General features: G+C 37.6%; 1 protein-coding gene across 2 annotated transcripts; it reads left to right on the forward strand.

The window, feature by feature from the left end:
- The first annotated feature begins 21,018 nt into the window (after positions 1 to 21,018).
- Positions 21,019 to 50,966, forward strand: EED (embryonic ectoderm development). Of its 2 annotated transcripts, XM_049653044.1 has the most exons (13): positions 21,019 to 21,507; positions 26,232 to 26,384; positions 28,662 to 28,754; positions 31,880 to 31,945; positions 32,893 to 33,018; positions 33,709 to 33,790; positions 35,984 to 36,075; positions 38,514 to 38,647; positions 40,631 to 40,736; positions 41,866 to 41,940; positions 49,062 to 49,220; positions 50,194 to 50,267; positions 50,632 to 50,966. In XM_049653044.1, the coding sequence occupies exons 1-13, from the start codon at positions 21,394 to 21,396 to the stop codon at positions 50,756 to 50,758; spliced, it is 1,401 nt and encodes a 466-aa protein (XP_049509001.1). In that variant the 5' UTR covers positions 21,019 to 21,393; the 3' UTR covers positions 50,759 to 50,966. The 2 variants fall into 2 exon arrangements, with proteins under 2 accessions (XP_049509001.1, XP_049509009.1); XM_049653052.1 differs by lacking the exon at positions 41,866 to 41,940 and having other exon boundaries at positions 21,093 to 21,507.
- The last annotated feature ends 9,982 nt before the right edge of the window (positions 50,967 to 60,948 follow it).

Below are 60,948 nucleotides of genomic sequence, written 5' to 3' on the forward strand. Positions count from 1 at the left end.
TAGTGATTTCATTCATTCAGAAAACATTTACTGAGTGTGAAGTCACCATGGATATCAAGATGAATGAGAAATGGATTCTGCCCACAAATAATCCTTCCTGGGGTGGGGGTATGGCACAGCTAAGTAGCTGGGCTAAGGCTAACATCTCTGTTGAGAACTTAAAGTGTATGTATCTTATGTTGTTGATCCGTGGACTTTGAGGTATACACCAATAAACAGGTGGCATATGGCAACGTTAGCGTTCTGGTAGGAAAGTCGAAAAGCTTGGTTGGTATTTCTCATTGTTGCTTGGAGTGCCTGCTCTTCTCTGCAATTCTGGCAGTGTTTCAGGAATCTGGCCGCTAAGGGATTACAAATCTTTTAGTCATCAAACAGTAAACCAACTCCGCTGTGTGTTAACTTGTACAACTTTACCAGAGTGAAATGTAACTTTGCATGAATGATTTAGCTTACCTCCCGCTTCAGGAAACAATCACAGATGGCTATCAACATATATGTGCATAAGTACGAAAAAAATCAGAAACAATTTAAATGCCACACAACTGAGATGTGGTTAATTAAATTCTGGGTATCCTTCCTGATGTAGTGCTACGGAGCCATTAAAATGATGTCTTAGGAAAACAAAGGAAAATATTCACCATATGCTGTTGCAAAAATTGCTTACAAAACCATACCATGGTACCTTTACATTTTCCGAATATGTGTCTATTCATGTTGTGAGTTCACAGGAAGAGACTAGAAGAATAGGAAGACTCAAATGTTAATAGTGGTTACCTCTGGGCGGTAGGATTATAGAAGAGTTTTCTTCTTTGTGGTTTTCTTGTATTTTCCAAATTATACGAAATGTACATGTGTTACTTTCATTATTCAAAACAAATTATATTTTTGAAAAGAAAGACCAAAAAGTAGTCTAGCTCTTCCTATTATGTAGGTTTTTTTGACAAAGAAGTTTTACCAAATTCCCCAAGGTCTGAAACAGAAGACTATTTTAGTGACACCAACTGTGCCCACTCAAATCTTTACTCACAGAACTTGTATCAAGAGGCAAAGAAAAGCTTCACTTCCCATCCCCATCTGGGGCACACTCACCAGGAACTGCAGGGAGTCTTACTACATCTTTTTATGTTTGAGGGTTTTTTATTTTTAATGTTTATTTATTTTTGAGACAGAGAGAGTGCGAGCAGGAAAAGGCAGAGAGAGAGGGAGACACAGAATCTGAAGCAGGCTCCAGGCTCCGAGCTGTCAGCACAGAGCCCGACGCGGGGCTCGAACCCACAAACTGCGAGATCATGACCTGAGCTGAAGTCAGACGCTCAGCCCACTGAGCCACCCAGGCACCCGGAAGGTTTTTTTTTTAATTATGATATCCCTGGGGCCTCACAAGCAATGCTAAAGTCTTCACCATCTCTTCCTGTACGCTAGTTGGCCATGTGCAAATAGGACTATTGATGGCCTTCAGTAGTATCCCAGAGTTCAGTAGTACCCAGAGGGTAGGCACTGTTTGGAATAAAACAGCATATTGGTTAGGAGCACAGACTCTGTAGTCAGACCTTAGTCAGAATCTTAACACTAAAATTTGTTATTTGTTGGGGCACCTGGGTGGCTCAGTCAGTTAAGCGTCCGACTTCAGCTCAGGTCAAGATCTTGCGGTCCGTGAGTTCGAGCCCTGCGTCTGGCTCTATGCTGACAGCTCAGAGCCTGAAGCCTGCTTCAGATTCTGTGTCTCCCTCTCTCTCTGACCCTCCCCCGTTCATGTTCTGTCTCTCTCTGTCTCAAAAACAAATAAACATTAAAAAAAATTTTTTTTTAAAGTAAGTGAAAAGACATAGACTGGAGAAAACATTTTATGTTTAGTAACCAAAGGATTTGTATCTAGAATATATAAGGAACTCTTGTATCTAGAATATATAGAAGAACTTTCATTGCAACTCACTGAAAAAAAGGCAAACAAGTTTTTAAAAAAATGGACTGAAGATTTGGACAGACTCTTCATCAGACAAGATCTATGGATCAGTAAGTGTTCAACATCATTAGTCTTCAGGAAAATGCACATTAACACCATAGTAAGATACCACTACATACCCACCAAAATGGCTCAAATTAAAAAGACTGACAATACCAAGTTCTGGAAAGGATGTAAAGCAAATAGCACTCTCATACATGGATGGTGATGATAAAAATAGGATACAACCACTTTGGAAATGATTTTAGGGGTGCCTGGGTGCCTCAGTCGGTTATGCATCTGACTTCAGCTCAGGTTATGATCTCATGATCCGTGAGTTCGAGCCCTGAATCTGGCTCTGTGCTGACAGCTCAGAGCCTGGAGCCTGCTTCAGATTCTGTGTCTCCCTCTCTCTCTGCTCCTCCCCTGTGCATGCTTTGTCTCTGTGTCTCTCAAAACTAAACATTAAAGGAAATTTTAAAAAAAGAAAAGAAAATGGTTTCATAGTTTCTTACAAAGTTAGACATATACTTGCCATATAATCCAGAATTCCACTCGTAGGCAATTTTCCCATAAGAAATTTAAAAATATGTCCATACAGTCTTGTCCATGAATGTTCATAGCAGCTTTATTCATAGTAGTCCCCAAATAAACAACCCACTTGTCCATCAACAGGAAATAGGTAAACAAATTATTACACATTCATTCAATAAAATACATGCTCAGAAATAAAAAAGAGTAAAGAACATATGCAGGCAAAAACATGGATGAATCTCAAGAAGGATATATATATGTCCAAGAGTGCATACTGTGTGATTCCATTTATATAACATTCTAGAAAATGCCAACTAATCCATATTGGCAGGAAGCAAATCAGTGTTTTCCTGGGTTGGAAGAGAGAGGAGAAGATGCTTGCAGAGGGGCACTAGGGAACTTTTAGGATGATGGAAATGTTCTGTATCTTGGTGGCAGGGGTTACATGGCATCAAAACTCATTGAACTGTATATTTTATTTTTTTTAATATTTTTAATGGTATTTATTTATTTTGAGAGAGAGAGAGAGAGAACATGAGCGGGGGAGGGGCAAAGAGAGAAGGTGAGAGAGAGAATCCCAAGCAGGCTCCTCACTGTCAGCACTGAGCCCAACACAGGGCTCGAACCTATGAACCGCAAGATCCTGATCTGAGCCAAAATCAAAAGTTGGATGCTCAACCAGCTGAGCCATCCATGTACCCCTGAACTGTATACTTAAATGAGTGCAGTTTATTGTATATGAATTATACCTCAATAAAGCATGAGAGACACTAGTCAGGCCAGGTGCAATGTTAAGGAATGATGGAACACACAGATGATAAAATATTACTGTTCCCTAGGCTTCACAATTGAAAATGATGTGCATAATCTTCAATAGAGATAAAAGTTTATTTTCCGTATGCTGCCCTCTCCTAATTCACCTAGCACATGTTTATTGAGCTTCTCCTCTGTGCCAGCCATTTGACTCAATATTAAGAATCCTAAGGTAGGTAAACAATCTTCACAAGGTTACTGACCTTACAGAGCCTACAGTATAGTCAGGGAGATGATAGGACCAACTGTACGTTATGAGGATGACTTCTGTGAGCAGGAGGATATGGGATGCCAATGAAGTACGTTCGCTTGGTGACCACTTCCTGTAGCAAGTAACATCTAAGTTCCTATCTAAGTGTGTGACGTTTAGTTAACCAAAATCAAGCTAATTGTCACCCCAGAAATGCTCCCTTCCCGAATGGACAGGGACATTCAATATGTTCATGCATACAAGTTTTGAATTAATGCTTCTCCAACTAAACAATCTTTCCAAAAGTTTTTCAAAATAGGGAGTAATGTATCCATGCTTTTAGTTTAATATCAAAAACATAGAAGTGTGTTAACCAAACCCCTGGTAGTTTTATGACTGAAATCCTTACCCAATTTTGTATAGTTTAACTTGTTATACTAATCAGAGTTTACATTTTAAACCTTATTTTAGGTAGTATAATTATAGATTCACACATTATTTACTGCAAAATAATCTGGCATGATAAATTACTCCATCAAATCAGAAAAAAAGAGAAAGTAATAGTCTATATATAAGATATAGCAAAAAGCAACCTTGTCAAATCTATTACCTACTTTAAAAGAGGGTAGAGGGTAATTCTTAATGAAGAGTGTTACGCCCACCTTAGAGTGTTTGGAAACCTTTGGGATGGTTTTGCGGTTGGCACAATGATTGAGAGAGCTATTTGCAATCAGAGATTAGGGTCAGGGGTGCTAAATGCTTTTCAATGCTCAGGATAACCCCCCATATATGAAAATTACTCTGCCCCCAATGCCAATAATATCCCCATTGAGAAATACCATTAGAAGGTCTCCAATGGCCTTTCTGGTTCTAAAAGTTTATTAGTGGATTCTATTCATTCATCTGAAATGGCACTGCTTTAACAAGAAGACAATATCACAGAGCGCCTGGGTGGCTGTTGGGTAAGTGTCAGACTCTTGATTTTGGCTCAGCTCATGATCTCACAGTTCCTGGGATCAGGCTCTGCACTGACAGCACTGCCTTTTTAGGATTATCTATCTCCCTCTCTGCCCCTCCCCTGTTCATGCTCTCATTCTCTCTCTCTCTCTCTCTCTCTCTCTCTCTCTGTCTCTCTCTCTCTCTCAAAATAAAAAACTTAAAAAAAAAGTATCATCCAACTAGGCATCTGTAATGATTAATTTTATGTATCAATCTGGCTAAGCCACAGTGCTTAGATATATGGTCAAACAATACTCTGGATGCTTGTGTAAGGGTGTTTTGGATGACATTAATATTTAAATCAGTGGACTTTGAGTAGAGGAGATTGCCCTCCTGTAATGTGGGTGGGCCTCAACTAATCACTTGACAGCCTGAATAGAACAAAAGATTCCCCGCCCCCCCCCCCCCGTGAGAAGGAATTCTGCTAAAGATGGCCTTTGAACTTGAATTGCAGACTTTGAACTTTCCAGTCTCCATAACTGAGTGAAACAATTCCTTAAAATAAATCTCTCCTTCTCTGTCTCTTTCTATCTCTCTCTCTATACACACATCATATTGGTTTCATTTCTCTAGAGCACTTTGACTAATACAGACAGCATCCTTATTCTTGGGCATAAAATTTAGAAAATGTGAAATGGAAAAACAAAGTTATCCACATTGTCACATTTACCAGATTATCACATTTACCCTGAAGATGGATAGCCATAGTTTCATGAATGCACACCACAAATCCTAAGTATTTCAAGTATTTGAGATTTAGAATGCCCCTAAGCATTTTAACGAGCATCTTTCCTCTGCACACTTAAATTCATGTGCACATAATCCCTATGTTTTGGATTCATTTACACTTAACTCATCAAAATCTCTTCTCACAGGTATCACTCCAAGCCTTCCAAATGCTTGAACTTAGCTCCGTCAGTCTTTGTTCTAAGAACCAGAAGTCACCTTTTGTTCTATCAAAGAGATAAAATAAAGAACCCAAATTGGAGTAAATTCAGAGTGTACAATTTCTAATTTAGTTCCTATTCCCTTTTTTAAAGCACATTTATTTTTACTCATGTTCATTTGGAAAAAAACTGCCGTGTACCTTAAATCCAATCAAGGTTTAAGATTAGGCCCATTTTTCTCAGACACATTTTTAAATACATACATATCTTCAAACCAAAAAGCAGCAAGTAATTTTGTATAAAGTGTATTTGCATTAAGTACGTTTCTTTTCTTGCCATGGTTCTATGGACCAATGGTGGATTCGTGTCAAGTTCAGTGAATCCAAGTGTAACCTGTTTTAGAGGTTGGTTTTTTTTGTTGTTGTTTGTTTTTTTGTTTCCCTTTAAATGTCTCATGTTGTTTTGCGAAGTCTATGTAATTTAATCTATCTAATTATCCTTTCAACAGAAAAACGTCCCTGGTGTTGCCTTATGCCAACAAAAACAGTACTATCTGATCCAACAAACTAATGCTCCTGAGACATCATACAATAACAAACCAATATGAACAAGGGGAAAAGGAAAGCCAAATACTCACAAAGAAAATTAGACATACAGTTTTGCACTTCTGAGAGGCTAACCTCACATTTCTTTTAAACATCAGATCTCAGGACTGTTGTAGATGGTAGTGAATTTCTTCAGCTTGATTAACAATTTTTCAGACAATTTAAAGGTCACAAATGTTTAAAAAAAAACACTCCTCTTTCTCTGGCTTTGACAGCTAAAGTTTTATTTCAGAATTGCACATTTATCTGTAATATTCCAGACACTGAGATAATGACAGTTAATTAACCTGGCAGTAATTGTAGTCTATTTTTCAGGGAATTAAGCACACACTACATCATGCACCAGACAAAACTTGGTCTTCAAACAGCAGTGCACTTAATGCTTGAAATGAAAATTAGATACAGAGGTGTTCTTTCAGGGAATGAATGAGAATTGGGCTATTTAAAATAAATTCATTTATCTGATTGCTTTTTAAATTAAAATAACCTTTTTTCTTAACCTCAAAGTAATATATGCTTATTACTATAAATACAGAGAAGCAGAGAGAAAGAAAGAAAGGATATACTCATGTCCATCCACCTAGAGATAAATACGTTGATGACACAGTGGGAGGCCATATGGTACAGAGTTGAAGAACTCCATTCCCACAGCTGGGCTGTGTACATTCAGACTTAACTCCACCACTTGCCACCTCTGTGTTGAGCTAGTAGCTTAATTTCTCCACCTCATCTTCCTCAACTGTAAAATAGAGGATCGAGGGTGTTACGAAGATTAAGTGAAATAAATCCTGCGATGTGCCTTGTATATAGCAAGCCTTTGATGAATGTTAATCATTAGTTCAACTTTCTAGATTCTCTTTGTCTTAGTGTGTTCACATAGGGACGCTGCTGGTTTTGATTTACATTTGAAAAGGGCACTGGAAGTCTCAGAAGATAGTCACTCAGAATCACAATTATCTTTCTCTTTGTACTTTTTTTTTTTTTTAATTGTGTAAGTGGTGGGGCACCTGGGTGGCTCAGTCGGTTGAGCATCCCATTCTTGATTCCAGTCCAGGTCTTGATCCCAGGGCCATGGGATCCTGTCCCACATTGGGCTCCTTGCTGAGCATGGAGCTTGGTTAAGATTCTCTCTCTCTCCCTCTGCCCCTCTGCCCTGCTTGCACACACACACTCTCTCCCTAAACATGTTTTTTTTTTTTTAATTGTATAAGGGGGAAATTGCATGTAAAATGATATTATTTTTAAAATCAAGGTTGGTGATTTTTAAAGCAAGAGCAAGGGGCGCCTGGGTGGCTCAGTCGGTTGAGCGTCCAACTTCAGCTCAGGTCAGGATCTCACGGTCAGTGAGTTCGAGCCCTGCGTCGGGCTCTGGGCTGATGGCTCAGAGCCTGGAGCCTGCTTCCGATTCTGTGTCTCCTCTCTCTGCCCCTCCCCCATTCATGCTCTGTCTCTCTCTGTCTCAAAAATAAATAAACATTAAAAAAAAATAAAGCAAGAGCAATCTTTTATTTCAAAAATCAAAATTAATTTATCATTTAACAATGATAAATAATGTAATGCAATGTTTCAAGCTCTTCCACACATATTGTCTTATTTAACACACACAACTCTTCTGAAAGAACAAGTCATTGGAATTATCTCCATTTTTTTTTTAATTTTTTTTTTAACATTTATTTATTTTTGAGACAGAGAGAGACAGAGCATGAACGGGGGAGGGTCAGAGAGAGAGGGAGACACAGAATCTGAAACGGGCTCCAGGCTCTGAGCAGTCAGCACAGAGCCCGACGCGGGGCTCGAACTCACTGACCGCGAGATCGTGACCTGAGCCGAAGTCGGACGCTTAACCGACTGAGCCACCCAGGCGCCCCTATCTCCATTTTTTAAGCTAACTCTTCCCTTAGATTAATAATAGACCACTGTCATTTGCATTTGCCCTTGAAGACTCTATTTAGATTGGTGGAAAAATAAAATAACGTGTCTGTCTGCTCAATGCTAAAAGCTAAAAACTCTGCCTGCTTCTCCTCCTAAGCCCCCTATCTTAGAGATACCACCATCCAGGAAGTCAGCCAGACTATAAACCTGAGTCATGCTATGCCTGTCTCTCCACCCCTCACATTCCATGAATTACTGAGTCCTGTCAGTTATATTTCTTAAATATTTCCAGAAACAACTGCTTACTTTCCATCGATCTTCATCGGCACTGCCTTAGTTCCGGTCTGCAGTGTTGCAATAGCCTTGGAGCTTACCTCCCAGCCTCCAGTCTTACTCCCTGATATCTGCCAAAGAGAAAACTCTTTGGCCACTCATTATTTACAGACCAATGGCATAAGGCTTTTCACTATCTGGCCACTTCCAAATGAACAGGATGCCTATTTATAAACCGTATACCCAAGTATGAAAGTGATGCTGTGGAATATTCCTCTCTAGTGACTAAAATACAAATGTCCACTCTTCCGGGCACTTTTTTCCTGTTATCAAGAAAACCAGAAAGTTGAAGTAGCAATCATAAGGTAGTATGTAGTAAGCAAAAGCACTGTATAATCACAAGGGAAATTTCATGCAGGCAATAATTGATTCCAATAAATTTCCCCTTATCCACAGGAGAGTGTACCTTTCTAGTGTTTGGAACACAGCATTTGCATCCACTGGATTATTTCTGCCTCTCAGGCTTTATTAGGGAAACACTGACAAAAACTTGTTTTCCAGGCTAATTCCCACCTCTTCATGAAGGCTTCTCATATTTCCATCCAGTTAAAATTAGTTACTGCCCTACCTTTCCTATCATAGTACTGTATTCTGCGTTGAATATTTCTACTACAGGACTTGTTAGTATTGTTAGCACTAAAATGATTTAAGAAGATTGCTCTCTTCTAGAAATCTGCAAGAGTTAGTGATTAAAGGGACCAGCCCTTGGGTCAACCAGATCTGGGTTTGAATTCTGATTCTTTCACTTACTACTTGAGTAGCCTTTTCTAGTCCCTTAACCTCTCTGAGCTATAGTTGCCTTATCCATAAAATGTAGACAGTATGGTCCTACCTTCATAGAATTATTGAGAGGAGTATATGTCAAGCTACATGGAAAGCACTTTGCATAGTACTGGACACATGGAAAACACTCAATAAAGTAGATGTTACTGATCACCTTGGCATTCATTCAGTGTGGCAGTGAGGAATCCTATGTATAGGACAGGATCCATTCCTTACACAGCCTTGCTTTTATTCTTGTGGCTTCTCTACTTTGGAAAACAGGAATATTTTCTCTTTTAAAATGTTTTGTCCATCATTTAGTGAGCAGACCTTTTAAGGCAGTTAGAAATACTCATTTGGCTTACCTCTGTCTTCCCTTACCAGACTATAAGTTACCAGAGGAGAGGCATGATGTTTTAATTACTTCTGACTCTCCAGCACCTAGAAAAGGCCTGGCACACAGCAGGTGCTTAAAGAAAATGTTTACTGAGGGGCGCCTGAGTGGCTCAGTCGGTTGAGCCTCCAACATCGGCTCAGGTTATGATGTCAAGTTTCGAGTTGGAGCCCCGTGTGAGTTGAAGCCCCATGGGAGTTTGAGCTCTGAGGGAGTTTGAGCCCCCCACCAGGGTCACTGCTGTTAGCCTGGGTCCTGCTTCGGATCCTCTGTCCCCTCTCTCTGTCCCTCCCCCTGCTCCTGCTCTTTCTTTAAAAAAAAAATTTTTTTTTTAAATAAAGAAAATGTTTACTGAATGAAATGAATAGATAAATTTCTAGAAACTATTTATAAGACATTTCTGCTTTTATCATCTAGACCAGTGGTTCTCAAACTGTGGTTCCTGAATTGGCAGCGTGGGCATCACCTTGAGTTTGTTAGAAATGCACAGGGAGAGACCCCAACCCAACCTTATGTATCAGAGTCTCTGGGGATGGGACTCCATTGTGATTTAACAAACTATCCAGATGATACTTGTGTCTGTTACACTTTGAGAACTGCTGATCTACACAGTATTTTTCTTTAAAAGTTAACACCATTTTATAAATCTCAAAAACATGCTGAGCACAAGAAACCGGAGACAAGAGAGCACAAACTGAATCATTCCATTTATATGAAGTTCTAGAATAGGCAAAACTACTCTAAGGTGAAAAAACCAGAATAGTGGTTGCCTGAGGTTCTGGGAGGTTTGAATAGAAAGAGGCATAAGGGAACTTTCTGAGGTATTGTGAAGTTCTATCTATGTCTTAATTGGATATGGATTATAGGAGTGTATGCCTAGGTCAAAATTCATCAAACTATATACTCAAGCTATTTACTAAAACTCATCAAACTCATACAGTGCACTGTATATAAGTGAAATACCAACAAAAAATTAAATAAAATAAAGTATTGCCATTTTAATTCCTTCTGTATAAGTCTTATCAGGAGGAGACTTTTTTTGCATAGCAATCTTAAGATGGTCTACAAGGTCTTGTGTGATCTGATCTCCTACCTACATTTCTAGACTTTACTGTTAACTCTGCTCCTGTCACTTTTTCAGTCTTTCACCAGCAATGACCTTTTAGTTCCTCAAAGTCATATAGTCCTATCCTGCCCTAGGGCCTTTGCACATGCTGCTACCACTCCCTAGAATGTGTCTCTTTCTTCCCTTTCACCTGTTTAACTACCGTTCTTCTTTCAGTTCTCATTCTTCTGTCTGTTACTCAGAGAAACCTTCTCAAATGTCACTATATTATATGTGTCCATGGAACCTTTTGTAAGGCTGCTGTGTACACTCGTGCAGGTTGTTCATCTAAACAAGGGTTCTCAGCTGAGATGGTAGTAGATGAAATTTGTGCTCCGCTCACAAAGACTTGCACATGGAGCAGGGCTATTTCAACCTGGAAAAAGGTCTGCCTTTTTCTAATTCATTAAAGGCATAGTTGCTTGCTAAGCTATGCCTACTCTGGGCTGTTTCCATCTAGGGGTACACCTTTTAAAAAATAGCACACAGATACTATATGAGTTAGCAGCACCCCTGACCCTGTACTTCCTCTTCATAGTACTTACCACAGTTGTCATTTTACAATTTTTTGTGTGATTATTTGGTTAATTTTTGTTTCCCCCACTAGACAGTAAACTCTATGACAGTAGGAAAGTGTCTGGTTTTACTTATTATCAGGTATTCCCAATACCTAGAATAGTGACTGACACGTAGTGGGTAATTAGTAAATGTCTATTAAATGCATGAGACATTTTGGGGGCAGGGGGTTTAGATAATGTTTATTTTTCATTTTTCATTATATACTTATTTAAATTACAAAGTAATACAGGCTTATTATAAGAAATTCAAACAACAGAGAAGTGTATAAAAAAAAAATGGGGCACCTGGGTGGCTCGGTCAGTTGAGCATCCAAATCTTGATTTCAGGTCATGATCTCAGGGTCCTGGATTGAGCCCCATTTTGGGCTCCACACTGAGTGTGGAGCCTGCTTGAGATCCTCTCTCTCCCTCTGCCATTATCCCCCATTTGAGCTCTCTCTCTCTAAAAAGAATTTTTTTTAAAAAAAGAAAAAATTAAACTCTTTCCCCATCAGTTCCATTTTTCAGATACAACCACTGTTAATATTTGACATGCCTTCTTTAGATTTTCTTCTAAGCATATATAATCAAATTCATTCTTTTTTTTCCTTATGTTTTAAGTGAAAATGCAACCACACTCTACTCATTGTTCTGTGACTTGCTTTTTTCACATCTTCAGGAATAGTTGGATTTTTTTTAACATCATTTTTTAAACTGGAAAAACAGTAAAGTTATTTTTGTTTGGGTGAATAAAAATGCATCATTCAGGAGAGAACAAAATGCATGTGTGATCTGAATGGCCCAGTGAAGAGACACACAGGATAGCAACTTCCTATGTGTAGGTCACCATAATGGCCAATACAGTTGAGGACCCAGACATGCCCAGTCACCTCAGGAAATTGATGTGTCCTGTACTCCCTAAATCCTCAAACCCAAAGAAGGACTGCTAGAGCTCAGCCTGGGCTAAGAAGGCCCAGACACTGGGCTGCAGGCTGTCCCCCGAGAGATGACTTCCCTGTGCTGGGACAGTGGCCCAGAGGGCAGCTTCCATGGGGTCAAGCAGGACAAGGCCAAGGAAGGTTACCCCACTGCTATTTGGGAGGCTGCCTGATGCATGCCACCAACCACCCTTCCCCTTGGCTTGCTACAATCCCTCATGAAAAGCACCCAAGTTCCCCTTTTTTTTCCTCCTCTGGTTCTTTCAATTGTCATATTCATGGAGAAGGTCCTCTGAGGGGGGTCAGAAATGCTTCTGGAGCCTCATCAGAACACTGCAGGAAGGGACGGACCAGTATCCTTGCCCCTGAGTCCTGGAAAGAAGCCAAATAACAAATCTGTCACTGTGTCTGTCCTGCAAGGCAAGACAACACGTCTGGCTGGGAAGACCCATGCCCCAGGGACCCAGAGCAGAGCTGTGCCTGGCTTAGAAGAGCTACTTTTTTCCTACGGAGAGAACTTTAAGGAAACTGAGTGAGAAAGTAGAATCCCTTACTCTGGCAGATCACTGCACAATATTCAAAGCTGTCCCAGTAACTGTACCAAACAGCATACCCTGAGGTGGTGACTTGGGGCCTGGGGCTGCTTCCACAGGCTCCCTGTCCTCTACGAACTTCTTTGAAACATTCAGTCATGATTATCCTTTTGGCTTTTCTTTTCTGAAAATAAAACCCACACATTATGTAGAAAACTGTAAAATGGCAGGAAGGTACCAAAAAAATGTCAATGACTCATAACCCCATTATCGTAAGATGGCTCCTGAGTATCTTCATGTATCTCTTCCGTTGTCTATGTGGTTGTGTACATATTGTTAACAGGATTAGGGCCCAAGTCTATACAGTGTTGTAATATGCTTCTTTCATTTTTCTAGGAAGCCATTTTCCTGTTTGTTCTTTATTTGTTTGCAGTGTGCTTTTTAAATGATGACATAAATAATATTAAACAATCCCATGTATTACTCCACATTTTGTACTAGGGGCATAACATATGTTATGAAGTAGGTATTACTATTACCTCACTGCAGAGATGAAATAACCAAGTCTTGGAGATGTTCAGTATTTGTTTTTTAAGTTTATTTATTTATTTTGAGAGAGACAGAGACAGCGCAAGTCGGGGAGGGGCAGAAATAGAGGGAGAGAGAGAGAATCCCAACCAGGCTCCAAGCTGCCAGTGCAGAGCCTGACATGGAGCTTGAACTCATGAAACTGTGAGATCATGACCTGAGCCAAAACCAAGAGTCGGTCACTTAACTGACTGAGCCAACCAGGCACCCCAGAGATGTTCAGTTTTGACTCCAGGTCTCATGGTCCTGCAGGCCCCACAAGGCAACCTGCCTCTTGGGCTCTTGCTCCCATCCACTCTCTTCTACAGCCTTCTTTAACCAACACTCCTAGCTCTGCTTTGCTCTGCTTTGTTTACCAGAGGCCTTTACTGCCCCCTTCAGGTAGCATCCCTGAAATGCAGGTGCTAGAGACAAAGGAGCCACATTCTGCTGGAAGAGCCAATGAGTGAGGACTGCACAAGACACCAGAGATGAGAAAACTAGTCTGAGGGTGAATTATCCTAGTTTCATGCCTGTATCGAATAATCCTTTTCTACTAAGAAGCTCACAGCATTTCATGCAGTTCTCTGCATAAGACACAGACCCATGAAAGCTAAAAAATTTGCCTCAAATCCTGCAGCAGCTCAGCAGGAGATGCATTTACCACTGCCTCAACAAACTTCTAGGTACTGGGATCCCTCTGTCATGGGCTGGGGCCCAGGCCACAGCTAAGGCAATTCATTTCACCTAGCCTCTGGGTATGTCACAGAGATTTAAAGATGGCCACCTCACCCTTGGGTAGTTATTCAGAAGTGGAAAACTCTGGGGGTGCCTGGGTGGCTCAGTTGGTTAAGCGTCCAACTATTGGTTTCAGCTCAGGACATGATCTCAAGGTCCATGAGTTCCAGCCCCATGTCGGGTTCTGTCCTGACAGTTTGGAGCCTGCTTCAGATTCTGTGTTGTCTCCTCTCTCTGCCCCTCCCCTGCTCCTGCTTTGTTTCTCTCTCTCTCTCTCTCTCTCTCTCTCTCTCAAAAATAAATGAACATTGAAAAAAAAAAAAGAAGTGGAAAAACTCTGACCTCTAAGTCAGAGGTCAGCAGACTTTTTTAGTGAAAGACCAGTTGTCAAGTATTTCAGGCTTTGAGGTCCATATAGGTTCTGTCAGCTCTGCTGTTGTAACACAATAGAAGCCATAGATAATATGCAACAAGCATGGCTGTGTTCCAATAAAATTTTATTTACAAAAAAAAATGTTTATTTACAAACATTTGGTCTGCAAGTAGGGTTAAGAACGCAGAAGGGCCAGAGGCACCTGGGTGGCTCAGTTGGTTGAGCGTCTGACTTTGGCTCAGGTCATGATCTCACAGTTCTTGAGTTCAAGCCCTGCATTGGGCTCTGTGCTGACAGCTCAGAGGCTGGAGCCTGCTTCAGATTCTGTGTCTCCCTCTCTCTCTGCCCCTTCCCACTCATGCTCTGTCTCTCTGTCTCTCAAAAATGAATAAACATTAACAAAAAAAAATTTTTTTAAGAACGTGGAAGGGCCAAAAAGAGAAAGGAGAGGGAGGGAAGGATCCCTTCAGAGGGCAAGTGGGGAAATCCCTCACCCTTTGGGGCAAGGGTGGTCCAGCTGGTTCTCTCTGGGGCTTCAGATCCTCACCGAGGAGTAACCTTGGCTGGAGGACATCAGTTCTCCAGGGAATACCACAATTGGTCCACCAAGGGAAAGTCTGGAGAAATTCCTGGAGAATCCGGGGAGAGCCAGCAAAATCTCCCCAACAAATGCAGGGTCCACCAAATGTGGGGCGACCCGGTTGGGTGGAGGCCAGTGGTGTAGAATGTGAAAGAATTCACCCAAGGCAGAACAAAGGAGATGGAAGTTTATTGAATACACTGCAAGGGAGCAGCGGGCAGGACAGCAAAGGAGAGACTGTCTGGCAGGGGGCAGTGGTGGGGGGCTCTAGTTAAGGGGGCGAGGTGAGGAGATATGGGAATGTATGGAATTTTCCTTTTTAACAAAGTTTTTATTTTAGAGAGAGAGCATGCACAAGCCAGGTAGAGGGCAGAAGGAGAAGGAGAGAGAGAGAATCTTAGGCAGGCTTCACGCTCAGCACGGAGCCCAACACAGGGCTTGATCCCAGGACCCTTGGAATCATGACCTGAGCAGAAATCAAGAATTAGGTGCTCGGCCAACTGACCCACCCAAGGTGCCCCAGAATTTTTCCTTTTTTGACACCTGTGCCTGGATGTAACTAACTCTTTGGTCAGCTAGGGCTTATGGATATTTTGAGGTAGGTCACCTAATGGGCCTGTTTGTATTCAGGCTGGTGGTTACTATGGGCCCTTCTACCATACTCAGGTTTCCATTGCTCAAGTCGGTTGTCTAAAAGCAGCCTCTACAGGCTGTACTTTTCCAACCTCTGCTTTTAGGGTTTAAGTCTGCCCTAAAAACACCTAGATTTAAATATTGGACAGATTATAATTTACATGCAGATCACTTAAGTTTTAGAGCATGAGCTCATTTGTGAGGGGTTGACCTGTTTTTCTTCAGTGGCATAGGAACACAACCCTTCAACGATTAATCTAAAATCTTGGGCAAGTGCAGAAAAATCAGAGGATGTTTTGCCTTATATTGTAGTTGCTCAGTATTAGTAACAGATGAAAGGGAAATATTTTACAGATCCATAACAACCAGAAAAGAGGATCAATCAGACTGAGGGAAAGAAAACATTAGGAGAATCAAAAAGTGTATGAGGAAGAAAAATGATATTAATATAACCAGGCAGCTACATTTGGCTTCAGTTAGCCAACTGACGCAATGGGCAGCTTATCCAAACCAGGAAACAAGAGAAGTTGACAGCTCTCATTGGTAAGGATAAGGCATCTCCTTTCAGAAAACTTTAATTGAAGCAAAGATATTAAGATCACATACATTTTGGAGAATGCCAGGTAAGCTGTTGATGAGAAGTTGAATTGCAGTCTAGGAATATCTCACATCTGGGGACATGCTCTGTGCTCCTCATTCCAACTTCCTACTTCCTTTGTTCACCTGCGAAGCTGGGATGATGAGGAAACAAAACGCCATCTACCTTCTGGATATGGGAGGAGAGCCCTGCTGTGTGCTGTTGGGCAAAGGTATGCAGAGGTGTTAGCAAACACCCCCCAAGAGAGAAGTGGGGTCCCCTCCCTCAGCTGGAGAGCTTCAGAAGAGGCAGGCTGGGAACAGAATTATACTGAGTCAAGATTCCAAGGATTAGAGTGGCAGGGCTGACAAGAATCCATGACTGATGCAGCACCAGCACCTTCTTGGGAAGAACCACTCTCAAAATGCAGGCAGAAAGTCTGCATGAGACATCTATATTTTTTTTTCAGTATTTATTTTTGAGAGAGCACAAGCGGGGGAGAGGCAGAGAGTGAGGGACAGAGGAACCAAAGTAGGCTGTGCTCTGACAGGCTGACAGCAGTGAGCCCAATGTGGGGCTTGAACTCATGAACTGCTTGATCATGACCTGAGCCAAAGTCGGATGCTCAACCAACTGAGCCACCCAGGTGCCCCTGCATGAGACTTTTAAAAAAATTTTTTTAAATATTTATTTATTTTTGAGAGAGAGAAAGAGAATGAGTGGGAGAGGGGCAGAGAGAGAGGGAGACAGAATCCAAAGCAGGCTTCAGGATCTGAGCTGTCAGCACAGAGCCCGACACGGGGCTCAAACCCACGAACTGTAAGATCGTGACCTGAGCTAAAGTCAGTTGCTTTACTGACTGAACCACCCCAGGAGCCCCTGCATGAGATATTTTTTAATGCTGGAAGCATATTCGGCTTTTTGAAGGCAGGGACTGTGTCTTATTTTCCCTTTTTAGCCGCCCCCCCCCCATATAATTACCTTAATGCTTTGCACATAAATGGCATTCAGTAAATTCCTCCTGATTGATTTTAAAATGTTCAAAGAAGCCATATGATGTTCTGTTCATAGAAAACTGGATCTGCAAAGCTATGATTACAGAGTGCATGAGTGATGATGAACAGCTGCTATTTATGAAGCAGAAGAGACAAAAAAATGTTGAATGAATGAGAAATAGACTTCAATTGAAATGGGAAGGATTTAATTTAGCTTTTGAAATTCATTTCCTGAGTTGAAGCTTACATGATACTATAAAACAATAGGAAGGGAGGCTGTAAAGTTTCTTTTCTTTATAAATAAATGATCTTTATAAGTTTTTCAAGATGGGTCAACCACTTATTTGAAGTCTAACGGGTATTTCTGTCTAGTGTTCCCCAAAGTCTAATATGAAATAGATTTTTTTTTAAGTAGGGTTTTTGGTGTATAGGGGATAATTTTAAAGAAAAGTTACAAAGATAGTATTGAGACTTCCTGTATACCCTTCACTCGGTTTCCCTCATTTTTAACATTTATATTACCATGGCACATTTGTCAAAATTTAAAAAACTAAAATATGTCTGTAACCATTAACTAAACTCCAGACTTCATTTGGATTCCCTTGTTTCTCCAGTTATGTTTTCTTTCTGTCTCAAGTTAGGTAGCTTTCTTTGATAGTGTATAGAAGATTGTGTGGTCTAAAGACCAAGCACCTGAGTAGAATTACATAAATCTAGAGCTGCCTGGGTTTATCACCTTGAGGCAAAAGTGCTTTGGCTTTCCAACCAATCAGACCTAAATATGATCCTTAGCTTTGCCATTTTGTTTAAAAAAAATTTTTTTTTAATATTTATTTATTTTTGAGAGAGAAAGAGCCCAAGTGGGGAAAGGGCAGAGAGAGAGAAACACACACACACACACACACACACACACACACAGAATTTGAAGCAGGCTCCAGGGTCTGAGCTGTCAGCACAGAGCCCAACACTGGGCCTGAAATCACAGACCTCAAGATCATGACCTGAGCCTTAGTCGGATGCTTAACCAATTGAGCCACTGGGGCACCCCAGCTTTGCCATGTTGAAGAGCTGTGTGTCTTTGGGCAAATTGTTTAATTACACTAAATCATAGTTTCCACATTTGTAAAACTGTGGGTGGTAAGACTTAAACTGTAATGGTTTCTGAAATCCCTCACAGTAATTTGGTGTTGAAAATTTATTAAATAGGTAATTAGTCTTTTGTGTTTATTAAATTAATGCCATAGAGATAGCACTCCAATTGAGACACCTATGATATTTTATATGTGTTAGATTAGTGACAAAGACTCTCCTCTTGACCAAATTGTAGTGTGGCTCCTCTGGGCCCTCTTCTCAATAGGCCTTATCCTTGGGTCCTGTCTTTGGTCTCCCTAGTCCAGTTGTAGCAAGAATCCTAAATCAGTTTAGAGAGAATCCCCACCCTTGATAGCTGATCAAATTCTTATTCCCCACTCTGGATATCTGATCATCCTGGCAAGTCAGTTTACAAAGAATCCTCCTACCCTGGATGTTTCCTCTAAGTTTCTGTCCATCCCCCACCCACAGGGGAGGAAACGTTCCCTCTACCCTCCTGGGTTGGATAGCTGAGTCTAGGAAATAAACTGACAACAGACAGATTAACAGGAGAAAAGGTATACACGTTTATTAACTTTTAATACAACACGCACAGGGCATCACAGGGGGAAAAAAGCGAATACCCCAAAAAGCAGTGAGATTTGAGTTTATACCATCTCCATAGGGGAAGGAGTTGGGAGATGTATGTCACACAGGGAAAAGTAAATGATTTTTTGGAAAGATGAATAGGTCATTAGAATATATGGGAGCTCTGATAGTTTGTGACAAAGTCTGTCTGGGTGTGGTGTGACTTCTAGTCTTTTCTGTGATAAGTCAGTCTTCTCTGGTTGATGAAACTCCTGGGGAGGGGATTTGTAACAGTTGAGCTCCTTTTGGAGGATCTGTCTTCAGGCAGATAAGAAGAGTTTAGAGGAAGCCTTTTTTTTTCAAGTGCATTTAGCTCAAAATCACCAATATACCAAAGCAGCATATTGTGGATGGCAAGTCCTAAACTCCTTCAACTCCAACTCTGCTCCTTGATTATAAGTCCTCACTTGTCCTTGCTGTGTTTCAGAGTTGAGCCCTATCTCTTTCCTATTGCAACAGTCTTGACACCTATTACAATAATCCTGAATAAAGTTCACTACTATTTTAACAAGTGTCAAAATGATTTTTTAACATCAGTAATGAGCTTTAACTAATTTCCATTTATTATCCCTGACCCATAAAAAATTAAAATAATTAAAATATCCTTGCAAGTTGTAACAAAACTCTTTAAAAGTATTTTTGCTTTGTTACAGATAACATGCATGCTTAGAGGCATTTTCCTTCCATCTATGTCCTTTTTCAAATGTTCAGCAACTTTCTTCATTTTATGATCAGAATTTGACTCCCACTTCCCAGCTCCTACTGATCCCAGACACATAGAGTAATTTGGATTGGAAATGTTTTAGTTGATTAGTCTTTAATTGTAGAGCAAAGTTTCACAATCTTTTCAACAGACAGGGGAAGTTTGTCTCTGCCCATGAAAATGTCATACCAAAGCACATCTTACTTTCTCAGTGGCTGACTCCATACAAGTCACATCTCTTTCTCACCAATTGAGAAGTAATTAGTAGTGCCTGGAACATTAGAAGAATTCAGCAAATGACTGCAATTACTATTATTATTAAGACCTGAACTTTAATTTTTTTCAGCTTATTTTTCCTAAATCTTCACTGCAAAAACCTTATTCTGCCCTTTGCCTTACCTTACCTTCCTTTTTATCATTCTTAACTCCGTTCCCAAAAGGAAAAGTGACTTTGCAAGCTGCAGATAATGAAACTGATATTCTCTCTTAAGGAATCATGCAAAAATAATTCAAGTACACAAGAATTTTATGTATGGGGCACTCTATTCAGGTTATCCACTGGATGATGTAATGAGTTATAAGAGAGAAAAAATATGCATTATTAAGTAGGTGCTCAAGAAGTGTCAGGTCCCTTCCAATTTCCTCAGTTTTATGGATGAGGGCAGTGAGGCCCAGAAAGAGAAGTAGTCACAACTAAGAGCTACCAAAAAGGGGGCTGAGGGTCTGGCTTTTATTTCTTGACCTGGCCCTCCTTTTCCTGATTTGATTACGTGACTTAATGAACCATCTAACAAATCCACAAGGTTCGCCAATGTATATGACACATGTCAAGAGCCCAGATATACTAACACTTGTTGGAAACAAACATTTTGGTCAAGTATACCAGTTATGTTGCCTTTCCCTAAAATTTTATCTGGTATGTCTCCAAATTTTGTCTGATAGGTATCACAGCCTTATACATAGTTGGAGATAACTACTTATTTTCAGACCTTGACAATTTTTTTAACAGTTAAAAAGAGCCCTTTAGGCTATAACTCATTGGAGTCTAAAATCATAATTACAGGATATTCCTAAATTAAACGATACCCAATGTTGGCACCAATTGGGTGAGAAGAATCACTGATTGAAATAAATATTCATCATATTAAATATTCATCAAGACTTTAGGACGCATCCAGATACTATGACTTCGTCGTTCTTCGAAATCCATCCCGGACTATAGCAACCCGGTGGAAGACTACCTGGTTCAGCAAACAAGCTTTCGAAGAGGAGGGGCCCGAGTAGGCGGGTCTGGACAACCCAGCGCGAGAATACGCCCCAGCGCATGCGCACCTCTTAGCGGGTAGCTTCCATTTGTTAGATGGGGGAGACAAGTGAGAGGCACTCTACAGTTTTCCAACTCCTAATGACAACCAAAAGCTAGAGCTTCAACAGTTCCATAAATAACGTGAAAGAGTTGTCCTCCGAACTCAAGATTAAGGACGCTTGGCATATGCCGCTAAAGCAAGAGGTGACTTCTCGTATCTTCCCCCATCCCCTGGAACATTGGTGGTCTAGTCCATTCCACAGACTTTCGAGTCCTTGCAGCGGGTCGGGGATCGAAGGATTGGGCCGATTGCGGCTGAAACGTCTTTGGAAGGAGGAAGGGGGTGAGGGGGCATCCCTTTGAGTTCCGCTCCTCCTTTTTCGAGGCGGCAGTAGGGAAAGGACGTACGAAATACTGCTCTCGAAAGCTAACGGATCTTCACCTCTCCGTGCAAACTGCCGGGAGGGCGGCGGGAAAAGGGCAAGACGGGAGCAGGGAAAGGGAAAAAGCCAGGAAGCTGCGCGGGAGGGCGCGCACGCGCGCCCCTTTTTCAGCAGTGTGGCGGGGTCGCACGCACGCCCGCCTCGGCGGCTGGGCGCGGTTTGCGACAGTGGGGGGAGCGGTGGAGGTGGCGGCGGCCCTGGCAACTTTGCGGCAGGCTCCGGCCGGGCTTGCTTGACGGCGGTGTGGCGGAGGCCCCGCCCTAGGCGGCAGGAACCTGGAGGGAGGCGGAGGAATATGTCCGAGAGGGAAGTGTCGACAGCGCCGGCGGGAACAGACATGCCTGCGGCCAAGAAGCAGAAGCTGAGCAGCGACGAGAACAGCAACCCCGACCTCTCTGGAGACGAGAATGTGAGTGCAGCCCAGAGCAGTGTGGACGGAACTCTGGAATGAAAGTTTTAAATTCTTTTTAAACTGTCGGTGCGGGGGCGGGCTGGCTGCTTTGGCGGGGGGGGGGGGGGGGGGGAGAGGTGTCACCCGCAGGAAAACGCGGGCGTGGAGGAGAAAATCGAACTTGTCTCTATGGGGATTTTGAGCAGGGGCCGAGAGCAAACAGAAACTTGGCGAAGGAGAGTGGTTTAAGAGAGCGTGGTGGGAGGAGGGTCTGAAGGGGTCTGCTCTGAGATCCTTTTGCGTGGTTGGGCAGTGTTTGGGCCTTTGGGAGATTTGGGGAGAGTGCGGATCTGAGATTCCAGTAGTTTAAAAGGCAAGTTAGAGTTTTTTCTGAGAAAGTTGGAAGGAGGAGCCAGAGTGTGTTAGTGACTTTTTAAGAGGAGTTTGGGGATTGTGTCACTTTTTTGACCTTTACATGCTGTTCAGGATGGGAAGAGTAGATAGATCTTCGTTTTAAGGGGTATGGGTGACTCTTCTAAAGGTGGGATTTTATGTCTACTTCTGTCTTTTGGATGGGAATGGGGTGTGCCTGACAGGCGGCTTTTCTTCCGGAGGAGCAGAATTGAGAGGGTCGTCTTCTGAGTCGGAGAGGGAAATCACCGTTGAAGTACTGAGTCGATTACTGTTCTGAAAATTTTTACTAAAATAAAGGGGACGACCTGGAAGATTTTAGGTAACAGTGGTAAAGGCAGATGTTTTTAGGTGTGGGCCAGTGGCTTCGCAAGTGTAAGGTATTTTGGAATCAGACTTTTTTTTTAAGCTCTGAAATGGATCTCCATAATCATCTAGTGTTAGGTAAGTCGCCAGTAATAACTAAAGTGACATTAATTTTAAGTTTATATCCAATACGATCAGCAAAATGTCTTGACAGTTCAAAGGTATTACTGCACAGTGTGAACCTTCTTTTCATAATATATGGCAATAGAATCTGAATATATTTTTTAAATATTTAAAGTGTTATAGGAGCGTGATGTAAATTCTTCATTTTCTCGTCCTTTTGGCTAGTTTTAGGAATAAACGCTATGATACACACCCTGTTCCTAAATTCTACATCATTACATCACCGACTGAAGGATATGTATGGCATGGGGTCATTACCGAAAGTTTCACTCGAGATGGGAAAGAATATTTTTGCAGATAGAAGAAAGATGTTTGGGGAATTGTTAGTTCCAACTTAAAGTTTCTAGAAAGTTTAGGTGTTGAATGTTACCTCAAATCTTTTTCCTGTTTGTGCTTCTCAGTCTTATATATTACTTTCTAACATTGTTGACCTTCTTCATTCTAGTCCTTGGAACCTGTTTTATTTCTGCTTTTTAAAAAGTGTTTTCTGGGCAGATTAGGTTAGGAGTGCAGATTGGATCCACATGTTAAGTTAAAATTTCCAAATCTACTCCTTACTGGGTGCTTGACCTTGAGCAAGGTACTTGGTCTGGTTTCATCAGTTTCTTAGAAATAATGGCCTTTACCTCGAGTATTTGTGAGGGCTAAAAGAGATAATACAGGTAAAGTGATGAAAAGAGTGCCTGCCCCAGAAGTACTATACAAGTGTTAGTTACTGTGAAGACTTAATGCTTCTGGCCCTTGCGCATACTAATCAAGCAGAACTGTAATGAAAATGCCAATAATCTAGACTGAGGAAAACTTCAGGGAACAAAATAAATTGCATGTTTTTGTTTTTGTTTTTGTTTTGTTTTTGGTAGACCCTTAAGGAGGATATATTCTTTGCATTCTAAAGCTGCTTAGAACTAAACAATGGAGTAAGCCTTTGTTTTGGTTCCCTGATTTGGGTAGGGACTTTAAACCTTTTTTGTGCGTTGGAACACTTCAGTGAATCCTGGGTAGTCTCAGAACAACATTTTAAATGTATAAAATACAATATATAAGATTATGAACAAAATAATAAAATTATGAAATACCTTACAAATATTTTCAAAACAAATTTAAGATTTTTTTCATAAATTAAGTCCTTTAATATAAAGTGTTTAAAGAAAGTGCTTCTTTATTAGCAGCACATTAAGTAACTAAATCTGGAAAGGTGTCTGGTAGTAATGATGGGCATAGGCAATTTTTTGATATCTGCAACTACTAGCATATGATATAAAAATACTTGATTTCCACTGATGAGAAAGTCACAGCTACAGCAGTATGTTACCTTCATTTAATAGAAGAAAGTGCTAAATTTCATTTAAAGATGGTGAACATTAAGCGGGTTTGTTTTGCCATTTAGGTTCAGACACCCTCTCAATTCCACCCAAGGACCTCAGATGTAGGACATAAGTTAGGACAAAGCAATAAGGAAAAGCAGTAGAGAACTCTGTAGAAAAATTAGTTCAGAAAAAGCTAACGGGGCAGTGGTCTTAACTCTGGAAACCAAATAGTGAAGAGAAGGCCAAAAGGAAGTGAGGAAAGAATGTGGTGTTTTTGAGTTGGAGTTAAGGTAACCTGAGCAAATACTACTGTGAATGTGAATCAGAGAATTGAAAGGACATATTTTAAGTTTAAGTATATATGTATATGCCATTTTATTGAATTTTTAAAGGTCTTAGGACTGCAGAGTATGTAACTTTTAGAAGAGTACTAATGGTTGCCTAGCAGAGGGCTAAATCTGGAGACTTATCCTTTGCTTAAGCAACCTGTGGCAAGATTAAGGGACAAATTACTATCCCTGTTTTCTTGTTGGGCAAATGAAGATGGTAGTGCCATATCATCATTCTGTACTTTGAGGAGGGGCCAAAGTGGAAATCACCCTATACACAGATACTCAGCAAAGGTTTGATTTTAATTTAAAGATAAAATTAAAGCATTGCGACTTGCATTTCCATTTGATTCTTTTGTGATTTTCTTTTGGAAGGAGGTGGGTAAGTTAAGTGGTCAGTTAAAAAAAACAAAACAGGGTTTTGTGTGGTTTCTTGATTAGCGGTTGAAATTCGGGCCAGAATGTAAAGAAGCTGGTGAATAAATGTCAGTTTTATTATTTCATTTCTCCAGTGTTAAAAGACAGTTTCCATAAAAACGGTAAGTGAAACATAATTTTCATTTTACTCATGTGAGAGAACTGGGCAAGTGTAAGTCAGACAGTATACATTAAAGGATTGTAGAGGTGAAATTGGAAATGGAGACAAAAGTTTTTTTCCAGAGTAGAAGGGAAGATATTTTGAGCCTTTACCTTTGGAGACAGAATTTACAGGAGTGTAAGTTAGTTACCCACAATATAAAATGAGTTGTGAGGTTTAAAGGCAATGAAGAGGGCTAGAATATGATAACCTGGAAAGGTGCTATAGATAATGCATAGTTTTCCACTGAAAGACAGTTACTTTCTGCACTAGATGTTAACTCTGAAACTGTGAAGAGGGGGAGAAATAGAGATATAAACCATGATTTCAGCCTGGGAACTGAACTTAAAAGTTTACATTTTTTATCTGATTATATTTACATTAAAATTAAAATTCCAAATATTGAGCACCTATTATGTACCATCTATCTAGTCTTTTCATCCAATTCAGTATATTCCAGAATAATTAGTGTATTTTTTAAAAAGGTAGGAACCATTTGAAGTTTTGAAGACTACCCCCAAGAACAATTGTATAAAACCATACTGTTTTTAGGTGAGTTTGTATGGTATTAATTTTTTATATGCTTTTTGACACTCCAGTTAATTTTTACCCTTTTGTAAATGTAACACCAGGTTTAGGAAGCAATCATTTAGAAATAGCCCCTAAGGCAGTGTTTCCTAGACTTGTTCTAATAGATGTTAACAGGCACTCTGCAAAAACAGCCTTTCTATGGAATGAATTTAGGAGCTGTTGCCCTAAGGCAATAGGTTTAAATAAATCTCTTTATTCCAAAGAACATACTGGAATATGTAATCAAAGGAGGTAGTTAAATCTTAGATTAGAGGGCCATGAATGTATTTTGTGCACTGGAGATAGGGTATAAATTAAGTGAATTTTCATGGTTTCCTGCAGTCATTTCTACATTCAGAATGATTTTACTTTAATTATAGAGAGTTTCTGGAGTTCTATAAAAGTATCATTATTACATAAGCGCTGTGAGGCAAATGTCACTTGTAAATAGCACAGAATATGTAGGATTTTATAAAGATTCTAAATGGTTTGTGTTATAATTAAGCGGAATTTGAATAACAGGATTTTCAAAAACTACATCTAAAATAAGAGGCATCAATACTCCATCATCCTCAAAGGGCTACCAACCCCCGTGCTGCAAACAGAGCAGCGGTCAAATAAATTATGAAGACATGTAACATGTAGTTCAGTCAGATTTAGGAGTCACAGCTTGTTTTGAATCCCAGCAACCCTAGTAGCAAGAGACCTCTTAGGATCTCTAAACAACACATTCTTATCTAACAGTACCTTCTGTGAAGAGCTGTAAAGATGAAATGAGCCAGTGTATTAAGGTGGCTGGCACAGACCAATGCTTTGTTATTTAAAGGCAGTATTATTCTCATTATTCTGATTAGCTTTTTTGTTTAGATTGTTGCTGAAATCCACAAATCCTAAAGTGTAGCTAGTTTCCTTTATATCCTTATTTGGAGACAGGAATAAATTTTTGCATTTCTTACAGAATTTATTAATCACTGCTTTTAGGTCAATGAGCAGCTACCCTGTGATTTGCTGCTGCAGTATTGCTGTTTCACGTAATTTTTCCCAATTTACTGCTTACAGGATGATGCTGTCAGTATAGAAAGTGGTACAAACACTGAACGCCCTGATACACCTACAAATACACCAAATGCTCCTGGAAGGAAAAGTTGGGGGAAGGGAAAATGGAAGTCAAAGAAATGCAAATATTCTTTCAAGTGTGTAAATAGTCTCAAGGTATGTGCTGAAAGACAGATCTGGACTGAATGCTAGGCTTCAGAATTATTTCTCAGTGATAAACATTTTATGTTCAAGGTACTTTGTCAAGTTTAAAATTAGAGTGCTGTGAAGGGTGTTTTTTTTTTTTTAGCATAGACCACATAGTTATTACAGTCCATTTGTTTAACTTTTTTTGTTTTGTTTTAATTTAAATGGGTAATACCTAGTCCTGCATACAGGGTTTTCTTTATTGTTTGTATTAAGATAAAAGATTTTGGGATATGTTATTCTTCACATTTTGTTAAAACTTTAAAAACATAAAGCCATTTCCTGATACCTGTTACTAAAAAGAACTGAATGTGACCCATTAACTTTCAGCACAAATTGAAACATGTTTTTCTGCAGGTTTTAAATATTTAATTCTTATCATTTGTCTTATTTGAAATTGTTTTCAAAGGAAAATGTGTAAATTAACTTTTTTGAACATTCAGTATTTGGGGAAAACAAGGTTTTGGAGTTATTTAAATTGCTGCTTCCTCAAAAGCATTTTTAGTTATAAAAAGGATTGATATTTATTTAAAATGTTTTCCTTTACATATTATTCTTTTTCTCTTTTTTAAATTTGGGAGTATTTTTCCTACACTGACAAAAATATACATTGTATTATCTTTTACGTATGTAAGTTAGAATCTTTCTAAATATAAGAATATATTTTTAGGTAAAGTATTGGGAAGGCATAAGAAGTTATGTCTCTAGGGAAATTATTTTCTTGTCAGTGTAGCAATATACATGGCTCAGTGCGTCAAATTATATTCTCTTAGAAGGAGAGAAATTAATATACTTTTTAAAAAAGCAAAGTGTCCATTAATAGTTTTGTGTTAATATTTAATTATCTTAACCCATTTTTAGATAATATATCTGGAAGATGTTGGTTTTGACTGTTTAAATAATTTGATTAAATATTTCAGAAGCCTAAAGCTGTGGCTTTTCAAAGGATGAGAAATGAAAGTTGTTAACACTTTAAAAGCGAGTGTGAAAGTTAACGTTCAGTGCCAGGAGATTGCCAGTAAAATTCTAAGGCTGAAAAATAATTTTTGTGAACAAAAGTGAATACTGTTGACCCTTGAACAACTTAGAGATTGGGATGCTGTCACCCCTGCCCCCGTGCAGTTGAGAATCCAAGTTTAACTTTTGACTCCCCAAAAACCTAACCACTAATAATCCCTTGCTGACCAGAAGCCAATAACATACTTCACCAATAACATTGGTTATTGGTTAATCTTACCAATAACATAAAGTCGATTAACATGTATTTTGTATGTTACATGCTGCATTCTTACAGTAAAATAAGCTAGAGAAAAGAAAATGTTACTAAGAAAATCACAAGGGGGGCACCTGGGTGGCTCAGTTGGTTAAGCGTCCGACTTCGGCTCAGGTCAAGATCTCGCTGTTCACGAGCTCAAGCCCCACTTGACGAGCCCCAGACAGTTCACGAGTCTGAGCTGTCAGCACAGAGCCTGGAGCCTACTTCTGATTTTGTCTCTCCCTCCTTGCCCCTCCCTGTCTTGTGCTTTGTCTCTCTGTCTCTCAAAAATAAATTAAAACATTAAAAATACATAAAATAAAAATAAAATCTTAAAAAAAAAGAAAATCACAAGGAAGAGAAAATACGTTTACAGTACTGTAATTATCCAAAAAATCCGTGTTTAAGTGGACCTGTGTTGTTCAAGGGTTAACCGTATGTTTTTTGTGCACCTCCTTATAGCTTCCTAGTAACTGAAGTTACAGTCTATTGTCACCCCTGGTCCCCAGTGTTCCAGTATTCTTGTTCATGATAAAACTCCATGGGATATTTTTCTTTTAGGACCCAAAATCAAGATTATTTAAAGTTGTTTCTATAGGAATAGTAGAAAGTAATGATTTGAATGGAGTTTGATATGCTTTGCTTTACAAGGGAAAAATTAAACCTAATAAAGTTTAGTGAGTGTTAGAGAAGCTATATTAACTCTTAGTGTATTTGTTCATCTCCTATTTCAGAAACATAAATTACCTCCTAAGAGATTAAATGCATCTACAATAATTAAACCAGTTTAATTTTGATTCAGAAGAATATGATTGAGTTTAAGTAAATAGAAGGCAAATCGTATTAATTCATAGTTGAATGCTTGTTACCTGACCTCTGACTTAAATAGTAGCCTACATTTTTGGAGGGGGGAGGGGTTATAAGGGAAAATGGTCAATTCACCATTCTTTTGTTTCTAAATTATAGTAATTTTTCTTATGATTATTTTACAGGAAGATCATAATCAACCATTGTTTGGAGTACAATTTAACTGGCACAGTAAAGAAGGAGATCCGTTAGTGTTTGCAACTGTAGGAAGCAACAGAGTGAGTGTTCAGGGGTCTGCTTGGCATTTGACTTGATTATTAGACTCTGGTGTTATTATAATATTAAAGTGTGATGATTTTGAAGTAAATTTGGCATAGCTGGTTTGATGGTATTTATGTAAAAGCAAAGCGTTTTAGTGATTGTCAAAACTAGCTAAAATTGTTAAAACTAGTATTCATGACTGAAAATCCATCTTTATTTCATGTATTCCCAATTGTTCATGAAACAGGTTTCTGTTTATATTTTGTCTTCATAAATATTTTGTTTTGCATGGCTGAAAGAATTGACTTCTGTTTTTGGAAGTGATTTAACTAGTTTATCATTTAAGATACAAAGTCTGTAGTTTCCTTTTTTTAATATTTTTTTTAATGTTTACTTATTTTTGAGAGAGAGAGAGAGACAGTGCAAGTGGGAGAGGGGCAGAGAGAGAGGGAGACAGAACCTGAAGCAGGCTCCAGGCTTTGAGCTGTCAGCACAGAGCTCAACAGGGGTTCGAACTGACGAACCATGAGATCATAACCTGAGCTGAAGTTGCAGGCTGGAGGCTTAACTGACTGAGCCACCCAGATGCCCCCATGGTCTGTAGTTTCTTAAAAATAAACTTAATTAGTGGCTCTCTGTAAACACAAAGCATATATCCAGTAGATTTGTATAATAGTTATTCAAAGTATTTTAAGGATTTTCAATAAACATCTGTGTTAGATTTGTTTTTATTTGAGGAAGCCAAAAGTATCTTGAACTAAAAGAAGTGTATGGAAGAAGCATGCTGGCACATTTTAACAGAAACCATTATTTAACTTTTCAGTTAGACCAGGGATTCAACTGGTGGATAGCAATTTATTATTCTATTTAACTCTAAATAAATGGAGAACAGGAAGATTCCTTAGTGCTTTCCAGGGAGTCTCTGGAGTTATTTATTAAATTGAAATCACCTCAAGGAAAAATTGTCCTCTTAACTTTGTATTAGCTAACATTCTGGGTATCCATTAATACTGTACTAGCAGTTATGAGGAATAATGTAGAAATTTATTGTTGTATTTGGAAAAAGAAAAATGGAGGAAATAGACAAATTGGATATAGGTTGATAACAAATATAAGTCACTTCCTCTGCCTTTAGCCCAAGAGGTGAAGAGGAGTGAATCAGAGAGATGTTTTATACTTTGTTACTTTGAGTAAAAAAAATGTTATGGTTCTTTAGTAATTGTGCTAAGCTTCTTAGGCAATAAAAGAACATGATTTAATGCACACTGTTTTCTGTATTTGTTTTTTGTTAGCGTTGGTATTCTGTTCTCAAAGTTAACTTTATAACCAGGGACTGTCATCTCCATATTTTTCAAATGTCAACATATTTCCAAATCACAGGAACACATATGCATCTATTCTGGGCTAGATCATTTTTTTCTAGATACCTATTTTCTAAAAAGTAAAATTTGACTTTAGGTATTTCCTGGAAAACTTCCTTTAAGGAAGGTCTAATTACATTTAAGGCTCTGGTGCTTTACTAGGTTGTTGAAATTCTGAAAATTTGAAACTCGGCTACTACAGTTGATAACATGGGACAGCAGTGGTTTTTTTGGTGTTTAGCCAAATGTAGTTTGTGATATGTAGCCTGCCTATAGTTGTCTGGTTCCTAAGTTCTTTGAAAAAAAAAAAATTTGTGGGGAAAGTGATGTGGTTTCAAGAAAAGATTAAGGTTATTTTTCCTAGTTGGGAGCATACTGCATTGATTAGTTTGAATCTACTTTAAGTAAGACATCACTGTAAACCTAAGATTATACTTCACTAACTTGGCCATGATAATATGAGAATTAGTATAATTTGTGCTCCAGTATGCTATTTTAAATATTCCATGCATTCTAACAAAAAGTATCCCTGTTATCATTTAAAATGACATTGAAGGGAGTGCACCTGGGTGGCTCAGTTTCTTGAGCTCTGCACTGACAGCATGGGAGCCTGCTTGGGATTTTGTCTCTCCCTCTCTTTCAGCCCCTCTCCCACTCACAATTAATCTCTCTCTCACTCAAAATAAACACTTAAAAAAAATGACATTGAAGGCCATTACATAGTATATTGAATTATAAAAAGTTCTGTTTGGACTTCTTTTAAAAAAAAATTACCTTCTGGGATATAACCTAGTTTAGCAGTCATATAAGGAATTTTTTTTAGACTATTAATGTAGAGCTTTTATTAACTTAGTAGTGATAGGTGATTTATAGAGTTACTATATTTAAAAAAAATTTTTTAACGTTTATTTACTTTTGGAAGAGTGCGCACGTGTGTGCACACTGGAGAGGGGCAGAGAGAGAGAGACGCAGAATTGAAAGCAGGCTCCAGGCTCTGAGCTGTCAGCACAGAGCCCAACGCAGGGACCACAAGATCATGACCTGAGCTGAAGCTGGACGCTTGACCGACTGACCCACCAAGGCGCCGCTAGTTCTTATTTCTATTGAAATTATTAAGTTACTGCTAACACAACTATAAACTATAAAAAATGGAAAGAAATTTATTACAGTTAAATTGTATATTATACAGATAGTATTAATTTTAGAATATGTGGCAAATAAAAAGGACTCCCATACATCAGAAAGTTAGGGGCCCCTGGATGGCTCAGTTGGTTAAGTGTCTGACTTGGGCTCAGGGCATGATCTCAACAGTGGGGGATCCGAGCCTCATATCAGACTCCAAGCTGTCAGCACGGAGCCCACCTTGGATCTTCTGTCTACCCCTCCCTACTTGTGCTCTCACTTTCTCTCTCTCTCAAAAATAAGTAAAAGATATTTTTAATTTTTTTTTTTAATGTTTACTTATTTTTGACAGAGAGAAAGACAGCATGAGCGGGGGAGGGGCAGAGAGAGAGGGAGACACAGAATCAAGCAGGCTCCACGCTCTGAGCTGTCAGCACAGAGCCTGGTGTGGGGCTCGAACTTGTGAACCGTGAGATCGTGACCTGAACCAAAGTAAGACACTTAACAAACAGTCGCTCAGGCGCCCCTAAAGAAGCTATTTTAAAGCAATAGTTTCTATAGTGTCTCTAAGACACATTTGTGACTAAGATGTTTCACAGGTGAAGAGAGTATGTTTTTGTATTTGAAATGAAATTTTACCGTATTTTTGTTCTTATTAGGTTACCTTATATGAATGTCACTCACAAGGAGAAATCCGGTTGTTGCAATCTTATGTGGATGCTGATGTATCCTTTCCTGGGTTTTTAATATCTTTGGCTAAAGAAATTTCAATAAGTACACCAAAACTTTTCTAAATTAATTACTTTGTCCTTTCTTTACCCAGTGCTATTCCTTTACTGTCATAAGAGACTCCTTGTATTTAGTTTAATTTTCCTGATCCCTAGAAATGTATTTTAAGGTGGATATGAGGGAGGGAGGAAGGATGTCTGGAGATGAGCATTGGAAATCCAGTAGTAGAGAATGATAGCAAGAGAGTAGCTAAAACCTGTTTCTTTGACCTTGCGTAGAGTTTTATCATGTCAGGGTAGTTAATTTGATGAATTTGGGTTGATCAGAAGCTGTGACTGGCATTCATCCCAAGTATTTGAACAACAAAGCCTATAGGGAAAAAATAAACATGCAGTTTGTTTGGGAAATAAAATATTGCAAAACATGAGTACATAAAGAAAAAGAAAGGTTTAAAAAGCCAAAAGGTTAGACAGTCAAAGCTGTTTCTTTTAAGATCCATTTGAAAAAGCTAGCAAAAAAGAAAAAGCGAGGATATTCAGTCTTTCATCATTTATGTGGAAAGAAGTGCTCTGTAGCCTTACTGGGAAAGTCTCACAGGAAAAAGTGGATAACTGAATAGTTGCTGATCTTTTTCTAGAGATGCATATTCAGAAGTATTGGGCTAAAACAGGGGTCAGCAAATTACAGCTTGTGGAGCTAGCTACCTGTTTGTGTAAATAAACTTTTACTGGTACACAACCATACCCATTCATTTACATATTGTTCATGGCTGCTTTCAAATGACAGTTGAGTGAAAGCATCTCCGAATAGTAATCAAATTGAGTGGAAGGACTGGTTTGTAAAAACTTGAGCGTTTCTTTGGAGCTTTCCTTATACTGTACTATAATCATTGACGTGTTTACTTTTCAAAAACAAATTATATTTCTTAACTGGCATTTCTTAGGCTGATGAAAACTTCTATACTTGTGCATGGACATATGATAGCAATACAAGCCATCCTTTGCTGGCTGTGGCCGGATCTAGAGGCATAATTAGGATAATTAATCCCATAACAATGCAGTGCATAAAGGTGGGTTTTTTGGTTACATTGTAGATCTGCCCTGTTTTGAATGCACACTTGTGAAAACTTACCATTTTTTAATTTAAAACTAGTGGAATCAGTATCTGTATACTTTCTAACTTGATTTGTACTTTGCTTTTTGCTTCCATTAGACAAGTCTTTTGAGACCTTTGTCACATTTAGATAATACAAATTAAGGAATAAGCAGGAAGTTTTTATTCGAAATTTTTAAAAAATAGAATAACTTACCTCCTGCCTTGCCTTATTCAGAGAGTCTGGAATGAACTATAGCGGAAGAGTAAGTCTTTTCCAAATCTTTTAATTAGGGATTTAGAGTCAAGGGCACCTTGTAAAGAACCAAAAGGTGAAGCCTAGGAATTTGATACCGAGAGAAGTTTTACAAACCTCTTTAAATCAGAAGTTTTTTAACCCTAGGGCACATTAGAATCACCTGAGGGTCTTTTAAATCCTTAGCTGGGCCTCAGCTAATCCAGTCAAATCAAAATACCTGCAGTTGAGACTTCAATGTCTTTTTTCTTTTTTTTCTTTTTTTTTCAACCTTACTTTGTTGGGTGATTTTAATGTGCAGCCAGGGTTGAGAACCAGTACTTTAAGTGAAACTATTTTTCCATTCTCTTAAGATTAACGAGAGAATTTATTGATTTAATATGAAAGTTGAATGTTATAAATTTATTGTAGCATTATGTTGGCCATGGAAATGCTATCAATGAGCTGAAATTCCACCCAAGAGATCCAAATCTTCTCCTGTCAGTAAGTAAAGGTAAGAGAAGCAAATGTTTCTTTAGTCCTATTTATTTGGAAATGATTTTTTTTTTTTAAGGGACAGAGAGTTCTTAGGTTAAAAAAAAAAAACCAAATTTAAAAAGAATTTATAAAGTATGTTTTAGTAGAAAAATCTTAGACCTTATTAGCATTCCCAGACCAAGAATTAGTTGAAAGACCATGAAAAATACACTGTTAACATCAGATATAAATGAGATAATAGGTACTGAAGATTAAGTATGTGTTACCCTTCTTATGTGCAGTAGTGTGTTATGATCATTCATCCTCATTTGAATTATTTTATTAAACTTTATTAATTTTAGTGGCAGAACATCAAAGTTAGGACATTTTTAAGAATTTTCAAAAGTTTTGCAAATCATCTTATGACTAACCAGTCATGTAGTAAGAAATAATGCATCTGAAAATTGTTTTTCTCTATGTATATAGAAAGTTTGTGTTTTGTAAAGGATCCCCTAATAGACTTCCTTAAAATGCTAAGTTCTCTAGTATAAGCTCTTTGAAATGTTTCCCATACTTAGAAAGAGAAAGCCTTCCGTATGCCTATATTGGCATTATAAGTTTATTCAGGGCTCATTCAGGCCTCTTAATCATTTCTGAGCTCTCTGAAATGAGCTGGCTTGTTCTTATTTCTACATTCTGTTCTTGATTGCCTTTTTCCCTTTTACTTCTACATTATTCTAGTCAAGTTTATTCTTTTTAAAGGCTTGTCAAAAAATAAAGGCTTATCAAGCCTATAATCTCCCCCTCAATCTGTTTATATTAAAAGATGTCCTCAAGTCAAAATTCTTACATGAAAATACTTCAGTGTGATTTTTCTTTAACTATCAAGGCTTAAGTATAGAAATTGACACCTAGGAAGAGCTGACAACTTTCTTCTGATAATAGTAGCTGGACCCAGGTATTTCTTTACAGGTGATCTGGGTCATAATGCCGCACTTGTTCTAACTATCACAACTTTTTAACTCAGCTCTTCCCCCATTGTGCAAAATAATCTACAGAATATGATAAAATATTTTCCAAGTTGTATATCTAATAAGGGATTTGTATAAAGAGCTCTTACAACTCAACAATAAAGACAACCCTTTAAAAAAAGCGTCAAACGTTTTGAATAGACCTCCTCTAAAGAATACACACAGTTGTCCAGTGAGCACTTGAAAAGGTGCTCAGCATCATTTATCATTAGGGAAATAGAAATCAAAACCACAATGAGACCATTTCATACCTAGTAGGATGACTATAATCATACAGACAATAACCTGTTGATTAGAATGTAGAGAAGTTTGAACCCCCTATACATTGCTGGTGGGAATGTAAAATGTACCCACCTTAAAAAAAGTCTAGAATTTCCTCAAAAAGTTAAACATAGAAATACCACTTCCGTGTGTGTGTATATGTAGTCAAGAGAAATGAAAGTAAATGTCCACACAAAAACTTGTACACAATTGGAATCAAGAAATAATTTTTTTAAGACAATTTTTATGGCAACGTTAATTTCCACTACTAAACATAATTTATTACTGTCTTTTAGTGTTCCCTATGGAATAGATTAATAGTCATGTACAGTTTGGGCATTGCCAGATACCAAGCTGTACATTCATGTTTATATTAATGCGGTATATTTTGTTGCTAATGCTTAGTGGATGAGATTGCTCAAATTATAGTTAATATTTCTAAGAGGTCTTTAATACTATAAAAGTATGTTGTGATATGTATAGTTTTTAATCCTATTTTGGGTTTACTGTAAAGATCTCGTAAATCTGCTCAGTCCCCTTCAACTACTAAATGTGGATTCTATGGAGGGAAAAACTGTAGTATCTTGTTCTATGACATAACATAAACTTTATTTATGTCAAATCCCTAAGTGTTATGTCATGAGCATGACTCCATTAAATCAGATGTTATTTAAAAGAAATTGTTTGAGGTAAATAAGCTAAACATATTTTAAGACCACATAAATACTTCTTTTTGATCTTGAAAGTTTGAGCTCATACTTAAGTCTACATGTTGATGTAAATATTTTAAATTGCTATATAATTGGATTCTGCTTAGTCCCCACTGTGCATAACTTAATTCCAAACTTCAGTAGTTTTTACTTCTTTAAAGAGGTTTTGCAAGTCCAGAGTAAATGAATGACTAAAGTTCATTTTAATTTTTTTTATGTCTATACTAGATCATGCTTTACGATTATGGAATATCCAAACAGACACTCTGGTGGCAATATTTGGAGGCGTAGAAGGGCACAGAGATGAAGTTCTAAGTGCTGTAAGTTGAAAGCTGCAGGGCGGTGATCTTCAGGTGTACAGAGCTCTGAACGATCCCCATGGAACTCTTATAAGAAAGCATGTGGTTTGTTTCATACAGCCTGTCAGGCACTCATTTCGTTTACTTGTGATATAACAAGGTTATTAGCTTACAGATGAAGGAATAAAGCGAGTAAGGCTCTGTGTTTTATCTGTACTCTTGCACTTTATACCAACACCTGGATTCTCATGAAAGAATACCTTGAACTTGTTCAATCAAAACTCACCAAGCTAACTTTTGTTTTGCTGTTTCTCAGTCATTAAAGAAAAAGGTTAAGCCAGTTAGCAATTGATCAACTTTCATCTTTCAATTTTTTTTTTTTTTTTTTTTTTTTTACATTTATTTTTGAGAGACAGAGCACAAGTGGGAGAAGGGTGGAGAGAAGGAGACACAGAATCTGAAGCAGGCTCCAGGCTCTGAGCTGTCAGCACAGAGCCCCACACGGGGCTCAAACTCACAGACCAGGAGATGATGACCTGAGCCAGAGTCAGAAGCTCAACTGACTGAGCCACCCAGGCCCCCCTTGACATTTTTACATTATTTTAGCTTTACTTATGTTCCATTTATAACTTACTTAGTGGTTTTACAACTCTTCAGTATTTTCTTAAACTATGTAAAGGGGCACCATGTTTTGAAGCAGGTAGCATTTTAATTGGAAGTACTAAATAATTGGAAGTTGGGGTTTGTATGCTTTTGTGAGAATCATACCTAATTTCACCTACTTTGTCACCTTGGATTTTCTAAAAGTTGCAGCAGCACTCTCCTGTCTTCTGTGTCTTAAGACCCATGACTACCATCCTTTTTTTAAGAATTATAAATTAGAGCTACTGGCTCTAGGGGTGTCATGTTGCTGTTGACATTGAGGTAATTAGAAGTAGCAGCAACCAGACTTCTGAATTCAGTAAACACGAATCTAAAGCCCTTAGGCTCTTGGAAAACAGTGATCAGTTCGAAGGTTGGTTTAACACAAATACCTAGATTAATAAGGAAGATACTCTCCTCCATAGATAGAACTCTTTACTGTTCGTTCGTTCGCTCTTTCTTTCTTTCTTTCTTTCTTTCTCTTTCTTTTTATTTAAGATTTTATTTTTAGGTAATCTCTGCACCGAGTGTGTGGCTCAAGTTCATAACCCCAAGATCAAGAGTTGCATGCTCTACTGACTGAGCCAGCCAGGTGCCCTTCTATTGTTATTTCTTTCTTTCTTTGTTTTTTTAAATTTTTTTTAACTTTTATTTATTTTTGAGAGATAGAGGCAGAGCATTAATGAGGGAGGAGCAGAGAGAGGGAGACACAGAATCCAAGGCAGGCTCTAGGCTCTGAACTGTCAGCACAGAGCCCAACCCGGGGCTCAAACACACAAACTGTGAGATCGTGACCTGAGCCGAAGTCAGACGTTTAACCGACTGAGCCACCCAGGTGCCCCTATTGTTATTTCTTAAAAAAAATTTTTTTAACGTTTTATTTATTTTTGAGACAGAGAGAGACAGAGCATGAACGGGGGAGGGGCAGAGAGAGAGGGAGACACAGAATCGGAAGCAGGCTCCAGGCTCTGAGCCATCAGCCCAGAGCCCGACGCGGGGCTCGAACTCACGGACCGCGAGATCATGACCTGAGCCGAAGTTGGACGCCCAACCGACTGAGCCAACCAGGCGCCCCACCCCTATTGTTATTTCTTAAAATGAGAGCAGTACAGTCTATTTCCTCTTCTCTATAATACAGGAGGAGTTCCACTAGAAGGACTGATGTGTGAGATTTTCATTAACACATGAATCACATGCTAAATTAAAGAGCATCTCTGTGCCTCATTGCTTTATGAAATAGGTACATTAAGGTTGCTACAACGGATGATCTGTTAGCAGTCTTAACAATTGGTATATAGCAAATGAAAAAGTTAAAATACATTATTTCCTTTTTTTAGACCTTTTTTCTTTTTAAAAGTGAACTTACCTAATGTAACTGAAGTATTTTGACTTAAATATACACATAAAGCAAAATTTCAGTTGTTTAAAGACTCATTGTATAGTTTCACATACAGCTGTCAATTTCATTGTTTAATAGACAAAGAAAACCAACTTAGGTCTTTGCATCATAGAATAATTACTTCAGCATTCTATTTACCTTCAAAATCAAGCAAAGGTAATATTTAAAAATAATTGAACAGATGAAACTAAATTCAAACAATTTACTTTCTTGACTTATATAAGCTCATATATGCTATGGTGACAAATCAGATAAAATTAAATCTTGAAATCAGTAACAGCTCTGATTTATGGGCTACATAGATGAAACTCAAAGTGTGACTTAAAATACAGTTTTCACTACACTGTACCTCAGATGAAAATTGGATAGTCTAATTTTGGCAGTTTTGTATGTCTAAGCTTTTTTGTTTTACGTACAGGATTATGATCTTTTGGGTGAAAAAATAATGTCCTGTGGTATGGATCACTCTCTTAAACTTTGGAGGATCAATTCAAAGAGAATGATGAATGCAATTAAAGAATCTTATGATTATAACCCAAATAAAACTAACAGGTAAAAATTGTGCTATTTAAAACAGTTATTTCTTGCTGTTGGATTGATGATGTGTTTTACTTTATCCAAAATTTTTACATAATCCCCTACAATTTACATACCATAAAATTTACTGATTTTAAATAGAAGCCCTTTGCTTTTAGTCTAATGTTTGTGGCTCATTTTTCAAAATCCCCTTTAAATTGCGTTTTCATCTTAATTTAGTAGCATGTTTTACTTATTTAGGTATGTATATGCTTGGCTTTTTACATTATAACAATGTTAAGCTGCTTAAAATTGCTGTGGGATAGAGTAAAGGGTCCTTCTGAATAATGTTGCTAGCATTATTTGTCAGCACTTTTAATTTTTAGTCACGTCAGTAAATCCTGATTTTTTAAATGGGTTTCTTGGCTTTGATTCATGATAATGTAATTCTTTCCTTTAAATGATGATCCCTTTTTTAGATGGAGAAAATTCAAAAGCTGGAACCTCCTTCAAAAGATTTTGAGTGGGAAGTTTTCTTAATATATATAAAGATTTTCATTTTTTAAGTAATCTTTCCACCCAATGTGGGGTTGAACCTACAACCCCAAGATCAAGAGACATACACTCCACCCTTTGAGCCAGCCAGGCAATCTTCTTTTTTTTTTATTTTTGAAAAGTTCCAATTGAAATCTGTTTTTGAAATGCTTATTTTTTTTTTTATTGTTTACTTATTTTTGAGAGAGAGACAGAGTGCCGAGTAAGGGAGGGGCAGGGAGAGAGGGAGACACAGAATCCAGAGCAGACTCCAGGCTCTGAGCTGTCAGCACAGAGCCCAATGTAGGGCTCAAACCCATGAATCACTGAAGACAGACGCTTAACAGACTTGAGCCACCCAGGCACCCCTGAAATGTTTCAGTTCTTTAATTCAGTAACTGTCTTTTCAGTATCTGATCAGGCTGTTAGCACTTTCACTGTAACTGTCATAAATCTCCATTTATTAACTTTGTTTACAATTCTTTTTTAACAAAGAGCTAGCATTTATTTTCTCTTTATCAAACCAGATTATTAATAGATTATCAGTTAAATTTATAACCATCAACAAATATTTCAATGCATTAACATTTATGAGACCTCAGTGGCCTCTGAGAATTAGTACAACTTCCAGATTTCTCTTTTAGAACCCAAGGGGTTAGTATAATATTTGTTTTCATATTTTCTAGAGCTTTGGAATAAATAGAAATTATATTTTACAGTTTACAGAAAGTAACATTGAGTTATGCTGGTCTTGAGAGGTTTAACCATAGATTATAATATTTATTTGGCTAAAAAGCAGTTAACATAATTACAGCAGAATTGAGAATTTATAACAGATTATGAATAACATTTTAATGTTTTAATAAAGAAAAGCTCCTAGAATTGGAATTGGGAGGAATGTATGAGAGGATTCAACCCAGCATTCTTTTTACATATGAAGGAGAAGTAAAAAGGATGTGTTGAATTGTCCAAGAGACACAGCTAATTCATGGCATATCATTCTTTTATAATTAATTTCAGTCTAAAACTGAATCACTAGATTAGAAATGTTAGGTATACTTTTAATTATCTGTAGAATGGGAAGAACTGGTAGTTCGTGGTCTTCTCACAGACATGTTTAAGCAAAATATATGTATATATATGTATGTATGTATGTATGTATGTATAGCAGTATGTTTTACTTACCCAAATATAGGAAAAGTCTTATTAAATGCCAGATTCTTGTCAGATACCATTTCCAGAAATTGTTGCTCAAGGCAGGACTCTCATCTAGCTTTCTCTTTAGCAGTCTTTGGAATGATATGTCATTGTTCTAGAAAGATGACGATCTTTTGAAATAATCTAGATATATTGACTTTCATAGACTGTTAATGCTTAACTTTAGATAGCTTATTGTATTTTTTAAAGTTTTATAAATCTTTTAAGTGAAAATTAGTGTGATTCTACTATCCTTTTTTCTTTTAACTTTTGACATTTCCATTTCAGGCCATTTATTTCTCAGAAAATTCACTTTCCTGACTTTTCCACCAGAGACATACATAGGAATTATGTCGATTGTGTGCGATGGTTAGGTGATTTGATACTTTCCAAGGTATGCTAACTGTTGTTAAGCTGTACTTCTGTTATTTGTGTTTGTGTGAGTTGGAACTTTTCAGGGAGCACAGTTTTTTCATATAGTTTGGTAAATTGGATGGCAGATGGCAGAAATTCCTTTTTTTTTCTTCCTTGAAGTCTTATAGATTTGGAAGCTTGTTTTAGGCATAAAACATCCTGATGAATTGTTATAACTTGTGCTGTAATAATAGGAAAAATGTTAACTTGTGAGATGATATTCTTCTCTGATATCTGATGCTATAAAACAACCCAATTTCTAAAGCCAGTGGTGGGTTTTTTGGTATGTTTGTGTCCATTTTGGTAAATTTGTATTTACAAAAACAGCTGGGGTTGGCTATGGGCTGTAGTTTGCCAACCCCTGATCTCTAAAGTGTTGATGTATATTTACATATTTTTTGCTGATAATTTAGAGTAGTTGTTGGTGATGTTATCTGAACATTTAGGATTGTCATATTTGGAAAAATTGCTGTCCAGTCTCCTTTCTTGATGTGGATTTCAGGGTATTGCATATTTTCTTGGGCAGAGCCTGACTTTTTTCTTGGCCTTCCAGGTATAGTTTTTCCTTTTTTTAAAGTTTTGACCTTGAAATAATTAGATTGACAGTAAGTTTCAAAGCAGAGAAGTCCCATATTGCCCTTCACCCGATTTCTCCCACATACATCTCACATAACTATAATACAATATCAAATTTAGGAAATTGACATTGTACAATGTGTGCGTATAGTTCTATGTCATCATTTTATCACATGTGAATTTTGTCAGTTCAGGAATGTTAACAGTATGGGACCTTTTAAGATTGGTTTTTTTTCACTCAGTATAATGCCATCCAAGTTGTTGTGTGTATCAATAGTTTCCCCTTTTTATTGCTGAGTAGTATTCCATGGTATGGCTGTACCACAGTTTATTTAACTATTCATCTATTGTAGGACATTTTGGTCCTTTGCAGTTTGGGGCTATTACAAATAAAGCTTCTAATGAACAATCGTGTTCAGGTTTTTGTGTGGACTTAAGTTTTCATTTCTCTGGGATAAATGCCTAGAATGGCAATTGCTGGGTCATGGTTAAGTTTGTTTAGTTTTTTAAGAAACTGCCAAACTATTTTCCAGAGTGGCCGTGCCATTTTACATTCCCACCAGCAATGTATGAAAGATCCAGTGTCTCCGAATCTTCGCCGGCATTTGGTACTGTCACTATTTTTTATTTTAGCTGTTCTGATAGGTGTGTAGTGATACCTCATCGTGGTCTTAATTTGCATTTCCCTGATGGCTAGTGATGTTGAACATCTTTTTCATGTGCTTATTTACCATCCATATATCCTTTTCGATGATGTCTCTTCATATCTTTTGCTCATTTTCTAATTGGATTGGTTTTGTGTGTTTTTTTTTTTTTATTGTTGAGTCTTGAGAGTTCTTAATATATTCTGAATATGAATCCTGTGTCAGATATGTAGTTTGCAAAAATTTCTTCCAATCTGTAGCTTGTCTTTTCATCCTCTTAACAGGGTCTTTTGTAGAGCAAATGGTTTTAATTTTGACGAATTTCAATTTATTGAATTTTGTTTGAAGAAAATTATTTTATGGATTGTGCTTTTGATGTTACATTTAAAAGCTCTTCACACTCTGGATCCTAAGGAATTTTTCCTGCATTTTGTCGTGTTACATTTTATATTAACGTATCATCTATTTTGAGTCAATTTTTGTATGAGGTTTAGGTAGTAGTTCATTTTTTTGCATGTGGATAGCCAATTATTCAGCACCATTTGTTGAAAAACTATTCTTTCTCCTTTGAACTGCTTTTGCATTTTGGTCAAAGTTGTTTGGCCTACTTGTATGAGGCCTTTTCTGGTTTTTCTGTTCTATTTCCCTCTACCACTGCTATATGCAGTCTTGGTTACTGTGGCTCTATAGTAAGTCTTGGAATTGGTTAAGTGATTTCTTCCATTTTATTCTTTTTCAAAATTGTTTTAGTTATTTTGATTCCTTTGACTTCCCATTTAAATTTTAGAATAATCTTGTCTACATTTTATAAAAAATCTTGCCAGGAGTTTTATGGGCAGGGGAGATTTTGATTGCTATTATGTTAAACCTATATATCAGTTTGGTGGGGGACTAATATCTTTGCTCTGCTCTCCAGTTCATGAACATAGCTTGTCTGTCCATTTATTTAGATCTTTGATTTTTATTATCAGCATTATGTAGCTTTTTAGCGTAGAAGTCATGTACATACTTTGTTAGATTTATACTTAAGTACTTTTCTTTTTTGTGGTTACAAATGATATTCCTTATTTCTATGTGTTTATTGCTAGTATATAGGAATGCAGTTGATTTTTACATATTGACCTTTAATCCTGTGACCTAATTCTAGGAGGGTTTTTTTTCGAGGACTTGGGATTTTTTTACATAGACTATCATGTCATCTGCAAATAGGGGCAGTTGTATAGTTTCCTTTCTGATCTTGCCTTATTGCACTGGCAGACTTACAGTTCTATGTTGAATAGTGATGTTAAGATCAGACGTTCTTGACTTGTTTCTGATGTTAAAGGGGAAAGAATTCAGTGTTTGGCAATTAGCTGTTTTTTGTAGATGTTCTCTATCCAGTTGAGAACTGTCTCCCTTACTAGTTTTTTGAGAGTTTTATCATGAAATCCTTGTTGAATTTTGTTAAATGCTTTTTCTCTATCAGTTGGTATGGTCATGTGGTTTTTCTTCCTTAGCCTGTTAATGCAGTGTATTTCTTTTTTTTTTTAAGTTTATTTACTTTGAGAAAGAGAAAGTGTGTGTGATTGGGGGAAGGGACAGAGAGTGGAGGACAGAGAATCCCAAGCACGCTCTGCTCTGAGCCACCCAGGCACCCTGTAATTGTTTTTTTTAATATTGATTCCAGTCCCTGGAATAAGTTTATTTGGTCATAGTGTGTAATTTTTATATATGTTGCTAATAGTTGGTATTTTGTTAAATATTTCTGTATTTTTGTTCATGAGACTGATATTAGTCTGAAGTTTTTTGTAATGTCTTTGTCTGGTTTTCCTATTGATAATACTGGCTTTATAAAATGAATTGGGAAGTTTTCCCTCCTATTTTCTGGAATTGATAGAATTGGTGTTTATAGAATTGATGTTAATTCTTCATAAATGGTTGTTAGAATTCTCCAGTTAAATCATCTGGGCCTAGAAATTTTTGAGGGAGAGTTTTAAGGATAACAGATTCAGTTTCCCTGATAGTTAAAAGAACTGACTGTTCAAATTAACTATTTTATATTGTGTGAGTTGTGGTAATTTGTGCTGTTTGAGGAATTGGTCCATTGTATCTAAAGTAAAAATTGTGTGTAGAGTTGTTTGTAGTATTCTTACTGCCCTTTGATAACTGCAAGGTCTCTACTGATGGCCCTGTTTCATTCCTGAAATTGGTAATTTATTGTCTTCTTTTTTTTGTCAGTCTTGGTAAGGACTCATCAATTTTTTATCTCTTATTTCCCATGGATGTATTTTGCTCTTTTGCCAATTTCTTAAGGTGTGGGAACTTAGATTATTAAAAAAAAATTTTTGGGGGTGCCTGGGTGGCTCAGTCGGGTAAGTGGCCGACTTCGGCTCAGGTCATCATCTCGCGGTCCCTGAGTTTGAGCCCCTCATCAGGCTCTGTGCTGATAGCTCAGAGCCTGGAGCCTGCTTCTGTTTGTGTCTCCCTCTCTCTCTACCCCTCCCCCATTCGCGCTGTCTCTCTCTGCCTTTCAAAATTGAATAAATGTTAAAAAAATTTTTTTAATGCTTATTTATTTTTGAGAGAGAGAGAGGGAGACACAGAATCCAAAGCAGGCTCCAGGCTCTGAGCTGTCAGCACAGAGCCTGATGTGGGGCTCGAACCTATGAACGGTGAGATTGTGACTGGGGCTGAAGTCAGGACGCTTAACTGACTGAGCCACACAGGTGCTCCAAGAGAGCTTGGATTATTGAGTTGAGACTTTTCTAAAGTAAGTATTAGATGCTGTAAATTTTCCTGTCAGCACTGCTTTAGCTGCATTTCACTAATTTTGATACGAAGTGTGTTGTTTAGTTTCTAGGTGCTGGAGATTTTCTTGTTATCTTTCTCTTATTGATTTCAGTTTGATTCCATTGTGGTCACAGCATACTCTTGATGATCTTGGCTCTTTTAAACTTTTTGAGATTTATTGTATAACCCTATCTGAGGTATATGTTCCATAGGAGCTTGAAATGGATGTGCAGTTCTGTTTGTGTGTAAGTTCTGTAAATGTGAGTTAGCTGCTCTTGTTGATGGCGTGGTTGAATTCCATATCTGCACTGCTTTTTCTGTCTACTTATTTTATCAACTAGTGAGAGATGGGGAAGTTTCCAGCTGTAATTGTGGATTTTTCCTATACTGCTTTCAGTTGTAGGATGTTTAGCTGCTCTGTGGGTTGCTTGTTATTGCTATGTCTTAATGACTGGATCCTTTAATTTTTTTTTTTTCTTCTTATTTTCTTTTATCTGGGCTTTTCCCCTAATTTCATATAGGTTATATGAACATCTTTTTTTTTTTTTTTTTTTTTTTTTTTTTTTTTTAGTAGGCTCAACACCTAACTACTATGTTAACTATGTTAACTACATGCTAACTAAACCAGCCAGGCACCCCTATGCGAACATTTTTTAGAATTCCATTTTGATTTATGTATAGTGTTGAGTACATTTCTTTATGTAGCTTTTTTGGTGTTTCCTCTAGCGGTTACATTATATATGCATATTACCTATTTTGTTACCATATCTTATATATATTATGTATTTTTGTTATGCTATCTATAAGAAAGTTCACTAGGTATAAAATATGTATAGATTAAAAGTAAAAAATTATCTAAAAATATACTACCATGCAAACATAAGTATAAATATATATTTATATAACTTGTCTGTCTACTGTGTATCAACATTTTACCACTTCATACGAAGTGTAGAAATCTTATTTCCTCTATATTATTACTTTGTCCTCCATTTATAGTATAATTGTCTTAAATATTCCCTTTATACTTGAGAACATCAAAAAGTATTAACCATTTTTGCTTCAACTATCAAACATAACTTAAAAACTCCAGAGGGAAAGGAGGGTATTGTATTTGCTCATTTTTCCATTTTTCTTTCATCCTGATATTCTAAGATTCCTTATATTATTTCCTTTATGTTTATAAAGGTGCCTGTAATCATTCCTTTAGGGCAGGTCTGCCAGTGACAAATTCTTAATTTTTCTTCATTTGAGAATGGCCTCATTTTTCCTTCATTCCTGAAAGGTACATTCCCTCTTTATAGGATTTTTCTGTTGACAATTCTTTTCTTGAAACATTTGAAAAATGTTGTACTCCTTCCTTCCGCGGTCTGTGGTTTCTGATGAGATACCTGACATCATTGGAATTGTTTTTTTCCTAAACATAGGTGTTCTGTCTTAACTGCCTTCATGATTTTTTTCTTATGTGTTTTTAGTTTTCAGAAGTTTGAATGTGATGTGCCTTGATACAGATTTCTTTGAATTTATCTTTTGGGGTTTATTCACCTTGAATTTGTAGTAGATTTATGTCTTTTGGGGACATAGTTTGTCCCAGATTTGGAAACTTTTCAGCCATTATTCAAATTCTTTTTTAGGCCTGCTCTCTTCCTGCCCTTCTTTTGGAACTCTAATGATATGAATGTTACATCTTTTATTTGGACCCCTGGGCCTTTGTTGTGTACATTTGTTTTCTTTTGTTTAGATTGGATAGTTTCTGTTCTAACTTTAAATTTATTGACTCTATTCATCTCCTGTTGAACCTTTCCATTGATTTTCTTATTTTGGTTATAGTAATTTTTCGGTTCTAAAATTTCCATTTGATTGTTTTTATTTTTTTTTTTTGGCTGAGACTTTTAATTGTTTTAAGTGTGTTTATAATTGCTCATTGAAGCATTTTTATGGTGGCTAAATCCGTGTTAGGTAGTTCCAACATCTATGTCATCTCAATGTTGGCATTTATTGTCTTTTAGCATTAAAATTGAGAATTTTAAGATTCTTGGTATGACAAGTGAATTTTTGATTGAGATCTGGATATTTTGAGTATTATACAAGACTCTGGGTCTTATTTTATTTAAATCTTTTGCAGCAGGCTTCCTCTGATAAATTTTCAGCTGGGGAAAGGGAGTGCAGCTTCATGATTGGCAGGTGGTGGGGCAAGTCAGATGATAGTGTCTTATTACTGTTTCCCAAGTGGTCTCCACTGACCCTGGGGGTTGTGGCTGGTGGTAAACATGCTAACTTTCTGCTGGGCCGTCTCTGATACCACCCCAGCTGGAAAGGAGGAGAGTTACCTCATTATGATGAGGGATAGGGTGAGTTGAGGATGCACTTGAGGTGCATAGTTAACCACCTGAGAAGTGCTCCCCACTGGGCCTTGGCTGGTTCACATGAGGGTGGGCCCACAGTTTTTTTTTGTTTTTTTTTTTTTTTCCTGTGGTGTTTGGCTAGAATAGAGTGTTTGAAAATGTTCTCTCTTGCTATGTTGCTATCTTCCTGGTTCTTTGGCCAGAGAGAACAGGCTTTTGTTGGGATTTTTTTTTGGCCTTTACCTGTTAGTATGGGGGAGTTGCTGCCTTCTCTAGTATCCAGTCTGTAAATGAGGCAAAAGAAAACCAAGGAACTCAATGTGCTTCACGTCCCAAGGTTCCTAACCAGACTGCATTCTCTGTACCTTTCAGAGTCTTATGTTTGCTTTATATTTGATATTTAGTCTTTCAAGCTACAATGAGGATAATAGGAGAAAGTATATCTACTCCATCATTTTGGAAGTAAAAGTAAAAAGCCATCAGCTCTAAAATTTCTTTTCTTAGAACTTAATCAGATGATAGGAAAGAATTTCTGCATTTTAGGTTTCAGGAAGCTGACCTGAATGAACTATATTGGTGGTCTCAAATCTATTTCTGCATCAGAATCACTGGGAGAACATTGTAAAAATAGATTCCTAGGCCTCACTCCTGGAGATTCTAAATCTGGCACAAGGACCTGGGAATTTTAGTTTTAAAAAGCTTTCTAGATGATTTTTAAGTGTAGTCATCTGTTAGGCTTGTCAAATTCTTTTTAGCTCCTTAAGTTTTAGTTCTCCATGAGGGCACTCTACTAACTAAGGGTCCTTTACCAGTGCAGTCAGTGACAAGCACTTGAAGAGAGCTGTGTTACAATTCTTCTGTTTTGGCCTTCCCTTGTAGAGGTTCTCATTCAGTAAGGTTGGGACCAAGATGAGTCTTTTGAGAGAAGTAGACAGGCTTTCAGTCCAATCGTGCACTTAGTTAAGAGTTATCAGAGTAGGTAATGTCCAAGGTACTTTACAGTAAAGAATTTGTATATCAGATATATAGCCCTGTGATTTCAAATGGTCTAAAAAGGCAGAGAGGAAGAAAAAAAAGGGGTGTTGTTTCCTCCCTAATCTTCCTGTGCCTCTGCTGTTAAACTATTTTATAGGTCAGTGAACCTGACAGAGCTGCCGTATGTGACTGTGTAGGCTGTGTCCTGTAAAATTCCAGGAGGCACTCTACCTACACAAGAATTTCTCAGTCTAGGTTCTGTTGAGACATTGGGCTAGATAATTTTTTTTTTTATGGGAGAGGCCATCCTGTACATTGTACGATGTTCAACAACATCTCTGGCCTCTACCTACTAAAGGCCAGGGACATTGCCAAAGGTCCCTTAATTGGCACACCACTGACCTATAATGTGAATAGTGCCCACTGTGTTGTAATTTTTCTTCCATCATATTCTTTACTACTTGGTGCTTAACTTAGATGTGTGCAAAGAAAGATATGATGTTACAGGATAGAGAAAGGTGTAACTTAGTCTATTTCCGTCCTATCCTCATATCAATGTCTTGATGTTAAACCACGCGTTTAATTGCCTTCTATTATAATCTTATCTCTAAGCAGGGGACACATTGAAGAGCCATCTATTTGTATACAGTTTATATAATTTTACCTTTGTTATAAAACACTCAAGTCTCTGGATGCCAGAGTATCTAGAGCTGAATTTGGTTTGGAAGAGAAATTGTAACTTCAAAATGAATATTCCAGATAATATAATGCTTTTGGGTATTGTTAAATTCTGTTGATAATATAACTTCTTGTCAAGTGTGGGCATTGACTCCAAATATAAATAAATGTATATCACTGTATTTAGTAGATGGATAACCAGGTTTTAAGACTGTCAATTCTAAAAAGATAATAGAGGAAAAAAAGGCTTTTTAAAAAAAATTTTTTTAATTCAGTTCTTTACATATCTTTTTTTTTTCTCATTTTTCTCTTTCAAAGTCTTGTGAAAATGCCATTGTGTGCTGGAAACCTGGTAAAATGGAAGATGATATAGACAAAATTAAACCCAGTGAGTCTAATGTGACTATTCTCGGGCGATTCGATTACAGCCAGTGTGACATTTGGTACATGAGGTTTTCTATGGATTTCTGGCAAAAGGTAGCAACATATTTTTACATTTTCAAATTACTTGACTTAGACCATTATAATTTCACTTTTCTTTTGTGCATCCATGTTCGGTTCCTTCTAAGAATCTCTACCTCAGTATTTTATATTGATTACTTTGGCTTTTGGTGTTATTTATTCTACCTTTGTGGCTCTGGACACCATCTGCAGTGCTTATTATAAATGCAATTGCAGGTGTCAATCATGGCAGTGAGGTATTTACTTTCTGTAACATGTTACTAAGATTTAATGTTTTGGTGATTAGAGTTAACCTTTGTAAGTAGATTTTTGGTAGAAAAACCTAAAGAAAAATAAACATGGGGCAAAGTACTAGTTATCTAAAAGTTTGTTTTGTTTTTTTTAATTTTTTTTTGGTGTGTGCATTTATTTTTGAGAGAGAGAGAGAGACAGAGCACGAGTAGGGGAGGGGCAGAGAGAGGGGGAGATGGAATCTGAAGCAGGCTCCAGGTTGTCAGCACAGAGCCTGACATGGGGCTCTAACCCACGAATGGTGAGATCATGACCTGAGCTGAAGTCAGACGCTTAACTGACTGAGCCACCCCGGCGCCCCACCGTTATCTAAAATTTTAAGGAGATTGGTGTTAGGATTTTGTAGTAACAAATTACTTGGGTATTTACTTCTGTAAGAAAGCTTTGGAGGAGCTGTGTGTAGTTTTTGCTACAGTTCTTTAAGGCAGAATAAAGAGTACATGCTAACAATGTAACTTGTAAAGTTCTTCATCAGTTTGCAGAATGCCTTCTGATTTACTCAAAGTACTTCTGTGAGGTATTAGTTGCTCTTATCCCCATTTACAAATCCGAAATTTAAGATGGCAAAGAAATAATTATAAGCATGGCCATAAGCTGGAGCTGAGGTTTTTCTGGAATATGAGTATGTCTTAGGAATGCTTGAATACTTTATAGCCTATTTTAATAATTGGATGTTTAAAAAAATGTGTTTATACAGATGCTTGCATTGGGCAATCAGGTTGGCAAACTTTATGTTTGGGATTTAGAAGTAGAAGATCCTCATAAAGCCAAGTAAGTATTCAGAAATTTTATTGATAATTACTGCCTTTTTCTTAAATGTTATGTCAGTACAGAGGAAGTAATTGATACTTAAGGTACCATCCTCAAATCATTTTTAACATTTAAATGGCTCAGTTATTTTAAAGCATTTATCTTTTATCACAGTGACTGGTTATAAGTATCTTGGTGACAAGTTACTTTTTTAATTTAAAATGTACCCAAATTTTATGAAATTGAGGTTGAGCTCTTAGTGATGTTTTCAATGCATTCTATAGGACTTGGAACATCTATTTGTTTTCTAATTTACTGGCTTAAGTTAGATACTGACAACATTTTCTGTGAATGGCATTTAACCTGTTGTCTTGTTTTCCCCTAGATGTACAACACTGACTCATCATAAATGTGGTGCTGCTATTCGACAAACCAGTTTTAGCAGGGATAGCAGTATTCTTATAGCTGTTTGTGATGATGCCAGTATTTGGCGCTGGGACCGACTTCGATAAAATACTTTTTCCTAATCAAAATTAGAGCGTGTTTTCTGTGTATAATAGATTAATGTATCTTGCTAGTAAGGGCACATAGAGCATTTAGAGTTGTCTTTCAGCATTCAATCAGGCTGAGCTGAATGTAGTGATGTTTACATTGTTTACATTCTTTGTACTGTCTCCTGCTCAGACTCTACTGCTTTTAATAAAAATTTATTTTTGTAAAGCTGTGTGTTAGTTTATTTTCATTGTGATAAAGAGAAATGTTGAAAGTAATAAAAGTATGCCCTTTTTTGTAGTGATCATTTTTGTAGTTCTTTTACCTGAAGAAAGCTATTATAGGGGCACCTGGATGGCTCAGTTGGTTAAGCGTCCAACTTCAGCTCAGGTCATGATCTCACAGTTCGTGAGTTCGAGCCCCGCGTCGGGCTCTGTGCTGACAGCTCAGAGCCCGGAGCCTGCTTCAGATTCTGTGTCTCCCTCTCTCTCTGCCCCTCCCCACTCATGCTCTGTCTCTCTGTCTTATAAATAAAACATTAAAAAAATTAAAACAAAAAAAAGAAAGCTATATAATGTAGTGATTAAGTGTAAGTTCTAGAACTAAACTGAATTTTAAGTTTTACTGTGCAACTATAAGCTGGGCTAAGTAACTTAACATCTACCTCAGTTTCCTCTTGTGTGAAACAGGCATAAGATACTCATAGAGTTATTAAGGATCAAATGATTAGACACGTGGGAAGCAGCCAGAATAGTACTTGATATACATGAAACCCTAAATTACATTATTTATTTTTACTGGAAATCGTATTTCCTATGTCTTCGTATTTCTTCTGTAATAATATCATAGTGATTAAATTTAAAATTTAGAGTTGGCACATATGATTTAATTAAGCTATCTGCACTATTAAAAAATATACTGCTGTTTGGTTTGCAGCTAGACCATAAGTAATCTGAGTGGATATTTTGCCATTAGAGCAAGTGAGAAGAGGACATAGAAGTTTGAATGTAGGGGGTTGAAAAATGAAAGACATGGAGTATGTACAGTGTTACTGTCTGTTTTTCCAGAAAGGTATTGCTTAAGAGAAATAGATTGAGGGAATCAGACTTGAGAGTAGTTGATTGTTTTGTTCCAAACATAAGGTGCTTTGTATACACTTATGAACAAGAAGAAATAACAAGAATGAGAAAATCCCCCAGTTAGGACCAACATGACGTGGAGGAATTAACCTGAAGCAGAGGGAATGAAGAAAACCTGAGTAATTGTAAGGTAGGAAGTAAAATGAGGGGACCCAGCATAAAGTACAAAACTGAATTTTGTCAAATTTTGAGATGATGAGACTTGTTTTTTTATAAAAACCCTGCATATCCACGAATATACCTGTATTTAATACCTTTTTGGATGTGCTCATTGCTTCTGTTTGTTTTTTTTTTTTTTTCTTCCTATTGCTATAAACAGCATTTTGGCTAATAGCTCAGTACACAATTATTTCCATGCTCATCTGTCAGAATTAATGAAAGGGTATTTCTATTAATGCACCAAATTCACTTGCTCCAACTATATATGTTGGTACCCATTTCACTTTTGTTACTAGTTCCTATGTGTGTGTCTATAGATAAGCAGTTGGTAAACTTTTTTGTAAACAGCTAGGGAGTAAATTTTTTAGGCTTTGTGGCCCATACAGTCTCTGTCACATTCACTCAACTCTGCTGCTATAGTGTGAAAGCAACTATACACAATCTGTAGACAAATGGGCCTGGCTGTGTTCCAATGAAATTAATAAAAACAGGCAGTAGGCCATATTCAGTTCCCAGACCTATAGTTTGCTTGCCCTTGCTGTGGATACTGTTAAAACTAAATCTTGAGGCTCCTGAGATTGCTGAAAATTTAGGTCAGATAGCTCACAAAGATCACCAAATAGGCAATGAAACAAGTGCTATGAGTGATAATTGGAACAGTAACCTGTAACCTAGACCACTAAAGACCTTAGGTAACTGGAATCGGAAAATGTAAAAGCCACATTTAAAATTGCATCTCTTGCCGGGTACTCGACCCTTGACTTGCTTTCTTATTCAACATTCAATGATCTAGCATACAACGTAACTTACTTGGGTTACATTTCTCCTCCCACTGGGATATAGGCTTTATGAATGAGGGTAGATTTATTTTGCCGGTACAATCCCGGCACATAGAACAGTGCCTTGCACAAAGGTGCTCAATAAATATCTGTGGAAAAGAATGAAAAGATGCAAACAGAAAAATGAGCAAGCAGTAAAAGACTGCCAAGACTGGCCATGAAAAAGTATTTTCATTGCTACCATAATACCCAAGAGTGTCATGTGGACAGGGAGAGAGATGGTGGTTCTGGCATTTCCAGAATGTCTCCCATTTCTGTTGCAATCCTAGCCACTAATGTGCCAGTCTCCTTCAGTTGCCACCAAGCCAGAACTTTGCCCCAAACTAGTATGTCCTGAGAAAAATCCCCCCTAATTGATTTCAAGCTGGATGAGGGACTGATACCATATCCCTATTGTAGTCTTCGTGGTGAGGCAAGGAGCTCACCAGGACAGATTTTTTCAAGCCTCTCTGTACCACAATGTGAAGGCCTTGTGTAGTTTTGTTTCCTGAATAATGGGAACCAGGAATTGGCATCCATCTGGGTCTACCCAGAGCCTGATGCTTGATCTCAATTCTTTTCCAGTTATTCGCTGAGTATTCATTCTAGTGCTGTAATGAGCCACAAATTTCTTCATGTAACTTCACATCATGGAACCTGTTTTCTTTCTGGATTACAAAATGCGTTTTGGACAGTGAGGACACTTGAAAGTGCACACTTAGCTCACCTGGATCTCTAGCTGAAAAGTGGGGAATAAATTCTGTTCAGATGTGTTAACATGGAGGTATTAAGCACTGTAACATTGTCCATTTAGGCCAAGATCATGTTCATTGCCTCCAAAGGAGCCAAAGTCATGATACTTTCCAGAGTGGGTGAGTAAAACAATTTTTTGTGTATGGATTTCAGAAAGAAGTCTCTGGACTCTTGTGCTTCAGTGGACCCCACAGCATTTTGGGAAAGAAATGTAGAATAATTCTCTTTATGTGGGTAATACAGAATAATTCCAGAGAAACAGGACACTTTTGGTCACTTGAGGGCCTGTTGCAAAATGAAATTGCAAGCCTCTTGTTTAAAAAGCAGGAAAAAGGCACCAATATAGTACTAAAAATGCAAAAGCTTTTTCCTTCTGTAACTTCTTAACGGTATTTTAAAATTTGCTTTTAATGCCATTCTAAGTAAAAATGCCATTCTGAGTTAAGATTTTGCATTAGCATGAATTTTACCATTAATCTTCATATTGTATGATGGCAGTTTTCAATGCAAGCATAAAAGCATCTAACTCCTATTAAAATTATGCAGTTGGTATTTCTTAGCTTGTACTTTCACGTGTGTTCAGTTCTTGCCAGTACAGTGAAAATGCAGGACAAATTAACATTTCATTTCTTGATACCACACATTCTACCAACATTCTCTGCATTTGACTTACTGATTTTAGGACAAAGGAAAACAACCATCCATTATCCTATCTTTCCCTTTTTTGTGTGTCATCTTTAGTGTAAATGGTTGACTAATACAAGGAAGTAACATAAGCAAGAATAGCTTTGCTTAGTTGTTCAAGTTTCTTTAAATACCTTGTCTTCTTTGTTCAAACCAAGTTCTGGTTCACATTGAAAGCAAGGCCTCTTGGGGTTGTCAGTACCCCTGCCTACTCTGTTGTAGATGAAACATGTTTACCCTGCACTCATGTTGAGTCTTGCTGAGTTCTACACATGGTTCCAATGGAATTCTTTGCCCACGGGAATCGCAAATGCTACATATGAATAGAGAGGCAAGGGACAGTAAACATACTTTTGCACATATCCCCTCTTCACATACATGCTGCCCAGTCCCAGTGGACTTTACTTACAAAATTTCAGTTCAAAGAAAGTTACTAAGAATGTCAAGATGGGAACAGCAGAGTCATTAAACTAAGCATGGGTTCTCTCTGAGCTTAGTGTCCAGTACTACTGAATACGTTACTACTGAATACCGTGAAGCTGATTCTTCCTGGAGCCGACCTGAGGTCCTGTGCCTCCCTTTTCTCAGAAATTCCTGGCACTGACAACTCTGTTGATAGGTTCTCATTTCGTTTCTAAACTATTTAGTCTTGTTATCAGTCTCTGGCTCTATCTTGGTTTTCTTTGGTCCATTTGAATAATGAATAGAATGATTTTTCCCCCTTCTCCCCTTCTCTCCACATTTGCCCCCAAAAGAAAAATACCTTTCAGCAATAGGAAATAAGGCAGAGGCTGGGAGCCATGTTGTCCTCTGTGGGGAGGGACTTGAGTCAGAAGAAATCTATGAAGAAGGGTAGATGGTTGCTGGGGCACCTGGGTGGCTCAATGGTGACTCTCAATTTCAGCTCAGGTCATGATCTCACAGTTTGTGAGATTGAACCCCGTGTTGGGCTCCACGTTGACAGCACAGAGCCTGCTTGGGATATTCTCTTTCTCTCTCTCTCTCTCTCTCTCTGCCCCTCCTCTGCTCACACACACGCTCTCTCTCAAAATAAATAAATGAATGTTAAAGAAAAGATGGTTGCTATTGCAGACATGACAAGTATGATGAAGTCTTGGGGCATTTAGGAGGCAAAAAAATTGGCTAAGAAAGGATTGGGATATAACTTAGGTTTATCATCCCACAGGATACTGGAAAAGGGCTGGATTTAAATTAAATGGTTTTAAAGTCTCTTTTCAAGGGGTGGCTGGGTGGCTCAGTCAATTGAGCCTCCGACTCGATTTCACTCAGATCACGATCTCATGGTTCTTGGGACGGAGCCCCGCATTGGGCTCTGTGCTGACAGTGTGGAGCCTACTTGGGATTCTCTCCCACTCTCTGCCCCTCCCCACATCTGTCTCTCAAAATAAATAAATTTAAGGAAAAAAAAAAGTTCCAGGGCGTCAAGGTGGCTCAGTCAGTTTAGCATCTGACTTTGGCTCAGGTAATGATCTCACTGTTTGTGAGTTCAAGCCCTGCATTGTTGGGCTAGCAGCTGTCAGCGCAGAGCTGCTCTTGGGATTTCCTGTCCCCCTCTCTCTGCCCCTCCCCCACTTAATCTCTCTCTCTCTCTCTCTCGAAAATAAACATTTTTGAAAGTTTCATAAAACAATACACTTACCATGTATGATGTATTCTGATGTTTTCTATGCCTTTTTTTTTCTTTTGGTAATGTGATTGTGATGCACTAAGTTGATTGCACAACTTAATAATCATCTCAACCTACAGTCTGACACACACTGATCTAGGGGAAATGAGCCTAGATGGCTTTTACCAAGGAAATTGGGAGCAAGACCCACATCAGGGGCTTCTGACTGGCTCAGTCGGTAGAGCATGAACTCTTGATCTCAGGGTGGTGAGTTCAAGCTCGCATTGAATGTAGAGCTTACTTTAAAAGGAAAAGTGCTAGATGGTCTCTTTAACCATAAAATATAGCTCTAACGCTATAAAATTTCTAACTTCCCCTACATTCATTTATCACCTGTGGGTTTTCCCTGTTGTGTAGAAAATGACTATCATTTTGGTATTTAACTAGTGGATTTCTAAAAAGATTTCTTGCTATTTTGTGGTTATTTTCTGCTGCAGAACAAGACTTTAGTTGAATTAAAGCAGACTCATTTCACTTTCCTTGCTTCAGTTACCCCAGGCTGATGTGAAATTTACTAAGTTGGGTGATTTCTGTTACATTTCATGCAGTGAGTTGAGGGAGTGTGTATTTGTGTTTAATACCATTACATTGCAGGTTGAGAAAGTCATTGATTGTGAATATTGGCCATTATTTGATTTTTTATTTGATGGAACATTTGAACTGCTAAAGTTTTGTATAGAACCTTTTTTTGGTCCGGTTGTTCTCTTTGAAGTTTCAAAATGGTTGCCACAACTTCAGGTGTCACTTTTAGTTATGTTAATGTACAGAGGGAAAAAGTGATCATCTCTTCATGTAACTTTCTTAAAACCAAGAAACCTATCCCAGTACCCCCAGCGACTCTTTTCAGGTTTCATTGACCAGAATTGGTGTATAGGACTGGCCCTAAACCAATCATTGCAAAGGGATAGGAAAATTGTTGGTTAGATTAAGCAGGGTCTTCGTCTGGGGCTCTGAGCCTCATGGAGGAGGGATGGCTTCCTAACAAAAATAGGTTCTGTTAGCAAGGCTGAAGGGAGGAAAATGGATGTTAAATAGATAACTACTAGTGATCGTTACAGGGAAGGAAAATTAATAAATAAAAAGTAATCACAAATTTTGAAGGAACTACATAGAAGTTAGCTTTTGCTGCATAACAGAACATTTCAAATTTATTTAACTCGGGATTCTATTTTGGCTGAGCTCGGCTGATGGTTCTGGTTTTGACTGTGTTCACTCATGTGTCTGGTCAGTTGCAAATCAGCTTGGTAGCTCTGTTCCTAGGGTTTGACTTGTTAGCTTGAGCTAGGAGGGCCAGGTGTCTTTCTTTATCCAGTAAGAAGCTAGCCTTGGCTTGTTCCTATGGTAGATTGGCAAAGTTCTAAGAACTAGAACAGACCCTTTTAAGTATTTTTGAGGCTAATGCTCGGAACTGGCATATCACTACTGCCTTCTTTCCATCAAATCAGGTAAAAAGGCCAGGCAGGAGAAGAAATAGACTCCATCTCAGTGTGAGAAGCTGCAGAGTCATGCAAGATCGTGGACACAGGGAGAGGAAGAATTTGTGATATTTTTGCAATGTGCTATAGGTGATAAATAATGGGAGAGTCACTCAGTTCTCCCTTCAAAAGAGAACTATCACTTGGAAAGTTTCAAATCACCAATATGTCTTGTTCTGAGCTGAAGTTCTTATACCAGTATGATTGTTATTGATGATTTCCTGATAGTGTTTGTTTTAGGCATCAAAAGTTCAGAAGATGTGATGCTGGTGATTCAAAACAGTAATGTTAAAGTGACATAAAATCATGGACTATTCAATGCAAGGAATTTTAGAGAGTAATCCAATTTGTTATTTTTTCACTTTTGTAAAATTAGATTTTATTATTAATATAGGCACATCGTTTAAAAAGTCAAACTGGGTACAAAGGCTTTTAAGAAAAAACAGTAGTTTTATGCTCATGTTCTGTTCCACAGAAGCAAGCACTACATTTTTAGCTATTTCTTCTTTATTTACCTTATAATTCTAATATGCAGTTGTTCTCTTTTGATTCATTTGTTTTGATACATATATATATATATATATATATATATATATTGACTACGTTTGAAGAGGGTTTTAGCTGTCATACCTGCTCTTCCTCTTCTCTCATCTTCTTAATGTAGTTAATAACAATTTTTATTTAATCCACATTTGGAGCTTTATTAAGATAGTATAGTAGGCTGAATAATGCCCTCCCAAAATAGTCAGATCCTAATCTCTGGGACCTATGATGAATGTTACTTTCATTATATGGAAAAAGAGACTTTAGGGGCACCTGGGAGGCTCAGGGTCCCTGATGTCAGACTTCTGACCTCTAGAACAGTAAAAGGATGTCTGTTCATTGAAGCCACCAAATTTGTGGCAACTTCTTACAGCAGCCATAAGGAACAAAACATTCATCTACGTATTGTTTTGTGCTAAGTCACTTTATTGTACAGTTTTATGTACTATATATATATTTTTTTTGTACAATATATATATATATTTATGTACTATATATATATATATATATATAGTTTGTTTGTTTGTTTGTTTGTTTATTGATTTATTTAGTGATCAAAACACCCAACCTAGGGCTCAAACTCAGGACCCCGAGATCAAGTGTCACATGCTCTTCTGACTGAGCCAGCCAGACGCCCCAGGAATTTTTTTTTTAAGTAGTACTTTTTTGATAATTTACTGTCCAGTGTTTTCTTAATTTTCCTAGAAATTCCCATACTGACCCTCCTGGACTGATCTAATTTTATTCTCTCCTGATTTCCACTTCTTTCTTTGCTCTCTTTCTGGGATAGTTCTTTGACTTTATCTTACAACCAAACCAGAAAGTGTCTCTTGATTTCTTACACTTTTAAGTTTCATGGGTTCTTTCTTGTTCTTTGATATTCCACTTTTATAGAATTCTATTTTTATTTTAATTCTACAATCTCTCTCTCTCTGGATAATACCATAGGGTTTTATTAATTTTTTTTTCCTGTTCTCTATTGTTTTTGTTTCTACTGAATTTCCCCACCCCACCCTCATTCATTTACTTTGGTCACTCTCTTTCATGATAGTGGCTTTACTCAAATGTCTGGTGATCCTTAGTGGCATATTCTATTTATAAGCAAAAAATATGGGGAGACCTGTTAACTGGAATGTTTCACTATACTAGGATTAGGCAGATAATCAGTTTTGTCACCAAAGATTTCAAGACCACTAACTGTATCTCTGGCCTGTTTGTTTTCTCCTGAGAAGGATTTTCCAGTCTCCTGCCTGGGGAATGTGAGCCATGAAGGCAGTATTGTGGAGCTAGGAGCAGGAAAACTTCCATATAATTCCTCTGTCCCAATCCAGGATGGCCCATTTGCTCATAGACACTTTTGCATAATTTTTTTGATGCTATTTTAAATGGTACTGATTTTAAAAAACAGTTTTGTTGAAATATAATTCACGTACCATACAATTTACCTACTCAAAATGTATAATTCAATGATTTTTAGCATATTCAATATATAGTAGCAACCATTACAATCAATTTTAGATCATCTCCATCACCTCAAGAAGTCTAAGGGGAGGGGAATAGGAAAATTTTAACAGCCATAGAGTTTCAGTTTTGCAAGATAAAAAAAAAAATTCTAGAGATCCATTACAACAAGGTGCATATAGATAACGCTACTGTCATGTATACTTAAAAAATGGTTAGGATGGAAAAAAAAAGAAACACTGTATCCTTTAGCTATCTATCATCTCTATGTCCACATCCCAACATACCCCAGTTCTAAAAAATTACTAATCTACTTTGAGTCTCTATATATTTCTCTATCCCAAATATTTCATATGAATGGATCATATAATACATGGTCTGTTGTGGCTTTTTTCACTTCATATAATGCTTTCAAGGTATATCCATATTGTAGCATATATCAGTACTTCACTTTTTTATGGCCGAATAGTATTTTATTGTATGCATATACCACATTTGTTTCTCCATTCATCCATTAATGGACATTTCACTGTTTCTACATTTTGGCTATAATGAATACTGCTGCTATAAACATTTATGTACATGTTTTTGTATGAACATTTCTGTTGCTTTAAGCCACTCAGTTGTTGGCAATTTGTTATGGCAGCTCCAGGAAACTAATAAAGATCCTTTGCCCAATAAAAAATTTCTTTTAAAATTTTTGAGGTGTAAGAATCCTTTATGTACTTTGGCTATGGCTCCCTTAACAGATACATAATTTGCAAATATTTTCTCCCATTCTGTCAGTTGTCCTTTAATTTTGTTTAATGGTTTCTTTTGAAACAGTAAAGTTTCTAATTTTCATGAAGTTCAGTTGATCCTTTTTTTGTTTTATTTTATTTTTTGTTTTTGCTCATGCTTTTAGTGTCATATCTAAGACTCCTTTGCCAAATCCAAGGTCAGGAAAGAGTTTTCCTCAAAGGGTTTTATAAGTTTTGGTTCTTACATTTAGATCCATTTTGAATTGATTTTTGTATACAGCATGAGGTAAAAGTCCAACTTTATTCTTTTGCATATGGCTATAAAGTTGTCCCAGCATCTTTGTTGAAAAGACATTTCTTTCCCCCATTGAATGGTCTTGGTGCCCTTGTCAAAAATCAGTTGACCATAAAAAAAAAAAAAAAATCAGTTGACCATAAATATATAGTTTATTTCTGGACTCTGAATTCTATTCCATTGATCTACATGTCTATCCTTGTGCCAAAACCACACTGTCTTGATTGTCATTGCTTTGCAGTAAGTTTTGGAAGTGGGAAGTGTTAATCCTCCTAGTTCTTTTTTTCCAAGATGTTTTGGCTATTCTGGGTCTCTTCTAATTCATTATACATTTTATTTCATTTTTAATTTTTTTCAAATTTTTGTTTAAATTCTAGTTAGTTAACATATACTGTACCGTTATAAATTTTAGAATCAAGGGGTGCCTGGGTGTCTCAGTCGGTTAAATGTCCGACC

The sequence above is a fragment of the Panthera uncia genome, chromosome D1 (genome assembly GCF_023721935.1).
Source record: "Panthera uncia isolate 11264 chromosome D1, Puncia_PCG_1.0, whole genome shotgun sequence".
Lineage (NCBI taxonomy): Eukaryota > Metazoa > Chordata > Mammalia > Carnivora > Felidae > Panthera > Panthera uncia.

Bases quoted from the DNA above. Each gene is read 5' to 3' on its own strand.
- EED (XM_049653044.1), top strand. From the start codon at position 21,394: ATGTCCGAGAGGGAAGTGTCGACAGCGCCGGCGGGAACAGACATGCCT. The intron at 26,385-28,661 runs GTATGTGCTGAA...ATTATTTTACAG, and splicing joins AGTGTGTAAATAGTCTCAAG to GAAGATCATAATCAACCATT. The intron at 49,221-50,193 runs GTAGCAACATAT...GTGTTTATACAG, and splicing joins CTATGGATTTCTGGCAAAAG to ATGCTTGCATTGGGCAATCA.